The 71675-nt window shown below is 45.1% G+C and overlaps 2 protein-coding genes across 2 annotated transcripts; both read right to left on the reverse strand.

Annotated features, from left to right (window-relative positions):
- Positions 1–1366: 1366 nt before the first annotated feature.
- RLIM (ring finger protein, LIM domain interacting) lies at positions 1367–17644 on the reverse strand. The gene is made up of 4 exons (XM_088129175.1): positions 17469–17644; positions 5376–5567; positions 4028–4111; positions 1367–3096 (listed from the first exon to the last, which is right to left on the reverse strand). Exons 2-4 carry the CDS (start codon positions 5542–5544, stop codon positions 1526–1528), a joined length of 1824 nt encoding a protein of 607 aa, XP_087985301.1. The 5' UTR covers positions 5545–5567; positions 17469–17644; the 3' UTR covers positions 1367–1525.
- Positions 17645–50319: 32675 nt separating this feature from the next.
- Positions 50320–56941, reverse strand: NEXMIF (neurite extension and migration factor). The gene is made up of 2 exons (XM_025163927.2): positions 56866–56941; positions 50320–54856 (listed from the first exon to the last, which is right to left on the reverse strand). The coding sequence occupies exons 1-2, from the start codon at positions 56939–56941 to the stop codon at positions 50496–50498; spliced, it is 4437 nt and encodes a 1478-aa protein (XP_025019695.1). The 3' UTR covers positions 50320–50495.
- Positions 56942–71675: the final 14734 nt, after the last annotated feature.

A 71675-nucleotide genomic window follows, 5' to 3' on the forward strand; every position in this document is an offset into this window, starting at 1 on the left:
ATTTGATAGACCACTTGCTTAGGAGGGAAAAAAATCCCAGTAGGTTTATCCAATAGCTCCTCTTCCACCTCCAAGCAAGGAACTAAACTTTCAAAGTGATACAACTTTAAAAACATCCCAATTAAAAGTATACAAGTCACTAGAAAGTTTTGCTGAAAGCCACAAATGCCTGACATACAGTGGTTAGAAGTATTGTGCGCAAAGAAAGTATCTGCATTCAGAGCAAGATGGAAAATAAGTAGGTTTCACTGTGCCAAAATAACATAACCAGCTACCTTTGGAGAGCTGGGACAAAAAAAAAAGTCCCAGCAACTTGAAGGCAGCACTGCAATGGCTAACTGAACCATGGTTACCCCATTCAGTCCAATGACATTGGTTCACAATGTACTGAGTCATGAACTAACCACACAGACCTGGATTCACACAACACACAGAGCCATGAAGCAGCCAGCGACCACATTTTGCTCAAGTATGCTGTGCAAATACAGCCCAATGTACAAACTGGAAGCCTGACTTCTACACGAAATGTGTTCATGGAAGTTTGTGCTGGAAAAACTCGGGTGAGCAGAGCCCCCACAGCAGCACACTGGCCATCTTAATCTTTCCAGAAACAGCCCTGCATCCAAACAATGCAGACATCCCATGCTCAGAGGTTGCAGGGCTCTTGCTCATCCAGGTTATCTCAACTCCCAATGTTTATTCTTTAAAAAAATAAATACTGACGAAAGCTGGGCTCTTTGCCATGAGGCTTGCCCAAGGTGTGGAGAGCCACACCATGTGCTCTCATGATGAAACACAGTGGAGGTTTGATTCTGAAAGTGTTTGCACAAAAGTGCAGTGGAAAAGTCACTGACCTGTACAAAAAGCTTTACTGTTTTTAAAACAAAAGTGTTTATTTAAACAAGCATAAGCAATTAATTAATATATTTCCACAGCAAGATAAATATCCCCATTAAACTAGGTCATTCTATGGCGTGCCATAGTGTTGGGCTTAAGACAGCTGTACAGTGGGAGAGGGGCTGACGTTAGTGTTATTTACATTACCATATTCAATACCCTATACAAGAAAGGAGCTAAAATCAGACATAGAGGATTAATTTCACTGTTCTGCCAGGGTAGCGGAGTCTGTTTTGCTTTAATCCACAATGAAGCATGGGCTGTATGCAGCTAAAGGACTCCAGTTAGTCGAGGTCTCCAGCATTCAACACACATTGGGACCAAGAGGGATGGGAACCTGGTTTGTGTTGGAAAACTGAAACTATACAACAGCCAAGTGTCTTTGGGCAAATATAGAGTTTTCTCTTTTCTTTTTAATTGACAACACAAACCTGGTATTATTTTAGGAACCCTAATTGAGAAGGTTTAGTTTCTGTTTTGTTTTTTTTTTAAATTCCATTTCATAAGAGGAAATCACACTATTTTTTGTTTTATATTTATAACCACCACACAAAAAGTGGCTGTTGCAAGCAGCGTCTTGCCCATTGTTCCCTCACCACGTAATCAGCTGAAAGGATACCACGGTGGCTTAGACAACGCTCTCCCGGTTAGCCGAAGCCAAGACGGCTCGGCGGCAAATTGGGCAAGTGGAATTTTCGGACAGCCAGCGATCTATGCAGTGTACGTGATACTCATGGGAGCAAGGTAGTTTTCTAAGCTTATTCCCTTCGGTGTATTCGGTGATACAAACACTACAGGTTTTCAGAGCATCGCTTTCACCAAAATTCCTCATGGCAAGGTTGTCAATTTGTTCTTTGGTGAGCCCTCTAGGCTGGTCATCATCTTCTTCGTTAAGTAGAAAAAACTGTGCCAAGCTAAGGAATGGCAAAGAGCCGCTTTCTTCAAAAGTAACTGACCCCCTCGCGTTCCGCCCTTCCCGTCTTGGGCCAGCCGTGGGCCCCCCTTCTTGGCTACCTTCATATGCCTCTCCCGATCCAGCCTCAGTACCTTCATGGCTTGAATGACTATTTCCACTGCCGCCTCCAGCCTGGGCTTCTGCCATTTCTACATTTGGGTTTGGTGCTGAGCCCCCAGGATCAGCATCGCTATCGCTGTACATGAAGTAACTGAGCTCACCAAAGCCAGTCATGATCTGTCTTAACATGGTTTGAATGGCAACCGAGGTGGTCTCACTCAGACCTGTGTTCAAGATTCTGCGAATAGGAATCCTAATGGTACTGACATAAGTTCTCACACCTGCCCTTTCCGAGCGTGAAAAGGTACGTCTAAACCCTCCTCGCTCACTTTCATAAGTGACCGTATTGTTTGGAGTCTGGGACCTTGACCGGGTTCGGTTGGCTATACTGTCTCTCTGCCTGTATTCTCCTGGACGAACCCGTCTCACCTGCAAGTCAAGAACGATTGTGGGAGGTCTCTGTCCAGGGGCTGCTGGTTCCGCACTGCCACTTGTTTCTGAAGACCCTGCTGCCTGAGGGACAGGTCTTGCTTCAGAGGTTGAAAAGAGAACAGTATTTTCAGTGGGCATCTCAGAATTTGCTGCGTGTTGCCGTATGACCATGTGTTGTCTTGTTCTAGAACTTCCTTCTGCTTCACCAACCAAGGGAACATCAGGTGTTTGAGAGGATGTATTGTGATGTATCCTGCGAGGAGATTCACTCACTGGACTAAGAGGGGATCTACTTCTATCAGTCCTTGCCCGTGTCCTCCGTTGTTCAGGACTTCTGCTTCTTGACCTTCTCTGGCCTCTCTGAAGAGAAATGTCTTCATTTAGTTCTTCAGCATAACTCATTTCTGAGTCAGGCTGCCTGGCAACAGGAGGAGAGGAGCTCTGCCTTAGAACAGGAGGAGAGGCAGACCTTGAAGTCTCAGTGTCACTTTGGTTATTTTCTAGATCCTCTCCAGTGGGGGGTTCTACAGATGGCTCACCCTCAGTTTCTGTACTTGGGTTCCCGTTATTGCGGTTGACATTTATTTCCAAACTAAATCTGAAATCCCCGCTGTTTGGATTAGTCCGGCTTACTGCTCTCCAAGACTGGTTGCCTCTCTGCCCACTTCGTGTTGTATTCCCAGTTTGTCGAACTGAATTAAGCCAATCTATTATGGAATCACCATTAGATACATCTTCAGTGGATTCTGCACCTGCCAAATAAAAGTAACTGCTACAGTTAGGTGATTGGTACAATTCTGGGCTAAAAACTTTCTCTGAACCTTTTACAAATTATGACCTTATAAATAAGGTTCTTGGCCACAGTAGTTTCACATGGAAATATGTGTTCTTCCAACAAGTTTGGTCACTACAAATGCTTAACTCACCATATCTTCCTAAATTAATCACAGCAGCAGAGTTACATCTGTTGGACAGGTTAATATCACCACCTTTAATAGTCCATACCATCAAATAATAGCTATTTGACCAATAGTAAACACCTCAGCAAATCACTTCTGAAGTGACTGTTTTATAAAGGCCAGGCTATAAGATAATGGATTGTGATACTTTTAATGGATTCCAGTCCCTAAACTGGAAGGCCTGCAACCCAATCCTTTGAACATTTACTGAGATCTCTACCAAGGCCATATTTCAGCACAACAGAAGACAGGCAATAACTTATCCATGCAATACTGCATAAGCCCAGCATCTTGTTTCATCCAGACTGCTTCTAAAATATGAATTCACAATATTAACACATCAAGGCAGCACTTGGCCAGACAGATTTGAACCACGCTGGTTCAGACAAGATGTCAGACAGGCATGTGCAGTTATCATGGGTAAATCAGGCCTGCTTTGAATAAATTCGGGGCACAGTCAGAATGCTCTCGACCACACTCTCTTAAGCCAGGAACAAAGGAGAAAAAGAACAGGGAACAGCCTGCCTCACTTTGGTAGAAGCCATTTCAAAGGAGTGAATACATACTTCAGGAAATCTCTAGAAACTGCACTGCAACAGGTGTCAGAGGCACAACAAGATCTAGCCACCGGAGCACAATGGCTAGATTTAAAACACTTCTTTTGGAAGGCATTTGGTACACAATCTGACTATTACCACAGGAGTGTCAAAAGAACAGCACATACCTCTGTTGTCTTCAACGTGCTGTGGGGGTGGGCCTTCCTTGATTTGCTGGAGCCTTCTTAGCAACTCTTCTTCCGTAATTTCACCTGAGGAAACAATGGGCAGGTGTTCCTGAGAAAGTCATTCACACTCATGTGCAGCCACACTAGGGGAACCAAAGCAGAGATGTGTTCACCAAGATTACTATTATTCTTTCTCTATTTAACATTGGGATATATTTTCATTTAAAAAGCCATGATGATTTTGGTGGATATGTGGCAACATTCCCAACCACCCTACCTTGAAAAGTGATATACGGTGGAAGAAGAGAAAGGGGAAAAGAAAAATAATGTGAGAGGGAGGGACGGAGGAAGGGGGCACTCTAGAAGCCAGACACGTGGCTTGCCTTCTTCTGCCTGGGAAAAGAACAGAGCAAGGCTTCGGCTCAGCACTGAATGTACAATGAAGAACAGAAGGCAAGAAATTAGAACAGTAATGCCCCTATTCAAGAAAATGAACAGACAGCAATTTATAAAATAAACAGAATGTTTTTTTGAGGGGAGGTCTGTATGAAAGAGAATGAAAAAGTGTTCAATCTACCAGACAACAAAATAGCAAAAAGGTGAAATGATGTTCAATCTTATCTCAGCTGGGGGGGGGGGGGGGGGCAAGAGGGAGAGAGAAAAACATTTGGCTGATAAACAAGAGACAGTCTGACATTATAAAATATAAAGCTATCCCCACAGTCAAAATCAGAAGGTGGCTGACCAGTACTTGCTGCTGATGCCCACTATACCTTTACCCATTAAAAGAAGTCCAGGGGAATGCCAAATGTAAGTTTATTGGGTTAGGAATTCTAGATACTACTGCTCTAGGAAGTATCTCGTGTTCTATATTAGTAAGCAAAGTCTTTACGCAACACATCATTGCAGAAAGATGACTGAATCTTCAATAGATTCCTCATCTGTTAACTGAGAGTGAACAGCATCTCTACAGGCTTTTCGTTCAAGAGAATCGTTCTATAAACTCTGCTCTGACACTGCGATTTTGCTTCAACCTAACTGATGGTTAACTTTAAAAAAATTCTTTTGAATTTCTCCTGAGGAGGGGAAAAGAATAAAAGAAGGATTTGATATGGCTTTTTTTTTTTTAGGGGGGAATAGAGATCCTCAGTTGCATTTATTGCAGAGATTAAGATCTTCGTGAAATCCATATTGTAGAAACCTGAGGTGCTGGATGTATTAGTACAATTAGTACAACACATGCGCGTAATCCCTTATGCCGGTACGGCATCTATCCTGAGCGATTGAAATTAACAGCAGAACAGCAAGATTACTACTGTCTGAATACCAAGCTAAGAAAGTAGCATACCAGGAGTGCCTAGTAAGTTGTTATCTCTCATTAGCCTGTAGTCTTCTTCACTCAGGTTATTTACAAAGTGATAGAAAGCTTCTTCTCGGTCCAACCGGTCCAATTGACTCCGGCGCTGTGCTTCCGATGGATTGATATTTCCTTTATTATTAGCATCTGAGCTTTCCATGTTGATAAAAGTAGAAAATATTTCTAAAAAAAAAAAAAAAAAGAATCAGCCTATTTTTGGGGAGTGGGAGGGGCAGGAGAACCACATTAACTCCATGCTCTACAACAGCTAAACTCAGTGAAGAACATACACATATATCACCACTCTACAGGAACACAGAAAAACTACTGAATATTATACAGGCTGCAGAAATTAAATTTTGGTTAAAAAGGGTACACCTATCCAAAACTAGATATGCATTATAGTACTGATACATTATTTGAAGCTTCTGATTATTTTTATTCTGTTAATTGTTAAAAGTGTAATTTTACTATCTGTATAAACAAGTGTAAAAAAATGCCTAAAATTGTACAGCAATTTCAGAGATCAGAGGAAAAGCTGAAAATATTTTCTAATCATCCAAGGAGAGGGAAAGGATGTCTGCAGCCTGATTATAGGAACAGGCCTGTGTCTGCTGGACAGAACAGAGGCATCAGCTGGCACTGTGTCAGGCAAGGTTGCAGCAGGGGCCCAGTGGGGGACAAGATCTTCCCTGGCACTAAGGGAAGTCCACCTCCCTCTGTTATCAACCCAACACTGGGGGTATGCATCAGGAGGAGGAAGAGTTGGCTCCTCTGAAATCTGAGTCCAGGGTAAGTGGTGCTGGCGACCAAGAGAACCACCAGACCATCCACAAACAGAAAATGTAAAAAACACCCCAAAAGTGCAGCATGCTATAAACCCAAGGAGAGTGTAATGTGCAAGTACTTCAAGTCTGAACCTGAAAACTAGTGCTACCTAGCTACAACCCACTGCAGTGAACATGCCAGCAGGAGGAAAGGCAATAAACTATGGGAACACCAATAGTACCTTTGTAGGTATCATCCTGCTGTCTCTCCTACAACCCATGCTATCAATTAGCTGCAAAGCACTTCTCCTAAAACAGAACATGGCATATCCTGTCAAGCAGCAGTCAGTGGGCATGTAGTAGGATTTAAGGCATTAGACTTCGCGTAGATGAGAGCTTGGATAATTAATCATTTAATATGGAGGAAGATGAAAAATTCTGGCATGTTCTCTACTTGATTCAACCAATTACCTCAATCTCCTCACACATCATCTTCAGCAGACAGATGGTACACTCACTATATCAGTAATTCAGGAAAAAAGAGTCTGCTGTAAGTCTGTTCAACACAAGCATTAACCTTACCACCAACATGTATTCCAATCAAGATGAAGTATCTATGTTTTATATTTCCTTCACCGCAGAAATGATGAGATAAAGAGAATCCAAGTGGATGTCTGCCACCAGCACCTACACTGATATAACATCCAGGCACAGCTGGGTGTGTTTTCATTCCAAAGTGCTGGACCTTACACATTAGAACAGGTTGCTGTGTGACGAACAATTGCTTGAGCAACTAATCTCAACTGTGACTTTGTGGTCAAAGGCAGACAGGTCAAATGAAGCCAGCACATCAAGAGCAATTTGACAGCAACAGCTCTGTTGCTAAACAAACTGCATCTAATCATGCAAGGAGACATTAGTATGGGGCAGGCCAGTACTAAGATCATCGCAAGGACTGAAGCTGCCACTAGCATTCTTATGGACAAGTCTGTAAAATAACTGGTTATTTCTACTGAGTGTGAAGGACAGGATGCTAAACAGCACCAGGTCAAATTTACACTACCCCAAGACCAGATTTCTCAGGATATTCCCACCCAGTGTAACAACCTATCTGTTGTTAAAAACACATGACTGTGTCTCCTGAGCCTTCGGGAGTAGAGATTCACTTAAGCGCAGAGACTGCTGTGCGGTGATACATTCTGCCCTTGGTACTTTGGGGGGAAGCTCCAGGGAAATCTGGCTCCAAAAATGGCAATTCACATTTGTCATGCACCAGGGTTAAGTTCCATTATGGCACAATTCTTGTCAGGCCCAAGTATGCTAACTGCATGTCCAATCTGCACTACCTGGACAAACTAGAGCAAGGTGAGACAACAGAATCCCATCTGTTCTGGGCAACCAATATCAAGATCTGGCCAGACTCAGTAACAGCTGCCCAATAGTATGCAACTTGCTCACCAGCCAATATCCTGAGCAATTTTTTTTTCAGCATATCACTTATGCCTGGATTCTAGCTTGATGGAGCAATTTGTCTTCTTCAGGACAAATCTCCCCTGATGTCAACATCCGGACTACTGGCAGTTGCTTGGCTACCACCCAGATATGGTGAATAGTGAGACATCAGCTCACCTGGATCACATACATAACCAGCCACTGGCTCACCTAATGAGTCACACTGGGATGAATCCTTGATCATGACATCTAAGATGAGCCAACTATGTATTAGGTTACTACCAAAGAAGATGCCTGTTATTTGTGTTTTGGCTTACAAATAAGACTTTGAAAGAAAGACAAGCCATGACCTACAAATCCAATACAAGTATGCAAAATATTCTGGGCTCAAAATGTTCCCACATCAGTACATATGCTCCCTCAGCTTGTGTTCCAGAGTTTTATCCCAAGCTTCAATCAAAATGTGAAGTTTCATCTCACACTGAGCTCAATACCTCATTATTATTTTTTAAAAAAACCTGTAAGCCTTGGAGAATGTATTATCCAATAAAGCAGCAGGTACTGGTCTTCCCCCTACTATCATTGACTAGGACCATTTGGGTGAAGGATGAGGTGGTGGCAAGACAGAGTTAGTTAAACCTCTGTTCAGAAAACCATTCTGGATGTAAGAAAAGGATTTCTAGCTGCATTTTTCTGTAAATTGGGTGGTAAGAAATTCTCAGCATGGATTACTATAAAAATGGGGAAGATCAAAGAGCCAGTTATATGTTCCCATTATCCTCTATAACTCAAATTGTTACAAATTTGGTTCTGGCACAATATTGGATACTGAAATCATTTTAATAGAATATTCTAAGGAGGCTATTTTTTTCCATTTGATGCACATCCCTTTTTTATACCATGATGCTCTTGGAATATCTAATATGTCAAATGACAAGTAGGCCAAACATAAGCTTGCACTGATTTTTTATCCTCAGAATTACTCAAACAGAGGCACTTCTTAAAACATCCAAAGTAAGCATTAGCAGCTTGTTTGAAGCACATGTACTAAGAGCCAAATAGCGACAATGTTTTTGATGCACAGTTGTAAACAGAAAGAATAGGAAACACATGAGTCCTGTTTCAGGAAGGCAGAAGATCCCACCAGGTTTGAGTAACATTCCTCCTCAGAAAATTATGGCAATGACCAATTCTTTTTTGTTTGTTTGTTTTACTGCAATGACCAATTCTGAAGTGATACCAACACTGAATTTCGGGCCTTCAACTACATGCACTAAAAATCTCTCCAAGTCCACAGAGTCTGTTTGCAGTTCCCAAAACAGCTATTATTTTAGCTTAATTTTTTTCTTCTTGAAAGTAGCATTTCGTACATTACCCATCATAATGTCAATGACAGAGAATGGTCTCCCTATAATCTTCAAATCCTGGACATCAATATAAACAGGAAGTGATGAGGTCACAAATGCCAATGTTAGTCAACTGGGGTTAAAGATGTGTGATAATTTTTCTGCCTATTATCTGAAGAAAATTCTTACATGTAACCAAGTGAACAATCTCCTTCACAATGCTTAAGAAGGACCTCAAGAAATTGAGAAAAATTCTTCTCAGGGCCTAAAATTTGTCATTCTCACTTACTCTCTAAATACAAAAAATAAGGCAAGACTACATACACCACAAATAATTACAATGTAATGTTGATTATTAAAAATTAAAATATAGGGGAGGTTATAGTACATGTTCCAATATATGAAAGCAAAAACAGAGATCTCAAATCAAAGGCTTTGTATATTACAGAGCGAATAAAAGATCTGAAATCTAAAAATTTTTGGCATTCTTATCTGTTTCTTTTAGCCTAACTTTTATGAGATTATTACTTGCCACATTTCAACAACAGTACTTGGAAATGAACCATCCTTTCAAAGGTTTTTGCCACTAACAATATACTGTTTTTAGTGTCTTCTTCTAATAATGAACTTCTTTTTGGGGAACAGACTGGGGCCAACCACAATTTAAAAGGGTGTATAAGGTAGTCTCCAGTAGTCTCCAGTTTAAGAACGAGTTCTGTTCCCAAGGTCTGTCCTTAAGTCGAATTTGTATGTAAGCCAGAACAGTATTATTGTATAATACTGTATAAGTAGTATTGTGTAATGAACTCAAACCATTGTGTATTTAACTCGAATCACTGTGTATTTAACTCAAATTGTGCTATAATAGGCTCCATTCTTAACTGTGGGTCGTCTGTAAACTGGGCGTTCTTAACCCGGGGACTACCTGTATCCATATACTTGGGAAACTCAGGTATGGAAGCAAAATATAGACTAGGGAAGAAGTTCTGAGCTGGACTATTCTAAGTTTCAGAAGGCATTATTGAATATTTTTGATGCCAAAAAAAGATAGGGGATGAGAAGATAGGCAACTAGTGTACTTGAACACCAACAGTTTGTACTACCCTTGGGAATCAGACAGATTATAACAAGTTAAAACCTCAGCTTTAAACTTACAGAGTGATTTCAAACAAACAGAAAGCATGTCACTTTTTTTCCATCTCCAAATTCATCTTTCCCAATCCTAAAGCTGTACAATAATAAGCTGCTCAGGTTCAAGCTGAGCAACAAACCACAAAACTGTATCCTGTGATCTCTAAACAATGCTGTAAGACTTTTGCTCCAAGCTGGTGAAAAGGAGGAGGAAAAAAAATGACTTTTATAGGCCCCATAGGTATTGCTAATAAGGGAAGACTTCTAAAGCATTACATCACTTGATGCATAATGTCTGCATGTTTCCCCTGCTTTCTGCCCCCAATATACTCTTATGTCTGTATCCCAGGTGTAGTGCTTTCTTGCTATGTATTAATTCCCCAATAACTCAAGTACTCTGAATAGATTATAAAATTGTTTAAAAGCAATTAAAATAAGTAGCAGAAAAACAGAGATAGGAAAAATGTTCTGTGAACGAACTGAACTCTGCACAGAACAGCTCGTTTGGGGTAGTCTTTGTCTGGACCAAAATATGCATTTTGGATGCTTGGGACCATACATGTTCCAGATATGAGCCAAAATGGGGGTATTCCAGGCTGAAGGATGGACCCTGGTGATGGCAGCTAGGGCTGAGGGGAGGCAAAGCATGGGGAAGATTGGTGGGTAGCAGGTGAGTGGGATATGCTATGTTGGAGCTTGTTCTTTGCTGCTGAGACTGCCTGTGGTAAGAACAGACCATAGGCCAGTGTGCCAGCAGCTGAAAGCGAGAAGCCATCGGGAAGACAGAGAATAAACAGGCCAGCATACAGGCCATGCAACTGGCATGGAGGGGTGACACACAAGCCATGTCCTACCTATTCTAGCTCATCCAAAATGGCCCAACAGAATTTTCAAGCAGGGATGGTTTGTTCTAGGTTCAGGGCAAGCCCAATTTCTCATTTCATGCACATCCTTATGTAAGGAAAATTAGAATAAGAAACAAAAGCCATTGCCTGCTTTAATATGGGCATTTATGAACAAAAGTGCTTGGCAAAAAGGGAATCTTGGGCTGGGGGTTAGAAGACATTAGTATATGAGTTAATTTTGAGTCCTTATGGGAGAAGCACTCCTTAAGCAGAGTCTTATTCCTTGTAACCACACGCTTAACTTTGACTTTGTGAAGACATCTGGAAGGTCTCTGAGAATAACTGAACTGCCGGGGGAGACAAATGCAAAGCAGAAAGCTGATCTCTACATACCGTATTATAAAACCGGGATCCAATTATCTAATAACTGAACTGGGTTTAAAAAGAGCTCATAAAGTAGAAAAAAGCCTCTGCACATCACAAGTCTGTTTCTAGCTTGTGATAAATATAACTCACAATAATAGCAGTAAAAGCAGTATCCAGTTATCAGATTGTAAAGTTCAATTCTACCAAATGAAATTGAATGAAGAAAGTTGCTAACAATATCCAGTAATGTTTGGAAGACAATCAGAAATTTGCCCCTCAGATGATCCACTGTAATTGTTCTTTAAATTAAATGGAGCTAATGATTACTGCCTAGAGAATTATATCATGAGAGGCCTCACTTTCACCCAATGGATAACCAGGAAACTAAAACCACCAATTTGAGATATACCACTGGAAGGAGGGGGAGAGTTAATATTGTGATGAAAATATAATTTATTGTCTTCTTCTGGATACTGTACATGCAACTGAAATAGTATGATTTTAAGAAGTTGTAACAAATATTAGACTAGGCATGGAAAAACGTGGGCCTGTAATCTTCCCCCCCCACACACACACACATTTTTTATAGGAAGATTACAGTTCAGACATTTCTGAAGAGTCACTGCTGAGTAGAAAAGCACTCATCTTCCCTTTGTCAATGTTGCACGTCACACAAAAAATATCCCCGTGGCAATTAAACATTGCCCCCACTGATGTCAGTGAAGGACATTTTAAACCCTAATTGCTAGCTGGAGACAAGCATTTCTGGGGGCCAGACAATGTTGAGAAAGAAAGGCATTGCATCTCCTCTCCAGAACTCAACACCACCTGTAGCAATTCGAGATTTTCAAAATATATTTCATTTTTGAAAATTCTGAAGTTTAAAATAAACAAACAATGCTTTGTATTAAGATCTAACTGCCCACATTAAAGCAACATCTTTGGAATGGTTTGCATCTCTGGGTTAAATTATCAAAGTTCCTGAGACTGCCCTGTAGCAAACTCCCTACTGGTGGCATGCAGTCCTGACAAGCTTGCTCTGAACCAATTTGTTCTTTGGCCCTTACTAATGTTATGCAAAACTGCACTGCTGTTTAAATACCAATTTCAGTTATTAAATGTCACAGGCCCTTCAGATTACTGAGATTCTATATTTTAGTTTCTATTTTAATTTGGACTGTAGTGAGTTACTGTGTTGATTTTTGATACTGCATTATATTGTTTTCTACTACAAGCAGTTATAGATGCATAAAAAATAATACTACTACAATCCTCTCCCATTTTCTTTTTTTTGACAGTTTACAGTCACCCAGCATTATTGACTTAAAATATTACAGGACAGGATTTTTTTTTTAAAGTGTGATTGACTTGTCCTTGGCAAAACAATGCCAATCCATTGGAGTTGTCTTGCTCAGGGTGATGACTTGACTCAGAAAAATAGAGATGTTTTACCCAGAATCAGCAAGTTGAAGCAGATTGGCTTCTGGCCAGATGCTATGCTGAAAAGATCTTCTGACCGTGCCACTGAAATGGCCAAAGCCAACAGCATGACCATGTCAAGTTAAATCATCTCAAGGTCTGCATGGCCCCATTAGTTATAAAAAAGTCTAACAAGTGGTTCCTCATGAAATTAAGTGCTCTTTAATTTCTATATATCAAGAAACTGATGGACACTGAATTGAAAGCACAATTAAACAGGCCAAGGATATTCTTTCAACAGGGGAAAATTGAGCAACACTTGACCCCACCTGCCATCCTCATAACCAGCAGCGGCAGCTTCTATGAAGCTAAGGTCACACCAGGACTTTAAAGCTATAGAAAGCTCTCTTTCAAGATCATAGGCCATATTCTATATAGCCAACACCGGTTCAGTGCAACAGTTGTGAACATGTACAACATATTAAGTACTGGCCCTATATGTAGAAAGGAGCATGTTTGGTTTGCTCTAAACACAGCACTCTAAATACAGGCAGTCCCCAGTTTAAGAACAAGTTCCATTCCCAAGGTCTGTCCTTAAGTCAAATTTGTATGTAAGCCAGAACAGTATTATTGTATAATACTGTATAAGTAATATTGTGTAATGAACTTGAATCATTGTGTATTTAACTCAAATTTGGTGCAAAAGGCTCCTTTCTTAATTGTGGGTCATCCTTAAACCAGGCATTCCTAACCTGGGGACATGTAGTAGCAGAAAATCTTTTTTTAAAAAAGAAAATCATAACATTCTGTCACTAGAAATGTTTCACAGCATCATCTTCCAAATTTTTTTTTTTGAAGCTTGTAAAATGATCTGGACATGTCTCCCTCCTCTAGTCAGTTTTTCTATACACGTGAAAGACTTCTAGGATGGACAGTAGTGACCCCAACTGAGTATGAAGGCTTACAAAATTTATCAATGTCAAAAAATTATGTTAGAACAGATTCTTTGCAGGTAGTCCTTGACTTACGACCATTCATTTAATGACCTTTTGACATTACAATGGCACTGAAAAAAATGACTTACAACCAGTCCTTGCACTTATGATTGTTGCAGCCTCTCTGCAGTCATGTGATCAAAATTCAGGCACTTGGCAATTGGGATATATTTACAATGATTGCTGTGTCCCAGAGTCACGTGATCGCCATTTGCGACCTTCCAAGGGGCTTCCAACAAGCAAAGTTAATGAGGGAAGCTGGATTTGCTTAACAACCAAGTAATTCACTTAATGGCTGTGGTGATTCGCTTAACGACCATGGCAAAAAATGTCATAAAATCGGGTGGTGCAAGTCACTTAACAAATGCATTGCTTAGTGACAGAAGTTCCTGTCCCAATTGTAGCCGTATGTTGAGGACTACCTGTATTTAGCATTCCAAACCAGACCCAGCCTTCAGAAGATCATGCAAACATACACATATATCTAGTTCCTTGACTTTTCAAAAATTAATAGCTTCAGCTACCCAGGAAAAAGAAAAACAAAATCAAAGCCGCACCTCACAGATTGTATTACCTATAGTTTTAGGCAATTTTATTACAAGCTTTTCAACTATTATAAATAAATGTTAGTTATACACATGTTGACTACCATCTTATGTTCTCTTGCTTCTCAACTATCTTCTCTCTCTCATGTCCTTCCCTTCTTGATACTGTCATCATTTCTGGCTTAATGCAGAAAATATGGTCTTAATCTCTTAGATATTGTTATGCAATTAAGCTTGGACCATACATTCCTTTTCTGTTGAATTCTTTTTTCCTCCTTTCTTTGCCTTAAACATGACTCATCTTATACAAATATTTGATAATTGCCAAACAATTATCAATTAACAACACAGTAAATACTAATCAGGGTTAGAATCTGAAATGCAAACTTCATTGTATAATACTATGGGAAATGGGGTGGGGAGAGAAAAAATGTAAATATGAACCCGCTTCTAATCTTTTAACAAAGGCTGGAGAATGCAAAAAAAGTCCACAGAGAAACACTAGAGGGCTAAACTGTATTTCTGACTAGAAACAGCAGCACATAGACATGAGTAAAACAGAACTGTGCACTTGGAATTCCCAAAGTAGTTTCCATTCAAGTTAGATGAGCTACAAATTGCCCAGCAGTTCTTGTAAATTTTCCAATTTACAGAGTCTCCCCTATATATGGTCATCTTAAAAAGCTATGTTTGAATACAGCTGAACATAAGAAATATCATTCCCTTTTACAATAAAAAAGCTCTAATTGCATATTTAGTATTATGCCAAATTTATTTTTAGAAATATAGCTAGCTTTTAACTTCTCACCACTTCACTCAGGATAGAATCAACTTAGCTGATGTTCAATCAATATAACTTTACCAGAGATGATTCGGTCTATTAAAATAATCTTAATTTAAAATACAGTTTTAAGTTGACAAAAGAAATCTTCCAAATTTTGAACTTCTGAATTTAAATGCATTCCTTTCAGTTAATCAAGTGTTATAGTACAATCAGTACCCTTATGAATCATTTTTGTATTTTTTCTGGTTCTTTATATGCACTCATGGTAGATTTGTTTTTTTTTTTAAATAACAGCAATGTTTTTTAAAGACATTAATGGCATATTGTTTTCTGATGGTTGAAAAATAAAAGGACAATTTTCCTTCAACCAGAGCAGCCTAATTGATCTACTAAAATACTGATATTCTTCATGTGAAATTTTCCTGAACTTGGCAGGGATTCAGACTCTGCATCCTGACACCTCTGGAGAGAAATAAAGCTTAACAGTTATTAAGCATGGAAATAACAAATTGTTGACTATCAAACCGGTAATCAACTATCAAACAAACTATCAAATTTGGCAAACCGGTAATTAAATTTAGTTGTGTACAAATGCTCCTGATAATTATCCAAAAGCACAGAACATCACCAAAACTTTTAAAAAAGAGTCAGCTTGTCTTTCCTTTAGAATAAAATCTTATTAATATACTTCTCACTCATGTGTGGCTTTCATTCCCAACACTATCAAGTTCTGGTTATTTTGTAAGAGGAGGTGACCTCACTGTTCTTTACTATTGTCTTCCTGTTACTTATGCCTGGAACTCCAACCCAGCACCTTTCAAGACTCATTTCCATCCCCTCCCCTTTCAAATTTCACATCTTCCCTGAAATGTTTGGCTTAAACTCACTTCCACATCTCAAGCGGAACAAAGTTGCATGCTAAAGAGCAAATGTTAACAAACTGATAGATGCTAGCAATATGGTTCTTGACTATACTTCCCAAATTTGAATTATAAGCTGTTTAGAGTAAGCCTACCTTTAAAAAAATTGTTAAGTATCATATACAATGAAACTATTATACACCAGCTGATCATTTAAAAGCAAATATAATTTGACTTAAGTATCAACTATTTTAATATTAACGTACTTGAATTTCACCTCAGAGCTTTTGCCAGCATTCAGTACAGCTGGCAACATAACCCATTTAAAATTCTCCGTGCCAAAATTAGGAGCAACACAACTTATTTACCGTATCATTACCTACATCCTGAAGATAACTACTCCTGCAGTCCACACATTCAGTATAATTGATATTCTTGTCATCATAAAGTAGTATTGTTAACAGCTACTGGACTGAGCAAGTTAAAGAAAACAGAAAGCATGAAGGCATGAAGTACTAAACCTGGGTGCTTCCTGTTTGGTTATGGGTGATATCAATATCTGAACAGGTCCTGATCACTACAGTACTTACAAGCCTGTCTTTCTGGGATTTGATGAACCAAGGTCAACCCTAATTACTGCAATTTGATTTATGGGCCAAATAAACTCAGATTTAAAACAGGACTATTTCTAATTTACAAATGACTTGATTCTTTGGGACCTATTAAAGGAACAAAGAAAATTAATAGCCTATGACCATCAGAGTGGATGGCCCCGGAAGGCAAAACAGGACCCTGTTTCACCCTTCCTACTACTACCACACCCCACAGACACATGTGAATAATACCTAGAGATTTATTCCAGGAAGAAATCCCCCCACCAAAAAAGGAGGGGCTGGAGGAAAAGCGAGAAGGAGAGAAATACATTTGACCTCAGCAGTTCAGACCTAGGAGCGTTTCTGGGACAGTCATGCTGGGTGGGATTTTCCTAGCAGACCCGTGACATTCAGCCCAGAGCCATGACACATCAGAAGGCACCCCCGCCTCTGAAGCTACGATCAGATACGAAACTCAGAGAAGGAGCCCGAGAACTCGCTCCGGGCTTTCCTTTCCTCAAGCTGTCACCGGGGTCTTTTGGAGCAGGGGTCCCGCTTTGGGCAGGGGCAGGGCTGACTGGAGGAGGCCGAGAGGCCCCGCTCGGCCTGGGGGGCGGCCGCGCGGGCCGGGGCAGGCTAGGTCGTAACGCCCAGTCAGGCCTGGGCCCCGCGCCGGCGAGCGAGGCAGCTCGGCGCGGGCCCCGAAGCAGGGGCAGAGGTGGGCCTCCCTCCGCAGCCCCCATGGACAGCCCTTCCGTCGAGGCGGCGGCCCCGCTGGCCGGGGGCGATGGGAGTTGTAGTCCAGAGGATCGGGAGAGCCTCCGCGTCGCGAGGAGGGGAGGGCAGAGGCCGGGCCCGGCTGCCGCTCCACTCGCGCCGTCCCGAGAGGGACCCCCGTAGGCCGCGCGCGCCGCCGCCCGTCCCCCGTCTTCCTCCTCAGCCGCCCTCCCGGGGTATGGCTGCCGCCGCGCCCCCTCGTACCGCCCCAGCGGCCGTGGCGTCGCTCCGTCCCCTCTCGCGTCTCCTCCGCCCGCCGGCGCGTCCCCTCGGCCTGGCTGGCTCGGCGGCGGCTCTCTCCCTTCCTGACTCCGCTCCGCTCTCTCAGGCGGCCATTTTATGCTCCATTGTTACTAAGGAACTCGGGGCCGGAAACGGCAAGGGTAAGTCGGGAGGGGGGAGGGAGCACGGCGGGGGGATGGAGCAGAGGCCGGCGCGCTGATTGGTCGGGCGCTGGGCGGCGGCCCGCGCAATAGAGGAAGTGACGCGAACCGGCTTCCCTCGCCCCGCCCCGCGGCGCGCGCATGCTCCCTGCCTCTCGTCGCCCTCTCTCGTCACGTTGCTCGGCCGAAGGGAGCGGCTGGAATGGCGCAGAGCGGAAAGGCAAGGCGAGAGGATCATAGAGTCCGGAGCGCCAGGAGGGAGCGGCCTCTACGCTGGGTCGCGTCGGGCAGCCATTTTGAAGGCGAGCAAAGGCGGCTGAGCTCGGGGGAGGCCCGAGGGGTTTCTCTCCGGGGGGGACAAGAGCGCGCGCGGGTCTCTCGCAGACGCCAGCGAAGCCGCTTCAGTTCGGAAAGGCTGTTTGGTCCCTGCGGGTCTCGCCTCCCCTAACGTGGCGACTCCCGTTGGACTCCAAGACCCATCATCCACAGCCCGGGCCCGCCTCCAGCTCTATGAATGGGGGGGATGGTGGGCTTTACAACTGCCTGTACCCTCATTGGTTCTCCCCCCCCCCGCTGTCAGGCTTTGCAGGCGATAGGGGTGGGTGGGGACTACAACTCCTATCGGCCTCATTTTTGCAACCAGCCCTCTTCAACTTTCGCACTCCTCGCCTGGAGGATGGGCTGCATCCCTCTTCCTCCGCAAGCGGAACACGTGACAAGACTGACTTCCTCGTGGGCGCAGCATGATGGGACCTGAAGTCGAACACTTCGGGGAAGATGGAGACGTTGAGGCATGACCGTATTTCGAGGGAAAGCGACCGAGTTCCGTTGCGCCTCTTACTGAGCTGTATCCAGACCTGCTTTCCCCGGCCTGTGGTTGCGGGGCCGGGTTCAAGCGCAGGGGAGCAGGAGCGCTCCCCACCTTCCGTGGCAAGGCCTGACCACACGCCTTGGCCAAACTGCAAAGGGAAAATGGACGTCAGCAACAGCCCTCTCCCTGGGCGATTTCCCTCCAGCACTTGAGCAAAAGTTTTGCAAAAACGGACTTGTCACAAAAACGCGGAGTTTGAATCCGTCAGGAAGCTCCACGCATTTCTCATGGATTAAATCGAGACCAAGATTTATTCTGTTATCTCCCTGTATCAGTTGATCAGTCCATTGGTGCAAAAAAAGAAAAGACAAATCTGCCTCACACCTTTTTTATGAATGGCCATAATTGGTCAGTAACTGTCACCATCTTCCCTCCAGCTTTTCATTTCACTGCTGACATTCAGGATAAGGTACATCCGATCAAGTGGACTGTAGCTCACAAAAGCTGTCTTTCAGGTGCCGCAAAATTCTGATCTTTTCCCTCCACTTTCCTAATCTCCATCTCTTAGAAATAATTTGTGCATCAAATAGCAACATTTATATCAGTTCTAATGCTTGATGTTAGTACACTTGCCATAAACCTACTTCCTCTAGATCTGTGGCACTACAGCAAACATGATCTCTTGTTGGCATTGTCGTCTTTAGGGCACCGGCTGGAGAAGGCTGATGCATACTGATAATGCTAATCACGTGAGCTATAATGAAATAATCTCTCCATTGACATGAGAGGAAAGGTTTAGCTGCTATACTAATGTTGCCATAGGCAGGCATTATTTTTAATGGGGAAAAGCCATCAAGTTTCAGACCAGATCAGAAAAGGGGAGGATCTTTTAATACAAGTTTTGTTCCTGAGTTTAATCTCGAAGTGCACCAATGTTTAAAATATCTAATTCAAAGGTGAAACGGTAGTTTTGAACTTCCACAATAGTTGAGCCATTTTAAATTTGAAATGTTTTGCACATCTCTCCTTTTATCTTTTCTGTCGCCCTAGTGTTTTAGCTTTCTGTGTGCTGCTTGATGTTCTTGAAAGTTGAACTTTCAGTTATGTGATTTATATTGTGAACTAATGTGTCCCAGATTAAATTGATCATGTCTTAATCCCTGCCTTATGATATCATCTGGTTTGCTCAAACTAGTTTGAGGCTAGATGTAGCCTGACCCACTGTCCCCACTGCTGGGCTACATGGTTGTAACAGCCAGGTACAATGTGGATGCTATAATTCATTCAGAAGTTGGTGGTCACAGTCAGCTGGAAAAGGAACAAATTCAGAGAGAAGGAACACTTCTAGCTTCTCAACTGAGCTCTGCTCTGGTAGTACCTAGCCATCCTTGGCTGATCTCATAAAGGTAAGCAAGATCCAATGTGATCAATATTTGGATGGGAGATCACTAGAAATTCCAGGGCTATAGACACAACTGGGAATTTAAAAGAAAAATCCCAGAAAAAAGCAGTAGCACAATGCTTCCATGTTATTGCAAAAATACTTGGATGTGCCCATCAAGTTGCCAGAAGCTGATTTTAACTTGAGGGAGTCTCTACCTTTTACCTTGCTCTTTCTCAGCCTGATGGCAGTTGCAAGGAAGCAGAACTCGCTTCTCCCTTTGAAACGTGCTTCAGCCTGTTGGAATAATGGTGAAATGTGACCAAAACAACATCTGCTCTGTCAAGACAAGGGTGAGGAGAGAATGGGGTTGCCACAGCTCAGCATCATACCAGGCCTAGGGTAGGATGCACATGACCACTGATAGAATCCTGTGTGGAAGATGAAACCACTGATGTGCCATGCAGAGTGCCACTGGGCTGCAGCTCTGGATGATACAGTAGGTGGTTGGGGAATTACAGGAGTTGAAGTCCATACATCTTAAAGTTGTCAAGGTTGGGAAACTGCGCTAGAGGATTGTTTTGACCACAGTGTGGTATAACGGGTCTAAAGTAACAAGTCTGGATTTGTACACTCATTGAATTGTGAATTTACCAAATGGCCCCCCTGCCAAAAACTTCAGAAACCATGAATCGAAGCATAACATTTTAAGCTGCCAGGTCTTTCAAGGACCTGGTTTAACAAGTGTGTGACTACAGGCCCTGAGTCTCCAGGTCACAGCTTTGATACCTGAGGATTTGGGTTGCATTTACATTAAAAAGATTTACCCTAACCCTAAGAGATATATTTAGATAAAATTTACTGAGAATCTGGAAAATTTAGGAAACTGGGGAGTCTCTCTTCCACGATGGTTGATTTGCCTTCCTGGACTCCCATATCAGGAAACAAAAACTCTCAGAGCTAAAGATGGGCAAAGTGCCTAGTTCAGAGTGCAGGAAGGCTCTCATTCAGTGAAATAAATCATAACTTATTAGCTAAATCAAGTTGAATTCCTACAATTTGCATATCAATAAAACAATTTTGAGAGGGAAGCGTATTTTGGGTTTTGATAGTGCATCTTATTATATACACACAAACGTAATTTCCTGTGTGAGTGTGAAGAGTGAATGCCTCTTTTAAAAAAGCCCTGCCATCTGCAGTTTTTGTAATTACTATATTAAAAATAATCACCATTTTAAAGAAATGTTGATTGATTATTTTGGAGGTCTTGTTTAAGTACTCAAATAAAAAAATCTTTTTAATTGACTCATTAAACCAAATAGTCAATTTAACAAATGCAACCCAAATTCTCAGGTTTCAAAGCTGTGACCTGGAGATTCAGGCCTGTAGTCACACACTTGTTAAACCAGGTCATTGGAAGATCTGGCAACTTAAAATGTTAAGTTTTGATTCATGGGTTATGGAGTTTTTTGGCAGGTGGCTCATTTGGTAAATTCACGATTCAATGAGTGTACAAATCCAGACTTGTTTGGAAGCTTTGTAACTTCCTAAAATAATAACTGAATTGATGTGATCCCCTCCCATAAATAAAAGTAACAATTTCATTGGTGTTCAGGTTAGGAACAAAATAAATTTTCTGCTTGCTTTTATAATTCCATTTTCAATTCCATTCACTGGATTTTCAAGCTTTACAGTACTGGGTTTTGCTCAGGAGCAAAGACTGGGATGAGTTTTGACCGTGATCCCATGTTGCCTGTGCAAACCTGATCAGGTATTTAAACATTTGTGACACACACGCACCCTCCCCAAATTGCTCCTGAATCCTCTGGGTTAATTTGTAAGACAGTTAAGCATTTGTGAATGGAGCCAGAAGAAATAGGGACATTTGGCAAATGAGGAGTAGAGCCAGGTAAGTTTGGGGCAACCCCCTTCCCCCCAAATATACAAAATTGGGACAGATGTGGCATTGGGTCCTTGCTTTGTATGCCACTTTTCAGATCTAAGGTTAACTTTGAACATTACTTCTGCCTTTGGTGCCAAATGGTGTGCCCAGCAATAAAAGATGTATGGTGCGCTTTTCCTTCTTTGTGGGCTGTTCTAGCCCTTGGCTGATCAATACATGGAAGAGAGTTGTCAGGAATGGGCACTTGAACTGCCCTTTTTTCTGTGCTACTCAGCTGATGAAGTCCTGGGATACGTGTGAAGCTGCTTAGGTGTTTTCAGCCTGGGGTTATTTTTGGCGATTTGAGATTGTACTCTGGAGGCATTTTTGTTCTGTTTGTGTACTAAGATTTGTTTCTTTTTGCTTTGTTAATCACTGTCTAGGTTTAAGGGGAAAAAAACAAACCTGAAACACTGAATAACAAGAAGATATCATCTGGCTTCTGCAAACCATCGCTCTTCCTAGAAACTTGGCAAGCTTTAGTGGTTGTCCAAGTTAAGTCTTACTTTTACTTTGGAATTTGCATAGTTAGGCTTATTTGGCCTCAAACTATAAATAATTTTAGTCAAGCTTCCTTCTTCTTAACTCCACCCATTACCCTTGGCTCCACCTATGCTTAGCTGGCTGGCCCAGTGTATCTCTTCTGCATCTTTTAACACTAGAGAGTTGCTTTCTCACTTAATGGTGAATGTGACCTCAGCTTCAGCCTAACGCTATTTTAAGGCTGGGTTTGCACAAAGTCCTGGCTAGGCTGAAAAGGGATTGGCTAGTTTATAATTCAGGGTGCTGTGGGAATCCAGCCATTGTCTTAGCTTTAGGCTGTCAAGCCATAATATGGTTTATTTGGGGATTGCACAATATGCAAACACAGCAATTGTGATTGGGTCTCCCAGGTTTTGGGTTAGCAAGAGGCTAGGATTTTGGGGAAAACATTGCAGGAGGAAGCAGCAGAACACATTGCAACCAGCCATTCATGTGGTTCTTGAGTTCATGGATAATGGAAAGGCTCAGCCAACTCAGAAAACAATCTGTTAATTTGGAAAGTGTGATTATTATAAGGGACAGCTAAGACTGATGTATCTCACTGGGAATTAATTCATCTTTGTCTACACGCCCCCTTCAGTCTTGAAAGAACACAGTTCACCAAATTCTCTCTAGCTCTAAGGCTGAAATAGGCCAGTTACTGGCTCCAGGCTAAGATGTGACTCCAGATTACACACATCCTTCCTGAACACCCAGGCTTCTGGTTCAGACCTGGGCTACAAATACTAAGCTATTTAAGCTCCATGCTCTTGGCTACCATTTCACAGGTATTTTCATAGGTCCTTTCCTGCCATAGTATTTGATAAGCAAGATGTTCATAAATCTATTTAATTGGCAGCCCCTTCATTTGGTGTGATGCACCAGTTAAAAGTTAGTTCATTTATCAAAATGATTAACGGTCTTCTCTTAATTGGTCCAAGTTTGACTATTGTTCAATTTGCTTTAGAATAGCAAGGAGGATATATTTCCTTTACATTGCTGTTCAAGGCCTTTTATGTTGTTCTGGTTCTTTTTATTGTTTTCTCGTTCACTGGATTTATATTCTGCCTTCTCTCCAGAAGCTCAAAGTAGCATATAAATGTTCTGTCCAATTTTTTCTCCACCATGTGCACCTTGTGAGGTAGGTTAGGCTGAGTTAGTGATGAGCAAAAAGTAAGTGTTGATGGTTGGGTCTCCCATTCCTAGTCCAACATCTTAACCATACCATCTTTATATTTATTCCTACCTTCATAATCAAGTTTTTCCCCATCAAACTCAGGGTTTAGATGGGACTCTCATCACATAGTAGGTGAATCAAGGCTTGCCCCAGGCGTAATCTGGCATCTCATCCATTTCTAGTGTAGTATCATTTGTTTCCTATCATGCTCTGCAAACCAAAGTTCTTGCTCAGATCCTTAGTCCCAAATATAAAAAAACAGAACCACTATCCTGCCCCCCACCCCAACACACACCCTTGGAAGGCTTTTCCTGCTCCACAATTACCCTGGTGCTTATGGGGATACCATGCCAAGGCTGAAATGTGAGGAAGAATTCTAGCAAAGCAGGCATGGCTCCATCTCAGCAAGGAGTGAATTAAAATCTGCCTAAGCAGATACACCCACATGTGAAATTGCTCAGAGAGCTGCCTGGTTGGAGTGACAGCTCTCGCATAACTGCCCTGCTCTCATCAGTCCTCTTGAATTCTCAGAGATGAATGAATGGATAATAACCTCCCACCCTAGAAGTTAAAGCTGCTGTGGGACCAAGCTCACTCCATCGGTGGCACTGACGAACCTTCTGGGGTTAAGGTGGGCCTGATGCGTTGGGAGCTGTTCCCGTTCGATAGCTTCTGCCCAACCAAGAGGAAACATTACTCCATAGAAGGGATGGTATTTTTTCCCCTGGAAGGTGGATAGGTAAATGTGATCATCCTTCATCAAGCCTAGATTTGGTCTCAGAAAAAAGGCATCGCTGGATAGGCAAGGTTAAGAAAATAATGCCGTGTACTTCTTGGATTGCTGTAATCTTAATGAGGCTGGATGCTGTATAAGAGGGCACGTTCTTCTTGGCAAAAGCTACCCAGAACTGAATCCTGTCAACAGTATCATATCGATTTTTCCATGGCTCTTTTCTACAAGGTTCCTTATGCTCTGAGAATCATCTTAATGAACATCTCACACCCCGAAGATGGGAGGAAACCTTCATTTGGCTCCAGGCTGTTCTGCTGGCATCCCGTGTTAACCTTCTCGTTTTCTGCCCCCTGAGCAAAAGTGTATTTAATCAGTTAGTTTATGATTGTTGGGATAGAAGTTTATTACAATCACAGACCAAACTTCCAGGCACCCATGACTTGCAGTAATGCATTATGAGCAGGAGCTTCGTGGTCCGCCGAAGTGCCGTTTGTATTGAACTCCGCTCTAAGATGCTGACTGGACGTACAGACGGAATAGCAAACCATAGCAACTTGAAGGGTGATGTTTGGATCAGATTTACTTCCTGCAGGTTTTGTGGGCCAGATGCCAAGATATTTCTGGTGGTCAATATCAACCGGAACCTTTAGTTGATGATAACCAAATTCCCTTAACATTCCATTTTCTTGATGAGGAAGAGCAGCCCTTTAGGATTCTTTGGGTTTGCGCATCATCATGTTACACCGTGGTTGCTTAAAGATAATTTGTTCAGTAAGTCAGTGGGTTGGTTCTTACAACCCTCTAAGCCCCAAATCATAGGTCACAAACTACAATGGTTGGATTCACACCACAAGCTAAAACCAAATCTAACTATGTTGTTGTTTAGCACAGTGTGGAAATCCAGGCCTGTCTTTGGTGATTAAATAGTATCTTCAGGGTTAAACCTCAGTGAGATCCACAGCGGTTTTTTATCTCCTTGGTATAAATTGCAAGATGATTGGTACCGTTGCCATCCAGTAGAGGGCGGTGTGGACACGTGTACCAGTACTTATGTGCTAGCCACATTGCTTAATACAACTGCATGGGGTTTTTTTAAGTCCAGAATAATCTCCCTTTCTTGCTCTTTATGTTCCCTGCTCTATAGAGTCCTCTCCAGAGCACCCAACAGAGCGAGTGACTCCTTCACCATCCCCTTAGAATGACGGGAGTGAGAGGCATGATTGGCCCGGAAAAGGTTGGAAAACAACAAGCTCTCACGTGTGCAGTGCCAGGCTGCATCTTGCTCTGCAGTTGTTGGTGCAATGGCAATCCTCCATGAAAAGTCCAGGAATAAAGGCAGGCAAACAGAAAGGTTGATCAGGAAACACTGGCTGGCCCCACCTTGTGTTTAAACATGAGCTTCAAAGACCAGCGTTAAGTTAGGTTTGGTAGTGGCAAAGCCCAAATAAATAACCTGGGAATTTGGTCAATAAAGGGGCAGTATTGATTTTTTAGCCCCATTAAAAGTGTACAAAATAGTTGCAAGCTTTTGAGTTTCCCAAAAATTCTTCAGCAGGTAATGGGGGGTGGGGTGGGGGCGTTGTTGCTTAGTTGGAAGCAAAAGAAAAAGAAAAAGGGTGGCGCTTTAGCTGGATTCGTAGATGGAGTGAGGAAGAGCAACAGACAGCAAATTGGGTCTTAGTAGATACAGAAAGGTGTTGCTTTGCACTTGGGCTTTTTCAAAGTTTGTGGGGAAAAAGAAACAAGCAAATGTTTGTAAAGCCTCCATTTCCAGAAGCAAAAATTCCAGCCAATTTAAAGAACAGTTTCTGTCTTTGGTGACAGGTCTCAATCCCTTGATTAAGTTAAAAAAAAAAAAAGACCAGAGTTCAATACAGATGGTTTTTATATTAACCAAACTGGAAGCAAGCTGTCCTTGGGTAGCCCTACAGAATTAATCATGGCCTGCTTATTCCCAGTTCACCCCATTTGCTGAATTCACGTGACACCGAACCAAAAATGAATCGCCCAAGTTGGATTAATCAAATAATCAAATATAACTGGTAGCTTACAGTTCGGTGCCTCCTTTGGACACAGACAGTGCCAACTGGGGAAGATGATGGTGCAATGGGAAGGAGTGCAGCTTCAAGGAAAGCAACCCTGGAGTAGGTGGGAAATAGCCTTCCTCTACCATGTAACGCTCAGAGGAGGGAGGAGCATGATACTTATCAATTCCACCATGCACAATCATCCATGAAGGAGGAGTCAAAAAAGTGAAGGTGGCAGTTGCAAAGAGCTTGCCCTTACCTTACGCGCCTGTCCCGCTCTCCAAAGACCCGGCTCTTTCTCCCTTGAGGTCTCTACCCTTGAACTGAGTTATCGCTGCTCTTCATTCTTTCAATTCACTTCCCAAAACGCCCTTTCTCGCTGAGCTTTTGATATAATGTCTTTTCTCCACTTAACTGAGAGCAAGAGCAGCCTAAGAAAGGGGACAAGGATGTTTGGGGGGTTTCTTGCTATGTTATACGCTGGGGGAGAAGACACAAGGATTGGGGTCTGTGGGGACCAAAGGCGTTTCTCTCTTCAGCAATTGGACACATACACACACACTGACACCCAGCAAGACATGCAGCTGGGAACCTCTTTTTCAAAGAGATCTGTAGAGAAACCTGTTCTTGGCCTGCCCAGCACTGGACATTCTCATGCTGGTCCGATGCTCTCAAATTGTTCCCCAAACAAATGAACTGAGTTTTTCCTAGCCCTCTTTTCCGAGGGGCTTATTTTACTGCTATTTGCTCTCATTTGAGCTACACTGATTTTAATGCTTCTAAAGTAGCACTCAAGGCCACATTTAAAATAAAAATCTCCCCCCCCCCCAAGGGAATGTGACAATGTCACAGAGGGGTATTTCATGGTGCATTTTTGTTTGGGGAGAAGTTAGGATGGACACACACTGAGGGAGCTTAATAGACCTACGCTGAAAACATATTGCTATGAGTTTGTTTTTTAAGAGGCACAAAATTATGCTGTCAAATTCAGTGGTGCAGTTGGGGGTGGGTCCTGCCTACCCATGGTCTGCTAGATGTGGGTGTTTCCTAACAGTTGTTAAGATTTATTTTGCCTGTGTCCGGTTCTGGTTGTTGCGATACAAAAAGGATGCTGAGAGTGCAGAGAAGTGAATCCAAGATAGTGAGGAGCTTGGAGGTTACATCTTACGAAGAGCAGTTGAAAGAACTAGGTCTGGTTAGCCTAAAGAAGAGAAGGAGGCATGATAGCAGACTTCCAATACTTGAATGGGTGCCACAGAGAAGAGGGGTGGATTTATTCTCTGTAGGGCCTGGGGCAGGAGAAGAACCAATGGGGGAAGCTTTATGGGGGAAGATCCAAACGAGATAAGGAACCATTTCCTGACTCTGAGAGCTATAATGGAGTGGAATCATGGGTGCTTCATCAGTGGAGGTTTTCAAACAAAGATTGGACAGCTGTGTGTCAGGGATGGTGTTCCTGTCCTGGATAGGGTTGGACTAGAAAAGCTCTAGGTCCTTTCCAACCTGACAATTCAATGATTCTAGTGGTTGCCATGTTTCTTGGAAAAAGCATTAGGAAATTTCCCAAGCAGTAGTTTAAAATATGTACACATAAAATCAATAAGCACCAATTCCTTGCATCCTGTTTGCCTCTTACTATGTCATTGTACCCCTCATCTCCAGTGGGGAATTCTGGGAGCTCAAGTCCGCACATCTTAAAGTAGTCAAGATTGAGAAACACTGATGTAGAGGAAGAGGCAGGAGCTGATGCTCACAAGTTATTTATTAAGAACAGCGGTGTCATTTATACAGGCTATATTCCTCAGGCCTTTTCCCATGGTTAACTTAACCACAGTTTATTTAGTTTAGTTTATGAATGTTGATGATTTATTTATTTATTTAATCAAATTAATGAGCTACCCAACTTGACTGACTCAGGGCAACTTCAAGAAAAACAACCAATAAAAAAACCTTATTAAGATGGCCAAAAATAGTATCCCTGATTATCATATATTTAATTCTTTTTATATTGTTTTATATGCTAATTTGTGTAAATCAGTGATCACAGTAAAGAATGAATAAAAGCAACAGAAACTCCAAAAGAACAAGACTTGACTGTGCAAAACAAAACAAAACCCCAACAAAAGCAACACCTCATCCCAGGGCCTGTTAAAGTTTTTTTCTCATGCTGTCTCGTTTTCCTAGACTGAGCTAATAGTCTGAGCTCATATTTTGCTACATAACTTCTCTAAAGACACCTCTGTGTTCCTCTGCAATAACATTCCATAGGGTGGGCACCATAACAGAGAAGGCACGCTTCCTGGGACCCATAGAATGGGAAGATGGGACCTAGAGTATACCTGTTTTGCTGGATCTTACAGGGCAGAGAGAAACAATGGAACAAGGTGGTGCTCAGGTCATCAGGCCTGATACCATGAAGGGTTTTATAGGTCATCAGCAGCACTTTGAATTACAGCGAACCAGCATTAACCATATGCACTTGATGCTCACCACACACTCAACTAAAATGCTGTTGGTTAATTTATGGTTCCTTGTGTCAAGCCCACAGCATCTTTCCCAGGTCCCATAGGTTCCCATAGAATTGCTCCTAAGTACTCATGTGAAGAATCTGGTGAGAGAAATATGTTCTGCTGTTTATTCAGAAGTCTAGAAAGATAGTCTCTTCACCACTTTTACTGAACTGAGAAGCACGACTTCCCACCAGGAACTCAGTCAAAGGGCCTTAAAAGTACCTGAAGATGCAGCTATTGATCTCGTCTGGCCCCATTTTGAGCATCACCCCCCAATCCATTGAGTCTTGTCTGCTCTGGTTTGGGTGCTCTTAGTGTAGAAATCAGTGACTTCTCTTGCAGATTTTCTCTTTTGGCTGAGCATCCAGCTTGCTTATGGCCCTAAAATTAGCTTAGGATTTATTTGGTCACCAACACTGTCGCTCATACCTTTACTTAGTGCCGGCTGTATCCGTACAATATGCTCAACCAATCAAGTTAACAAACCTAGAGTTGTTGGGAGTCAGGCAGAATATACATTTAATAAATTATTATGATTGGTCGCACAGTCAGCCAGATGTTTAGACTGGATTTGGCATTTTTATCTACCTATTGAGTCCTTCCCAAGGACTTGGGATAGGCAGATGTTGTTTGATGATGTTAAAGGTATCACCGCAGGATGCGAGCTGTTCCAAGTAAAGCTGCCTTTTGCACTTGACTGATGGAGATTTTGTCAATGCTGATGGTCTTCAATTATGCTCCAGATGTTTTGGGATTGCACCCAAGGCGCCTATTCCTATTGCTTTCTTTTGCCACAGTCGTTCTATTTCTATTTGCAGGTCTTTATATTTTGTGATTTTCTCCAGTTCTTTCTCTTCTACCATCTTCAGGTATTGCAGTGTCCACTATCCAGACTTTTTTGTCCTTCTTATCAGCGATTGTTAAGTCTGGGGTGTTGTGTGGAAGGTGCTTGTCTGTCTGAATTCTACAGTCCCAGAGCACTTTAGCTGATTCCTTTTCTATTACTTTGCCTGTTTTGTGATCCCACCAGTTCTTGCTTGCAGGCAAATGGTGGTGGTGGTTGTTATTATTATTGGCTGCATTTCACATAACATGCTAAGCGTGGTTAGCTTTGAATTAATTTTAATTGGGGGAATGGTACATCCTGTGAATCCAGTAAATTTGTCTGGTGCATTGTTCACTATTTCGCAATCCCAGAAAATGCATCAAGGTTATATCAAGCTTAAAGCTACAACCTTTTTTTCTGCTCTAGTGTCTAACTGTTCCTTCCAGGGCCAGAGACATAATTTCTTTCCTTGAACTGCTGTCTTCTCCTCCTCCTCCTTATCTTACATACCTACAGGAAAAGCTTTAGCCTGATGAAATTTACATGAGTCCACAGCCTAATTCTAACACAAGATTTCAACTTTTGAACAGTAGGTATTTACACCAGAACAAAAAAAAAAGGTTGAAGACAAAAATAAAGCAGGATATACATCCAGTAAATAAATTCCTTTAAATAAGATGTTTTTAAAAAGTGTATTAGTGGCTGATGAAGGACCACAAAAAAGAACTGAGCTTTTTTTTTCAATCAATCAATCAATCAATTTTATTTCAGTCATAGACCAGCATACTGAGCTTTTTTTTAACAACTCCAGCAGGTTTACCAAGTTAGGCTCAAGTTAGAGCCTACAACCTGATTCCCATGAAAGCGAATTCAACTGCCTTTAACACTTTAAGTCTCATTTCAAGCCCCTCAGTATTCATCGAACGTATGAATTATATATTCCACAATATGTTGGGAAACAGTTTAGTTTTTGTTTTTTGATGACTTGCTAATCTGCAGTGAAGATCCAGCCATGCACACTGAACAGGTTAGGAGTGTCCTGCAGCACCTTTGTCAAAACAACTTTTATGCGAAATTGGAGAAATGTGCCTTGGATCTGCCTGTCTTGGATTTTCTAGACTACCATGTTCCTTTTGAAGGTATCCAGATGGATTCTACCAAAATCGCATCCATTCTGTTCTAAGACTACCCCAGACTTTCAAGGGTGTACACTTTTTTATAGCTTTTCAAACTTTTATCATCCCTTTATCTCTGATTTTACAACTTGCACCAAGGCTTTCTTTTAAGTGAGTTTCTGAGGTTCAATGAGCCTTTTTCCCTTAATAGACTTAGATTCACAACCCTTCCTCCACCCTGCAGATTCCTCATACCCCATTGTTATTTACAGAGATGCATCTGATTTCATTTGGGGAGCTGTCTTGTTATTAACAATTGAGGACCAAGGTGACAACTTATTTTTCCCAAGACTTCTGCCAGCTGAAACTATTTTTGCTTTTAACAGGAAGCTATCAGAGATGCATTTCAACACTGGTGCCATAACTCTGAAGGAGCGCCACACTTTTTTGAAATCTGAACATGCCACAAGCATGTAGGACACCTGCGACCTTTTCACATGTTCACACGGCATAAGATCAAGGTGGCACATTTTTTCTCATTTAACTTGACTTAGGTTCCTAGCTGAAAGAAGCAGGCTGATGTTCTATTACACAAGCATGAATATTTTGTTTCCTAGGACCAGGGCCCACTCTAGGGCGCCCAATTTTAGGGACTGCCAAAATTGAAAAAACTTCCGAAAAGCACAATAAAAAAGCAAAGAGCAGGAAGGGCACGCTCCATGAGCCGGCGTGCCCACTCAAAGGTTAAATATATTTTCACAGAATTGTTGCCATATGATCACAATGGGTGTCGATGTAATTAAAATTACTTACTGTGTAAATAGGGTGAAAATGTCAGAGGAAAGAACAAAAAAATGTCCGGGGCTGAAAATTGCAAGTGTCATGCTCAAAAACTCAAAGAAAAAAGGAAACAAGAGGGTGCCTTTTTGAAATTCCTAACAAAATCAGAAGATGAGCCAAACCATAGGGGGCCCCAAATATAACTGTGCCTAGGCCAGTGTTTCTCCGCCTTGGCAACTTTAAGATGAGGGGACTTCAACTCGCAGAATTCCCCAGCCAGCATGAAGCTGGCTGGGGAATTCTGCGAGTTGAAGTCCCCTCATCTTAAAGTTGCTGAGTTTCAGAAACACTGGTCTAAGGGACAGAAATGGCACTTCCTCAGTGGAACTATGGGTGGGCACACACCTGGCATGGCTGGCTGGGGAATTCTGGGAGTTGAAGTCCACTCATTTTAAAGTTGCTGAAGTTGAGAAACACTGGCCTAGGGTGCCAGAATGTCTAGAGTTGGCTCTGTCTAGGACTCTGCTCCCATCTTCATCTCACTACCTCAAAACCCTGTCCACTTCTGACACTGGACTCGATCTTTGGAATTTGGGGAGCTGGAAGGTACACTCCTCCCCCATGAAGCCAATTCACCCTGGCAGCAGCAGGACTCACCTGTGGGCCCGAAATGATGATGTGCCCCAAGTAGACTAGACTGAATTGCTATGGGAGAATTCATCCACAGGGAAAAAACTCAGGGCACTTCTCTGGCAGATCGTTTGCATAGCGGTGGTGGTCTTGCTCCAGGGTGGCCTCTGTCTTTTCAGCAGGTGTCATCAGACTGAGGGGTGATGGGCTGAGTAAAAATAGAGTTCAACCTTTAAAAGTTGGAAACCAGCTTCCTCCAAATGGGCCATGAACTGAAAGCCTCTATTAGAAATCTGATCCAAGAGCTGCATCTTTGCATCACTGCCTAGGTGACTTGTAAGTCTAGGACCAGCTGAAAGGAGTCTGGCCAGGATGATTAGAAACTGTACAGGTTCTACAGTGGGGATGGCTTGGATTGGGGGTGAGGAGGGGGGCAGGCCTACTAAGATAGTGTGAATCACTAACCCAGATTCAGTTTCAGTTTGCAGTTCAACTGGATTCCAATGATCGATCCAATTAAAAGGGTTCATTTCAAATAGGTTTAATTGGAACATCTTTCACTTGAAGTGGAAGATTGGCTATGACTGCACACTCCTGAGCGGATCGCTGGGGAAGGCCTTCCTCCCAGCTGCTCTAACCCTTCTGCAGCACATGGCTGCTTTAACACTTTGAAGAGGGATGCATCACTCACAATAACACTTTTTGGCAAAGCACCCCTTTCAAATGCTTTGTGCAGGCCTAGGAGCTGCTGTGCACCATCTTTGCACGGAGATGGTTCTGCAATTTTGCCTCAGTGCTTTGACTTCCCAGAGACCTTTGAACGTGGAGAGGATGGACCCTGAAACGAGAACTTTCTACATGTAAAACCCAAATGCGGAGTCCCTCCTAATTTCTCTTCTCCTCCAAAGGATGCCCCAAATTTCCTGTCACGGTGGGGCGGGGGGAGCTATGAAGATGCAGCTGCATACCTCTTCAGATCTTTAGCATGTCGTACTCAATCCTAGACTGAAGATGGAAGGCAAAAGGAAAAGAGGACGGCAGAGGACGAGATGGTTAGATAGCATCACTGAAGCAACGAGCATAAAACTGGGCAAACTCAGGGAGGCAGTGAAGGGCAGGAAGGCCTGGCGCAATATGGTTCACGAAGAGTCGGACACGACTTAACGACTGAACAACAACAATAAACTCGATCCTAGTTGGCTTAACCACCATTTTAGAAACCAATCAAACTGGATGGGTTATACGTGTTTAACCCAGTTACTAAATTTTCTGGGTTTATTATAATGCATTGATCCATTAATTAACAGGCTGAGATAAGCCACAAAAAAACTAACCATGACATAGCATATTTTACAAAGGTGCTAGAACTTCTACCAGGCTGGTTACCCACATACACAAACACAGCCTTATGTCATAAACCACAAACAGCTGCTAAACCGAGCCCCAACAAACCATATTATGGTTTAGCCCAGCACATAAACTTAGTGTATGTCAGCCCTATAAGGTAGACCAGGCTAAGAAACAGACCACATGCAGACCTAAAGCTACTTTTATTACAATTACAAAACATCAGCCATTAGACCAAGGTTTCCCCAAACTTCAAACCGATGGCTACCTGAGAAATGTCATGGGCACACTTATACGATGGTTGTCCTGGAGGACAAGACCCAACTCATCCCCTGACCAGATGGCAAATTCTTGTTTTTTTGCTAGGTCATTCTCAACTGCATCAACTTACCTGTGTATTTTTTCTTGGCAGGTGAGTTCACTTCCAAACAAAGCTCCAGGCTGCACCATTCACCATTTTGGTGTTCTGAAAATAGTTGGTGGGGGTGCTGTCTTTGTGGGCCCCCCATGGAGAGCAAGCTAGTACTCCAACTAGTGCTCTGGAGCATGTTCTATTCCCCTTGATTAATTTATTTGAAAATGTCCTTAAATCCCTCTTCTTCTCAAGGTGAGAACTTCTGCATTTGGTTCCTATCTGGCTGTGAGCCCAACCATATTGGGCAATTTTGATCAATCCCACAGCAGGAAGCAGACTTTGGAAAGCCCCCTCTTATGAGGTCACTGCCTGAGTGGGTTCATGTACAGGAGATGAACAGGAAAGGGAGGAGGAATGCAAGTCATCAGTCAAGGGCCCAGCTCTACATGGGGCTACCCTTGAAGAATATCCGGAAGCTTCAGCTGGTCCAGAATGCGTCCGCGCGAGCAATTTTTGGGGCCCGAAGAAGGACCCATATAATACCTCTGCTCCGTGAGCTGCATTGGGTACTGGTTTGCTCCTGGGTCCAATTCAAGGTGTTGGTTATCACCTTTAAAGCCCTACATGGCATGGGGCCAGGTTACCTGAAGGACCGCCTCGCCCCCACGATCTCAACCCGTCCCACCCGATCTCACAGAGAGGGCATGCTTCAGATCCCCGCGGTAAAAGAACTTCGATTAGCGGGGTCCAGAAGATGGGCCTTCTCTGCTGTAGCCCCCGCCCTTTGGAACATCTTGCCCCCGGAGGTGAGACAGGCCCCCTCACTCCAGGCCTTTCGGAGGGATTTGAAGACCTGGCTCTGCCATCTGGCCTGGGGCGGGGAGGGAGGATATCAGAAATGGGGTTGGCTGGCCCCTTAGCGGCCTGGTGTGGCCCCAGCGGCCTCTTGGATTTCTTAGCTTTTTTATATTTTAATGTTTGGTTTTATAACTTTTAACTGTACTCATATTTTTTAGTAGGTTGTAAGCCGCCCAGAGCCCCCCATTGTGGGGAGATGGGCGGGGACAAGTTAAATAAATAAAATAAATAAACAAACTTGGAACTTGAGTCTTTGGCCCTGGAATTCCAAACCTTGGGTGGATCAAGCACTTCCCTTGGTTGAAATGTGCCATTTGCACCCCCTGCTTGGATCTCTAATGTGGTTCCCACATGTACCAATAAGTGTGTGGATCGTCCCTGGTTCCTTTATTCCACATGACTTCAGTTTTAACCTCTCTCTTTTTAAATTAAAAAGGCAGAAGGAAAACCAAACAGAAAGAATTATCTTTATTTGCAAAAATGCAATTTTCTTGGCAAGATTTCAGAAGTGGTTTGCCATGGCCTCCTCCTTCCTTGGGCTGAGAGAGAGGGACTAGGCCAAGGTCACCCAGCTGGCTTCATGCCTAAAGCAGAACTAGAACTCACCATCTCCTGGTTGCTAGACTGGTGCCTTAACCACCACACAAAATTGGATCTCATAAAGCCCTGAGTGTTCATGTTTTGGAGGAAAGGTGGCTTGTGATTCGAGTAGGTAAATCAATAATAAAAATAATAGGCCCTCTTAGGAAATAAGGATGGGAGCAACTGTAGCCATGGTTTTGTTGAAACTGTGTCCACATCTGCCTAGAAATTAAACAATGTGAAAAAAGCAGGATTCAGATCTGAAAGGGGCAAAGGTGAATGCAGTGTGGGCACCAGAGGTGTCCATGGGGAGTGTGGGTCAAGATGGCAGCTATGGCTGCCTGATTGAAGTTCTGTTTCCTTTTTAGATGCGTCACAACACGCTTTCCCACCCACCCACCTGCAGAGACCCCGGGTGGGCATTTTTGGAAGGGTACTGTGGTCCCACAACTACCAAGGCTACTTGAACCAGAGAAAAATCCACCTTTGAAAGGAATGTTGCCTCTTTTCAGACCTGCCCAGCAAGTAACCTTTTCTCGTGATCATGATGGATAATGAGTTTAATGAAGTCTATGATGAATACTCAGTCCATCCAAACAGGCAGGTGCGTACAAATGCAACAGCATCTAAAGGGAACTCAAACAATGATGTGCCAAAGACCAGGAGAAGATCAAAGTACAACTGATGGATAAAAGGGCTGAAAATCAGGACATGAACTTCCATGATCAAGAACGTCCCAAGAAGTGCTAGACCCCTCTCCCCATATTGTCTTCTAAATCATTGCAATATTCCATGATGAGATTGATGAAAGCCAGCTGGTCAGAAGCCAACCCTTTAAGGTTATAAAATGGGAGATGAAAAGAAGAACTGTGTGTAAACTTTGAGACGTGTGAGAGGTCTGTAAAGGTGTAAAGCATGAGAGCTTCTCTGTTCTATAGCTAGTTATGTTATTTGCTTTATTTTGCCGGCTACTTCTCTCGCTGTCTTTTGCATACTAAGAAATCCTTCTGGAATCAAGAAGCTACAGAACGTTTGGTAACTATCTGATTACTGATTTAGACAACCTTTCTGCTTACATTAGTTGGAAAAACTGTAGACTTCTAATTAATTGGAACTGAGAAATATATTAAAAGCTCAACTGTATTCAAGCTTTTATCCAGTAAACCTATGCAATAGTTGTACTGTGTATTGTTGCCTTCTGTTGTGATTTTGCCCCCCAGGAAGAAAGATCCTAAGAGGGAATGGAATACATTTTCTATGTTTTTCCCTCCCAAGGGACACCCTCATTATACCTGTTGGCAGCTCCTTAAGCTGCGCCTTTTCCTGGCCTCACCCAACAGCCACATGGATTTCAAGAAATGAAGCTCTGGCTGTGACAAGGAGGAAGGGGAATAAAACCATCCGCTCAGCCCTGGGAAGGTAAGAAGTGTGAGAAAGTGACTCAGAACAGTCCACCTTGAAGGATTGGGGTAGGCTGTGAAGATTCTGTTATTATACCCTACAACAATAAAGTAGCATTCCTGGAATCCCTGTGGGTCTGTTTCTTGACCAGGCCCACCTCAAAGGGCTGACAGGAAAATACTTCCTTGAATTTAGGAGGCATTACAGAGCTGGCGATAGGATGAGTTCATGCGCTTTCCTGAGCCCATGCTGGTCCAGAAAAAGGTACATTTCCTTTAAGGAGCTGCTGGCAGGTTGTCAGCCTTGCGAGATACTCCAGGCAAGAAGCATTCTTCTCCAATTTTGCACCATTAGAACTTGTATGATCCAGATTTCTAAGATTGGCCCCTCAAGTCCCAAAATGTGTGCCTAATGCCACCCTGCAACTAGAGACAGGCCTCATGAAAGTGGAGGCTAGAGTCTATTGGCCCAGACTCTCCTTCTTTCTCCCCTTGGCCTTGCCCCATCAACTATGAGGGATGATTTTCAGTCCATGTGGAAACAGGCAGTAGCAACTAAAATCTCATCCTTGGGCTTCTCTCGGGGTCTTCTACACAGCATGGGATATGACCAGGCCAAAGCACTCATCAAACAGCATGCAGCAGACACAGAGTGCCAGTTGGATCTAGCCAGGTCCCCAACCTTTAATGCCAGTGAATCCAACAGGTACTCTGCCTGCCTGTGGCATACTTAACTAAACTCGAATTACCTAAACACTGGAGGGTCTTTACTCTGCATGATGTAACGTCCTCCCCTCAGCTTCCCTCAGAAGCTGATACAGGAAGATCCCTTGCCCAGAGAGACAAGGCCCCTGTGGCTCTGGACAACAGAGCATGTGCTTCCCCAGTGCCTGCACTAGAGAGGCATCCGCGCTACCCTCATCTCACCATTACTGCATAAATCCCCAGGGTGCCCAGGACAATTTTACCCCATCCTGCTGCTTTCAGATACCAACCCTGCCACAACATATAATGTTGCCAGGTTCTGCGCAGCAGCGATTAAAATTCATCAGATGATGACCAGTGCCCTAAACTAATCTAAATGAGCATCTAGTTCGTCATACTAGAGTGCTCTCTAATTTGATAGATACAGTCTGCCACATACTAACCTTTGTGCCCCCCTACACCCATCTAATGCTCCTACCCTCCTTTTAGATTCCTTTTAGATATATACTTTGTTTTATATTTTTTATCTACACAAGCACACACACACACATACTTTGATGTATTTTTTATACATTTTAATTGACTGTGCCCCACCCTCCTTATGCTAGTTCTGACCATAATAAAGATTTGATCTGATCTGACAAGAAGCACATGCAGAAGTACTGGCTCTACTTTATTGTAAAGTTACATTAACAGAATCTTGCAAGCCTGAAAGGACATCTCTCCCTCTTCGCCTTTACAGTCCAAGAAACTAGGGAGGCTCCCTTCTGAGATGTTTGCCAGGCCCCCATTCCTTCTGTGGGCTCAGCGGCCTCTTACCCTGGCCGCGGTTCTGTCTCCCAGAGTCATTCCCACATACCATCGCACAGGTCCTGCAAGAAGCCACTTCTGATCCCAATACCTCACACCTCTACAAGTTTGCCTTCTGGTCAATGGATGTTGGTCACTGGGCATGTCCATTGTGGCAGCCATTTTGTGAAGGGGCAAATTCACTGTCTGGACTTTGAAGAAGCAGGATAGGAACAGTGTTGACGCCTTTGAACTATGGTGTTGGAGAAGACTCCTGAGAACAGTGTGGACAGCCAAGAAAACAAACCAATGGATCATCGAACAAACCAACCCAGAGTTCTCACTCGAGGCACAAATGACCAGGCTCAAATTATCCCACTTTGGACCCATTATGTGGAGACCCAGCTCTGTAGACAAGACTCTAATGCTGGGAAAGGTCGAAGGAAAGAGAAGAAGAGGAGGACCAGCAGCAAGGGGGATGGACTCAGTGACAGTGGGCATGAGGGCACCATTGGGAGACTTGAAAGAACAGGCTAGGGATAGATCATCATGGAGAACATCTATCTATGTGGTCACTAGAAGTAAAAAATGACATGATGGCCATAATCATCATCAATCAAACACACTGTCAAATGTCAAAGATGTTCCAAGCTCCAAAACCTGGAGACCCTGAAATGTTCTTCCTAGTTTGCTCTGGTTTTCTTGTCTCAAAGCTGACCACCCCTCCCCCTTCATCCACCCTCTCCTTTTTTCCTGTGCCATGGGCAAGGACGTTTTATGTCTGGTTAAACAGGGAGGAAAGGAGATTCTATGCATCCATTTGCCAAGCATTTAAATAACTGCATTCTCTTTGGTTGGCAGAACGTGGGTGGAAGTCACTTCTCATGTCCAAGAAGCTTATATGATTAGAACAGGTATTAAGGGGGGTTGAGCCCAGGTACAGTTGAGTAGCTTTGAAGCAGTGGTAATCTCATAATGGAAAATAGAACAGGGAAAAGGTGTTCATTTTAATCCTTCCTGGAATTCAGTGATGCTTGGTTGTTCTGAGCTAAAAGTTTGCTGTAACTTGAACCTAACCAGCACTTTTCATTGCTTGGTTACTTGGGACAGGAGGTGGGGAAGCTATATATGGGGCATTTATTACATATTAAGCTTATTTGCTTTTGACTAGGTCTGTTCTGGTTTGTAAATCATGGTTCATACTGCCAGCTAGCATCCTTTATATTGTATTGTCTTTTAGAGAACCCAAAGAATGAACAAGTCAGAGCCTCCTCCTCCGCCGCCATCTCCTCCTCCTTTTGTCTTTTAGGATTTCACAACATTTTAAGGAGCAGAATGAGTGCCTCATCTCCTTGTAGAAATCCAGTTTTGCTTGTTTCCAAGACTTGTGGCTACTGCATTCTCTGGAGACATTCCACTTTGACAAAACCCTTTCCCTGTACAAGTACTCTAGAGAAGATGGAGCTGATGGACCTCAGTCACCCTCTGCCTTTTTATAGCAGCTTCTGTGCATGGTGCGCATGGATGCAGAAGGTGGTATTAATTGCTTTGCAGCATTCTGCTGTGGCTAGGAAATCAGGTCTCTACCTGCCACTTGGGATGTGTGAGTTCTACTCTGGAGTCTGCTGAGCAACTGCCTGGACCAAAGAGGTGCAAACTGTCATTCCGCCCTTTGGGCATTTCCATCTATGCACTTTGAGCAACGATGTTCTCAAGCAAGGTTAGTAATACGAATAAGAAACCACCAACCTTGCATGCTGCAGCCAATCGAACCTCTCTAGATCATAGACTTAGGAACATGGTGCTGCCCTTCAGATGTTTTGCTGCCAACAGGCTGGGTCATCTGGTTCGGAACCCCTGAGCCCAAAAGATGTGCTGAAATGCCCCTTGTTTCTCCAGCTTTCCACTCTTGAAAGAGCATTCTTGGAGTTCTCTTGGGTTTCTTTGGGGGCATTTGAAGATGACTTTATTTGGGCCGTGTGGGCTACTGGTGTGGTTGTCTCCCATCCCATTTGACTTCCTGAACTGAAAAATCCTCAGAGGGAGGAATGGTGTCCTGTTCTTCCCTTGGGACTGAATGGGAGCACAGAACCCGATGTGATGGGCTGTGAGAATAACCTTGAGGAAGAGGAGGAAGAGCCACAGCCAAGGCAACAGTCAGAAAAGAGAAATCTGAGTCCAACGCAGGAATGTAATTTGAGAAAGTGACTCAGACTGGACCCTCCCTAATTCTCTTCAGGATAAAGGCAAGGAGGGGAGTGTTGCAAGATTCTGTTACTGTAACCTTATAATAAAAGTAGTTTTGGTGTTCAAGTCTGGTCTACCTCAAAGGGCTGACATCCAGATAGGCTGCAGGCTGCTGGAGAGGATGGTGCAGCCAGAGGTGGGATCCTCTACAAGCACCACCGTGACCCTGGGACCTCACATCTCAGGTATGAGATTTTCCCAGGATGTTTCTTCTCTTCTGAAGAAAATCTCAGATGGCAGTTCACCTTCTGTGAAACTGAAGGAGACCGGCTGAAAATCATGTTCAGTCACTTTGATCCAGCACAGAAGAGACCGTGAATTGCGGGTTGAGATTAGGGGAGGTGAAATCTGGGAATATCAGGTGCGGTGACATAAGAGAGACTTCTGCCTTCTTCTTTTTTGGTCTCTGAAACCAGAACGCCCAGGAGCAGGACTTCCAAACAGGAGCGTCCATGAGGGGTGAGTGTCAAAAAGTCAAGATGGGGGCTGCCACCATTCAATCAAAGCCCTCCCCCTTTTTACATGCCATGCAGTTGTGGAGGCTCCTGCCCCAAAATGATCCAGTTCTGACAGAATGGAAAGCTATTCAATACAGGACCGGAGAGTAAGCCAATTATCTATGTATCCCTGGTCTGAATGAAATGTAAATGCCCGGAAAATAAATCTCATCTTTGTCTTGGCAGTACCCGCTACTTTGGGGATGTAGCCCTCGGTCCAGAAGACCCAGTGCACCTGTCTTAAACGTTATTCCAGCCACTGGCCATGGTGTCAGGGAGGAGGGACATTGTAATCTCTTGAGGACAGTTTGCTGGAGAAGATGGTTGGCAAGACAAAGGTGCGAGGTGGGGAGGTGGCTCTTGCTTCTCTGCAGACATGGAGAAGACTGCACCATAGGACAACCGACCCGTTCGTTTTTTCACTAAAATCATGACCCAGTCATTCAACTGGGTGCTTTGGAAGCTAGCTGGAGGGAGGAGACCTCCCGATGTGATTACTGAAGGTTACAGAGCACAAGAGGAAATAACACAGGGAAATTACTGGTCGAATTATTGGCAGAAAAAAGAAAATAAAAAACTGTTTCCACCAAGAAGTAGCACCGGGTTATCTGACAAGAATAACTACCAAGTAAGAGCAGGCTATTAACAATTTTTGTTTCTTCCTTCAACCAGGCAAAGCAGTTGCCTTCGTGATTTAGAGCATTTGAAACGCAACTTCAAACCAAGTGACGTGAAAAGTCTAGAAATGGTCGCTCAAATCATGTTCTACCCCCAGACTGATACTCAAAAAAAGGGGACCTTAATTTCTTTGCATACATCATCTTAAAATGAGATTTTTATTTTTATTTATTCCATAAACAATATAACAAAACTCAGCAAGTTAACAATATGACGTTTTCACCGTACAGTCAGTCACAAATATTTAAAACCTTTGCAACAAGAACAACAAAACCAAAAATATTACAAGAATAATTTACAAGAGGATCTATAAAACAGCAAAGCGCTCACAAATTTTTTTCCAGTTTCCTTTACACAATATCACTACACTCTTTCACAACATTTCTTTTTATTACAAAATTCCCAACAAAAGTTTAATTTTTTTTCTTTGTATTTTGGTTTTTAAAACCAGAAACCTTTGAAGTATACATCCTTTTATTAGCACCTTGGAGGAGTGCCAAAAAGGGGAACCGCACACATACAAACACTTCACAGCACTTTCCTAAGAAAAATATACACTTACAAAATATTTTACAAATTGGCACACTTAAAAATATACAAGATTTTGTAGGCGTCTTAGAGTGATCCTTAAGAATTATACTTCAATTGACTCTACAGAATATATATAAAGCTTGTTCTAAAAGAAAAAGGAAAAAGAAAAAAGGCAAATCATTCCCAAACATGTTCAAATTGCAGTGTACACCATTAAACAGAAATTGGTATGTTACATTCATTCCAAGGGCCAAGTAGCATTTCCTCAATGCTCCAGGGGGTGGTCAAAGTTTTCTTTAGCACCGTAAAACAGTGGCAGCCAGGGGCATCTGCAGGATGAGGCCAAGGGAGGTGATGATGTGATCGAAGTGGTACCCAGACGAAAAACGGGGAGCCCTGACTACACCACTGCGCCCGCCATCTTGACTTTCTTGACCACACCCTGCAGACACCCCAGTTGCAACGTAAGAGAGAGGTGCCTCTAATTCTATGGAGGTGAAGCAAAGGAGCAGTACATTCAAAGCTCTGTGGGCAGCGATGCCCACCCTGAATTGCAGATGCGGAGCAGAGCATTACTCTGCGTCCATGGAGGAGTCAGAACGAAAAAGCAGCTGAACGGGGGCTTTCCTTGCCTACGTCACAGTTTCAAAATAGGCCCCCTTTGTGCTTTTGAGCAACCCATTCTCCTTTCTCTACATCTAAAAAGGCTCCTTTAACCCCCACCCACCCACCCACCCACCCACCCAGTGTTCAAAGGCTCAGTTTTCTGGCAATGAAAATCTCTCAAGCATCTTCCCTTCGCTGTCCATCCACCTAATGCCGCCCCTCGGCTCCCCCTGCCTCCAATGGCTGATTCTCCATTGTCCTTAGTGTCCTTTGTTTACCTGAGAAACAGAATTTACACAGCCATACTTCAGCTAAAGGTGCCCCCGTTCACATTAACCCACCTTCTTTGTGCATTATTTCTTTTTAAAAGATGGTGTGTCCTGGAGCCGGAGAAGACTCTCGGGCTCAGATACCAGATGGAGAAGTTCTAGGCACCTGCTGTGGGATAGGACTTTACAAAGGGCTGAGGTTGCAGAGGGGTCCACCCGCCTTCCCCACCCTGGCGTCCTTGAGAGCCGCAGGACTTCCACAGTTCTTGGCCAATTTTTCTATTGGCCTTGATGAAGGTTGCAGTCCAAACATACATGGAGAACATCCAACGGGAGAAGGCTATTTCTCTAAATAGGACTCAACGTTAAGATTCCCAGACCAGATTCCTTCCACCTGTCCACTGTCTGGGTCCAGACCTAATTTTAAAAGATGCCCTTTAGATTTACTGATGCTGCAAGAAGGGAGGGGCGGAAATGAAGCAGGTGGAAAATCTAGTGCTGCCTTTTAAAAAGAAAAGAAAAGAAAAATGAAAGAAGGAAAAGCAGTTTTGCAAAAGCGCAGTTTATGATGCAAATGAATTCCAGTTTTATTTTGGGAATGTTTCTCTTACCAGGGGTAAATCTGGGACAAACAAATGTGCGTGTGGTAGATCATTTTTTCCTCAAATGTCTTTTAGCACCTTTTGAGCATCTGGGGCTTCCTCTGGCTTGGGAATTCGTGTTCGCATGTTTTGCTGCCCTCAGAACAGGGCAGTGAACAGATCGAAATGCGGGCCTGTCCTCTTATCGCTTGAGCCAAGAATGGGGACCAGTGACCTTAAGGCAGCCTTTTTCACCACAGCCCAGATGTGTTGGATTACAACCTCCCAAATCCTCAGAGAGTATAACAATTGGAGTGGAGGTCCCACAGTCCACAGGCTGCATGCCTGCAGGACATTGTCTTAAGCTGGGGGTGTCCACAGGGTATGGTCCAAAGAGTCAAGATGACAGCCATCATGATGCAGTTGCAGCTCTTTTTTATACGTGTCACATAAAACATGGACAGAGCGTTGACCTCACTGTCATGGACCCCATCTTGACTTTTTGGACGATACCTTGCAGACACCCCTGCTTACGCTGCTGACATGAATGAAAAAAGCCTCTTCTTACAATGTTGGGTTTTGCCCTGACTCTTGAACATCAAGCAGCAGTTGTGAAGGATGGGTGAATGTATGTGTGGGCCTACATGCAATTAACTCATTGCTCTTCCTTCAAAACAGTAACCAGAAAAGGACCAGACTCCCTTGTGCAGAGTGCCTGACAGAGAAAGGACACCCTAGTTTAGACTCACATGAGCCTTGCTCAAAACTGAGACGCACCTTGGACTTTTGCCCCAAGCTGGAATGTGATATTTGAATATTAAACACAGGATCATAAGAAATCCACAGTTCAGAACCCACTTGTCACACTGCCTCGGGCAATGGAAAAGGAGGGTCACTTTGTTCACCTCCTGCTTTCTTGGCACAAACAGGAGACGAGGAACACAGGGCTTTCATTTCTGGGAAAGTCTGCTGGAAAACAAAGCTGAGCCCTGGGAGAGAGGAACAACCCTGGAAAGCTTTTCAAAACTAAGTTCGCCTTTTGGTCTTAATGGGCCAGTTGAAGTCTACACATCTTAAACTTGCTGAGGTTGAGAAACACTGCTTTAGACCACCAGTTTCTCAAGCTGGCTGGGGAATTCTGGGAGTTGAAGTCCACACATCTTAAAGTTCCCAAGGTTGAGAAACACTGCAAGTTTAGACCTTTGCAGGGACGGGCCTCAAGATTCCTGAACTGCTCTCCTGGCACGGGCTCTGGCTGCAGCCCCTTTGGGGATTGTGGTCCCCTGGTTCATGCAAGTTGCACGCTTGTTCTATGACATGCCTGTGGCTTACACATCCTTCTCAGAAGGGCTGCCAGTCTACCATCCTCGTTCTCTTTCTTCCTGTCATCCCCAAATGAAGTTCAAGAAAGAGTAAAAAATGGAGGCCGATGTCTGGATACCACTGACAAACAGTTGCAAACAAGATGAGCAAGTCAGCGGTGACCTGAAGCCACAGTACAAGCAGAAGGAGGAGAAAAGGGGAAAGAACCCAAATTCAGGAGGAGCCGTGGCTGTGCAGGATGGGGAACTGTTTTAGAAAAAGAAGAAATAAAGATGATGTCCAATGGCTGCTGAGTCCAAATTCCTGGCTAGGATCTTGGCCCTAACTACGCTGCTGTTGATCCTTCCACCATCGTGCAAAAATGGGGACGTAGAACGGAAATAAAAGTGTTCAAGCCAAGTCTCAAAGGTAGGAATGACATTTTTGGCCAAGGCAAGAAGAGGAAGGACTTGTGAGGATGCTGAGGTAGCAGGAAGATTCAACCCCAACAGAACAGGGTTGCACCAAACGCACGGCTTTTCCTAGGGATGCTGAGCACTCTGTGAACGTGAGAGTGAAAGGGAGGGAGAGGATGTGTCTCTGTGTGTGAGAGAGATCAGTCAGCATAACTGGGAGCGGACAGATGGAATTTGGTAAGAACTGGGTGATTTGTAACCAAGAGCCCTAAGAAGTCAAATAGCACGTATTCCAAACAAGAACCCACCAAAAATGTATGAGAAACACCACGTTCCTGAAATACAGCCCTTAGCAGTGCACTGAAACGGAGCAGGGCGAGGCAGAAAATACAGAATGCCTGCAGTTTTGGGGGATTCACTGAAAAAGAAAAAGGACAGTACTTTTTCTCCAGAATGCCTCTCTTACAGCGGCTTAGAGAAACAGTGACTGCTTTCTTGCTACCAGACAGCTAAATTGTGGACCAGCATCACCAGACTGAACCTACGGAACAAGATCTGGGTCAGTGTTTCTCAATCTCAGCAGCTTTAAGATGTGTGGACTTCAACTCCCAGAATTCCCCAGCCAGCATGCTGGTCAGGGAATTCTGGGAGTTCAAGTCCACACATCTTAACATGGCCAAGTTTGAAAAACATTGGTCTAGACCAGTGTTGTCCAAACTTGGCCACTTCAAGATGAGTGGACTTCAACTCCCAGAATTCCCCAGCCAGCATGGCTGGCTGGAGAATTCTGTGAGTTGAAGTCCACTCATCTTGAAGTGGCCAAGTTTGGACAACACTGGTCTAGATGGAGAAATGCAAAGTCAAATATTTATCAGGTGGGGATCAAACAGGCAGGAGAAACGGTCATTCTGAACCTTGGCTGACTTTCCAAACTGAAAGCACTGCTGGAAAACTGCAGCTACCTTAGCTGATCATTTGGGATCTGGACCTGATCTTTCCAGAGGATTCCACATGGACACAAAACAGTAGCTCTGGACTGCATCTGGGGAAACCAGTGTGAATGCTGTCCTCCTGAAGAGGGCAGGGGGGCCTTGGCTTCAAGGAAACAGCTGTTGCAACAGAGAGAAAGTCTATTCCAGTTGCCTGATTTTCTACTTGCGTGGAACTTGCACCTGGGAGGGCAGACTGACTGCCAACCCACTCTGGTTTCACAATGGTTTGGTCTGTGGCAAATGTGGCCCAGCTGTTTTGGTTTGGCTTCCCTAAAGGTCTTCCTTGCACTTACGTCCCATCGTGCCCTCTCCAAGTAGGACCACGATCATCACCACCATTTTTTAAAGGACAGGCATAGACACCAACTGCCCCATGGGCTAAGATGTCCAGCTTGGTGGTTGAGTGCTCGAATGTGCTTTCGATGTGACCTATTTTGATTCAATGTGATCTTTGCTAAGCACAATGTGGCAGCCTACACATTACCAGCCCTCTTGCCTTAGATCAGTGTTTCTCAGCCTCAGCAACTTTAAGCTGCTGGCTGGGGAATTCTGGGAGCTGAAGTCCACACAGCTTAAAGTTGCTGAGGTTGAGAAGCCCTGCCCTAGATGTTCAACAGTTCAGCCCCTGACTCAATCCAGCTGTGGTGATAGGCTGGTGGGGGTAAGGTGGGGCATGAGCCCTGGCACGTGGCAGCAATTCCTCATCCACTTGGTGATGCTGAGAGATAAATCGAGTTAAGAAAGGGCCCATTTGTTCAGGATGCTGGTCCAGGTATTTGCAGCAGAGAATGACCAGCAACACCTAGGCAAGGAAGGAGACCCATTGAATGGGGAGATGCTAGAAAAGTGAAAGAAGACTTAGGAAGGCCTCAAAATATATTGGCCAACAGGAATGGGAGGGACCTCACAGATGTGCCAATGAGGTCCCACTCAGCGTTCCAAGTAGAGAGCTGAGCAACAAGGCAAGGCAGTTGGTGCCTTGCCCTACTTCATTCCCAAAAGATGTCCCAGGCCATTGTTTCGCCAAGAGCACAGCTTTCTTTGGAAGGTGATCAGGGGCCTCTTAAGAAGGATGACGCCATTCTCCAGAAGAAGATGCGCCAGGGATCCTGCCTCTCCTCCCTGCAGTGGTAAGCATCCTCATTAGACTAGTGCCCCCAAGGGGACAGCCCTTCCCAGGTCCTTCCCAAGGCCAGACCATGCTGGTGTAGAAGGGCCATCCTTAAGCACAGCCTCCTCGTGAAATTACAGCATTCCTCTTCCAATTCCCCAGACAGTATGGAAAATGACATGGAATCCGCAGGTAAAAGATGAGTTCTTCTTGACTTGACCAATCAGCCAGTGCAACGGTTGCCTTAAATGCCTTGGACGTCAACTTCCCTACACTGAGCCATCAAGGCTCAGGATTAGGGGAACTGAAGTCTACCCTAACCAGAGGGCAGCAGGTGGGGAAGGCAGGCCTAGCATATTGTTTTCAGGGTCACAGGCACTAGAATTATTTTTTATTTAAACAAAGAGGGGGCTTGGACCAACCTGTTGAACCCATCACCTCTCAGAGCTTTCCTGTGGGGAAATGGCTTTCTCTTACATAATCTGGACTTATTTTGAAACATCTGCTTTCTGTCCTTTTACTGAAGGGGGAACACAGCCAAACCCACTCAGGTATCTCCTAGGAGAACTAAAACTCCTAATGCCAAAAGAAGCTGGCCGTGAGCACGTATTCCTGAAAGAAAAGAAAGCTGGATGTTGTTGCAATCAGCTTAAATCCCTGGTCACTCCACCAATTGCTCATAAATCTCTTTGTCTATGACTCTTTTTCAGTGCATCAATTCACTCCCTTCTGCTCACAAGAAGCCCCCATGATCCAGTTTTGTCATAGACCAAGAGCAAAACACAGGCTCAGGTACGCGTGGAAAATAAATGTTAAGACTTTTTTACTTAGAGGGGTGTGTGGGACAGGGAATACGATTCAAAGTAAGATCTTTGGGAAATGGTATTTCCTTAAGTAGCCAGCACTTGTTCCTCTCGGAGTGGCGGGTGGGGCGGGGGGAGAAACGCCTTTTTTAAACATTCTGAATCTGGCCCCCAACCGGATGCAATCATTAGAAGGTCCATTTTCTTTTGGGTGTGTAAATCAGCCTCCATAGCGTGTGGCCAGGGGGGCTGAGGGTGGGGGTGAGGGGGTGTCCAGAAAGTCAAGATGGTGGCTGTGATGGCTGGACTGAAGCCCCAACAGGCTCTGTAGTTGCATGTGGTTGCAACTGCCATCTTGACTCTTTTGACCCCCCCAGGCCCCTCTACCCCCATCCCCATCTGTGCCCCTCTGGATGTGTTGACTACAGCCCCCAACATTCCCGGACATTCACCGTTAGGGATGATGGGAGGTTGACTCAACGTATCTTGGAAGGTCGAGAAGGCTGACATACATCCAGAACTGCATTAACAATTACATTTGATTCATTTTTTACAAACCTTCAAATAATATTGTCATTGCAAAGGTTAAAACATTTAGAAAACATCATATTTTGAGTCAGTGAGTTTTCCTGCTACGAGGAGCATAAAAATGGTTACAAAACAGCTCAAAATGAAATATCAATATAGTGTCTATGAAATGTATCGCTCTGGTTTTTCTGACGGCTTTTTTTTTTTCTAAAATTCCCAGGTTGTATTACAAAATATAGAAAACTGATACAAAGTGCCAACAGTACAGCTTTGCTTTTGAAATTATCTTCCGCTGGAAGCTTTGCTCGAAATAAAACAGGTGATAGAAAAACAGCTGCTTTTAAAACCACTAAATGCAGTCGCTTGGATTTCCAGTAATGTTACCTTGAGTTGGTGTTGGTGTTGGTATTATTATTATTTATTATTATTATTATTATTATTATTATTTGTACTCTCTCTTTTTTTTTTTTAAGTACTCGTTCAGATTTTGGAGAGGGCCCAGCTTTCCCCATTCTTCCTTCCAAAGCCTCCCCCCGCTTTCTCCCCACCTCTTTTGGAGTTGTAAACCACAGAGAAACATCCCTTCGATGAGGTAAGTCAATTTGGCACAGATACTCAGGTAGGTCCATACAACATTCAGTCCCTCGGGAGCCAACAGATCCACACCCTTTCTGCAGCGGTGGCTTCCTCAGAGAGTTTGGCCAACTGTTTCACCGGAGCGTTTATCGTAAACCGAAAAGGGGGGGAGGGAAAAAAAACACCACCAAACATTCACGACCCAGAAGAGATGTAAAAATATGTACAGTACAACACTTGTTCGGAGTTTGGCACAATTTGCGGGGTGGTTTGTGGGTCATAGTGCAGCAATTACCATACAAGAGTAGAGCTTTGGAAACGGGGAATACGGGGGGAGATTTGCTTCCAAAGCCTAGAAGTCCCACGACTTCAAACTTTCGGTTTCAGCACTTAACACTCGGACGTATGACAAGGCATTACATTTCTTTTTTTTTTCTTTTCGAGCAAAAGAAAGATGTGGGGAAAACAAGGGGGGGGAAGAGGGGGGGGGAACCAAGCAAACTTCAAACTTCTTTCTAGAAAAGGCAGCTCTTCTTCAAATACAGGTAAAACCCCAAATGCTGTTTCTGCCTTAAGAAGAATGTAGTCTGTATCCCTGCAGAAAAACCAAACATTTTAACTTGTGTGGAATCAGAGAGGCTGTTTTTTTGAAAGATGTAGCTCTATGGTGCAGGTTAGGATATAAACAGCGGTGGACGGGGGGTAAAAAGCACTCGTCATAATCTCATGGCACTCAACTAGGGATGAACTGGGATTTCTGCAAACATAAAAGACCCTTTAACATCTCAGCTTTGGGGGACGCATCTCTTTTTGTGTGTTTTATTTTTTACAAAAGGCTCCCCCCTCCCCAGAAGTCTTCCCCCCCCCTCTCTTTTTCCAAACCATTAAAAAAGAGCACAGGATTAACCCTTTAAAAATAAATAAAGGAATTAAAATCAGAAGAAGCCAAACAGCAAGAAAAAGGAACAGCTTTGTTAGTCGGTGTTTAACCCCAGCCAAGCCAGAAAAAAAAGTCATTCTTTTTAAGTAGCTTGCAAGAAATAAGTATTTTCATGCACGTTGAGAACAAAACCAAGAACAACAACGACAACGAAAAAAGACCTGTAAAAGGGGAATGTCTCTTTCATGCAATTCTGGTTTCCCAAGTAGGAAAATATGAGCAGGGATGGCCTTAGCGGGAGCAAGAAAGTTAGGGTGCATTCCAGCCAGCTTGGTGTAGTATTACCTCAGTTTTTCAAAGGAAACTACTGTAGAAGCGTCTTTGTGGCCCTGCTCCCTTTCTGCTCGCTTGACTTTACAGTTCTCATCTCGCAGTGACTTCGACGTGGATTTGTGTCGGTAGAGCTTTTTATGGGTAGGTTCATTTTTGGCTAAAGTGCTCAGATTACTATAGCTTTTATCAAAAAAAGGAGAATGAATGTCTGCAGGGTACCCGGCGGATGAATTGGAGCGTCCGGGATCGCACGGAGCAGCTCGGCTGCTGGTTTTACTCAAGCCCTTGTTCCCCGATTTGTGATTCCTCCCTGTTCCCGAAGAACTGCCGTTGACCTTCTTCTTGGACTCTGGAGACGTGCCGGCCAGGATCTTAAGGGTTTTCAGTTTCAGGCTGTTTGATTCAGGGGATCGGAAGAGATCAGAGACGTCGCTGTGGCCGACAGGCCCCCACAAGGGCTCGATGGAGGCCATCATAAACCTCTGAACATCTGCCATGCCAGATGCAATGTTTGATAAAATGTTGGACGGCTCCTCAAATTCTCTTTGATCATCATCCAGAAGGCTGTTGGCACTTCCTAGGCTGGTTTCGGACCAGCCACCGCTATTGTCCTTCCCCAGCGGCCATTCGCCAGGCAACCCGTTGGGCTTCCCTATTCGGACGGCATTTGGGCTGCCCTGCTGTATGGATTCGACCAACGCTTTTGCCGAGGAGCTGGAACTGTTCAAGAGACCAGCTGCTCGATCCCCCATGACAGGGGTCTTTTCTCCATTAACCCCTGCCCCATTTTTCCCTTTCCTTGAAGTTTTGGGAGACTGCCTGGAATTTCTGCTGGGTGGCTTTTCAGACCCTTTGTTGGCTTTGGGGGATTTTTTCCGAACGCTTTTCTGGGGCGGGCTTTGGTTGGCACCCAAATTTTTATTAGATGAACTTCTCCTCTTGGATTTTGACGCTTTACTATTGGTGCTAACTTGGGCAGATGGCTCATTAAAAGTTGACAAGGATGGGGTTTTTTCAAGGAGGCTGACAGAATCCTCATCGGTGAACATATGGAACTGAAACTGATGATTATTTAAAGTGAATCCATTATCGGCCTGATCTGGAGCTTGGAGAACGCCACAGCCCCACTTGACCTTCTCAGGGTTGCTTAACACGACTTGTGAGCTGTCCGGGAAACACTTCATATTTCCCAGGGTTTTAGTTTCTGGCCCGGTTATCTGTGGGGAAAGGTTAGGGGTATCTGGGGGAGACATTTCCGAAAGGGACGACTGGCGGAACTTATCTGGGGTGAAGTTAGAAATATCTAGAAGATCGGTTGACTCCTTCAACGGCGTTATTTCATCAATGCTTTGCTGAATCACCAGTTTGGGGCTGCAGTGGGCCAAGAAATCATCAGCAATGTCATCATCTCCATCCTTTTCACAAGACTTCAAACTCAAGGAGCTGTAATTGCTAGAGCTGGCGGACAGGGAGCCCACCGAATCAAAACTCACCAGCCTCCCGTCATCGGTGCTGAGTGTGCCCCGCTGGAAGTGAAAATTCCCCTCTCTGTTACTGAAAGGACAGGACTGGTAGGAGTCATCTGACTGCAACTGCTGGCTCTCTGGGGTGTATTTTTTTTGGTATAATAATTTGCTGCCGCTCAGATGGACCTGACTGTATCCAGAGGCTGGGAGGCCGTCCACCCCCGCACAGCTGCCAAACTCTACGGCTGAAAGCACGGAGGCGTCCTGGAGCTGCCCAGCAAAGCCCTGACCGTTTGGGCTGCCAGCTTTGCCAGCCGGCCAAACGCTTTGGAAGTTGCTCGGCTCGATTTCCAAGGGGCTTGGCGACTGCTGCAACTCCGACTCCGACGGTGGGGACAAAATGCAGCTTTGGGCGGGCTGCAAGGCGCAGAAGGACTTCTCTGCTTGAACGAGGCCCGGGAGGGTCTCCTGCTGCTGCTGCTGCTGCTGCTCCGAGGCGGGGGGGCTGAAGTAAGTGATCCCAGTGCTGTTGGACAAGTCGGAGGCATCCAGCAAAGTCTGCAGGTATCCGCCAGGGATGAGGGGCACGCTGGCCGCGAGGCTGGCAGATGGAGGTGGCTTGTCTGACGCGCAGGTGGTGGGTAGGAAAGAAAGAGCATTTTTAGCCAGCTTATCCTCCTGGCACTCAGCGAGAGGGGAGCCGTCTACAGCACAAGGAGCGCTTTCATCCTTTAACCCCGTCGCCAGCTCTGGATTCTCCAAGGCTGCAGAAACCTCCGCCAGACCGGTGGCGGCTTTGAGTCGCTTGCATTTCAGCCTGGCTTCGCTTTTGAATTTGATCCTGCGCAAGACTTTTCTCTCGGGACCTTTGAATTCCCTCTCCTGGGCCTTGCCCGGAGGTAAGGCCAGGCCGGCGATGTCGTTCAGATGGATGCCGTTCACACAGCTGGGGGCTGCGATGGCCATGGCCTGGATCCCTTTCAGGCCCCCGCCGTCATCTCCGATCCTGCAACAGAGCTGCTTGGCGTCGGGCGTGCAGGAGCCCGCCTTGCCCACGGGCTGCTCGATGGCCTTAATCCTCTGAATCCGGTGCCGGTGGGCTATCTTGCCCTTGCGCTTCCGTGGGTGGGGCAGGAAGGCCACCTCGGAGCCGTTGAGATAGAAACTCTGCTTGTGGTAGAGCGCGGATTTGAGGAAGTTGAGCCGGCTCTGCCACCTCTCTTGCCAAAACGACTTCAGAGGGGCCAACTTGGCGTATTTGCTCAACAACTCCTCGCTTAAGGTCACCGTTGTCTCACTGGCATCTACTTTGCTAAGCTTGACCAACATGTGCTTCTCTCCTTTGAACCGGTTGATGATGATGTACTTGATGATGACAGGGGGCTCCTTGCGGGAAACTTTTCGCCTCTTCTTTGGACACCAGTCATCGTCGTCTTCTTCCTTGGGACCATCAGGAATCCACTCCTTCTTATCCATGATTTTCTCACTCTCGATGGAATCCACGTCGTAAAGGTAATCTTCGCTATATCGCACTTTCCTTTTTGCTCGCAGACCGTAGTTCTGTTGGATGAAGGAACTGGAGTGGTCCCGGGGAAGATATTTGTTGCAGTCCTTCAGGTCTTGAAGCACATCGAAGGACGATTCGGTGCAGGTGCTGTCATCACTGAATTCCCCAGAGTCCTCTGTGGAATTCACCAGTTCCAAGAAGTGATTTCTTTTGGGACTGATGTACTGTACTACTTCCGTACCGGTGCAAGATTTGTTTAAGGCAACTTTCTCACTTTCACCCCCCTCCTCTTCCTCCTCCTCCTCCTCCTCTTCTTCCTCCTCCTGCTGTCCATCAACCTCCTCTTCCCCCCAGATGATGGTCTCCTCAGATTTGAATTGGGAAGGATCCGTTGCCCCTCGAGGTCCCCTCTTCAAAGCTGTCCTACTGTCCCTTTTTGGACATCCACTAAACACACTGGGGAAGAAGTTAAACTGGGTGTCCTCTTGCAGGGCTCCAGTCTTCTCCCTCACATTGTCCTGGAAAGATTCATAACGAATCTTTAAAGAGCAGACGTCACTTCCCAAGGTTGAATCATCGTCATCAAACATGTAATTATCCACATCCTCCTCAGAAAACAGATTTACAGACAGCTCGTTTTTGGAGCAAAGGTCAAGCAGCTCAATTTTGCTTTCACTAATGAAAGATTCAAAATAACCCCATTCCTGGTTGGGATTCGTTAGTAAAGGCTCCTCCCCATTGCACTTGTCCAAAAGTAACCCCTCGTAATAATTTTTCTGAGTGGGATCCTCCGAATCGCTGTCAGATTTCTCCGTCTCCCTTTTGTCCGCCGCCCTTGATTTATGCATCGGGAAGCTCAAAAGCTGGTCTGAAAGGAGCTGGTCTCCGTACCGCATGGTCTCTCCTGTACTCATGCAGTGAATCCCGATGTCGGAGACCGAACAGGTGTCGTAATCCCTATTTATATCGCCCACTTTTAGGCTGATCCCGGGTTCTGGATCCATGCTGTCCTTCGACTCAATAAAGCAGCCCAGGCAGGTCCGACTCGGCTGCATCAAACAGTCGCCGGTGAGGGCGGACATGCTCCCCGGCTCCATCATGGAGAAGGGCGCTTTCTCGCAGTCGCCCGGCAGGGACCAGGCACTCATGCCCTTCGTGACACACGACGTAAGGGAAATGGCATGGACGGAGGAGGAGTCATCGGAAATGTGATCGGGGACATCGGCCAGTCTCAGGGGGGAAGGGGGGCTCAGCCAACAAGCCTTCTTCGAAGCCGGGGCCGGCTGGGCTCGGCTTTCCTTCTGAGCGGCTCCCGCTGTCGTCACGGCTGCAAAGGGAACCGCGGCGTCCGCTGCCGCACGGAAGGGCTTGTTGTCACCATCCAGGTTGCTGGATTCTGAAAGAATCGCGGAAAAAAAGAGAGGGGTGTAAGAATGCGGTTCTGGGTCTTCCCGTTTTCGACGGAGGGTGGCGCCACAGAGGGCACAGCTGCGACGGCTCCCGACGCCCCCCAGCGTGCGCTAGTTTGACTTACTGGATGCATTATTAAATTCACACACGTTAAAAAAAACCCTCAGCTCTCCCAAATTGTGGGCAGACCGTTATAAAAAGTATTGCTGCTTCCTATTTCTTGTTTACTTTTATAATGTAGTTTGAATTAATATTCTCATGACAAGTTGAGCTCAGGTTAGGTCACTGTACAGAGAAATTTTAATAATAACAGTTCTATTACTTTCAAATTTAATTTCCACGTGCATGAATAATATTATTATTATCCTATAGTGCATGTTGATCAGGTACTGCGGGAAAAAAAATGGAGTTGAAGAGGCCAAAAATGTTTACATTTTATGTAAAAGCATGCACACTTCTAATTCATTTTTGTTACTCAACTTTAGGTGGTTATGATCAGATTTTGCCGAAATAGCACAGAGAGTTTGATACGAAAATGTACAATGCTATCTGAAGGGTATTAGACCGGGAAACTCTACTTTCTATGTACAGAAACTATATTTTTATAGCCATAAGTAAAATCTAATCCCACGATTATGGCCAAGACCAGGGGCATTCACAAGGAGGGGTCAAAAAAGTCAAGTGGGTACTTGGGACCGAAGTCACACTCTTTTTTTACATGTCTTGCAGGTGAACCCATGTAAAAAAGGGGCAGGGCTTTGGGCAGTCACGGACGCCATCTTGACTGTTTTGACCCTCCTTGCTTGGGACCCTTCAAAACTGGGACACATCAAGTGGCTTGGAAGGGAAAGGATAAAGCTACCCCAAAACAAATATTCTCTTTTTACAGTCAGAATGTTTTTTCTATCTTCCAGAAAATGGAAGATGCCAATCACACTAGATCAGTGTTTCTCAACCGTGGGCGCTTTAAGCGGTGTGGACTTCAACTCCCAGAATTCCCCAGCTAGCATGCTGGCTGAGGAATTCTGGGAGTTGAAGTCCACCCATCTTCAAGTTGCCAAGGTTGAAAAACATCGTCTTACATGATTTCATTCATCTCGACTCTGACGCGTGAGTTTGAATTTCTCACCGAAATTGCACGAGATTTGGATGATTTTGCAAGTTTTTGGCCGCTTTAAAAAATATATTGATTTTTTTATTAATCTGGGGCCTCGGATGAAGTCAGTCGGGGCTCTGGTGTTTGCCATTGCCAAATCCTGTTGGAAGTGTTGCAGGATGACAAAAGGTTTGTGAAGGGCTTTGGATTCTCAGAAGCATTAAATCAGTAAAAAGGCGACTTCTGAATTGCTATCCCTCCAAATAATCCATTCTTTGGAAATGGCGTCAGAAAAATCTGAGGGGATCTGAGGAACCGTCTCGCCCCGGTTGTTTCAGCCCGCCCCACTCGGTCCAGCAGAAGGGGCAGGTTGCAGACCCCACCGGTCAAGGAATTCCGACTGGGGGGGTCTAGGCAGAGGGCCTTTTCTGCTGTGGCCCCCGCCCTATGGAACATCTTGCCTCCCGAGGTCCGGTGCGCCCCCTCCCTCGTGGCCTTCAGAAAAGGGGTTAAATCCTGGCTCTGCCAGAAGGCCTGGGGGCCGGAGGGGGGCTCGCATCTGTGGAGTTGGCTGGTGGGGTGAGGGGTTCTGGCTCCTCTTGAAGGTGTTGGGGCTAAAATATACAGGGGGGGTTAGGACATTTTTAAGGGATGTTTGTATTTTAATTATTTATGGATTTTAGCCACTGTTGGAGGGATTGGTGTTTTTTCTTTTTTGTTATTGTGAGCCACCCAGAGTCACCTGTTGGGGGAGATGGGCGGCATACGAGTTTAATAATAAATAAATAAATAAATAAATAAATAAATAAATAAAAACCCTGCCCCATTTCGGACTGGTCCCTGAGCAAAGGACAGGGAGGAACCGATGGCAGATCCCTTGCTATCATGAGATTCCTTACCATCCTCTTTCACCCCATTAATCAGGATTGTTTCTTGCTCTTCCGAGGCACATTCCTTATCTTGTTGGTCATCCATCAATTTAACCTCAGGTTGCTCACTCCATGCTCCACTCAGCTGGCCACTCTGCACATTTGTAAAAACATAATTGCAGACATTAGAACCCCCCAAATTAACTGGCAGTGCTGTGAAAGGAAAGGCACAGTTCAGACAGAGCAGAGACACGAACAAGAACCACGACCAGCCAGCCCTGACACGGGCTGGGTTTTCTTATCTAGTCACAAGCAAGGAGCACTTTCACGGTGGCGAAGAACCTGCACAGAAGCACTGGAAGGACCACCGTTGCACACTTAATTCCGCCCAGTGTGCTAAGGTCCTTCTCAGCAGGGATTTCCAACAGCCCACCGTGTCACCGAGAGACCCAGAGACTGGACTTCTCAGGGGTGGTCCTGAAACTGTGAACTACCTCCCTGTTGACCTGCCTTGGCCCATCTCTAAAGCCTTGGGGAGGAACCTCATCGAGATGTCCACCAACCAAGTCGGTAATTAGTGTACTGTTACAGTTCAATGCTAAAAATAGTCTGCTGCATATTAATGTAGTTATCTTGACTTCGAATTCTCTCTTCATCTTTGTGAGAGTACAACCCTGAAGTCGCAAAAATATATCTTAATATATATATTTTTTAAAAGTGTCTTTTAGGTACAGTACAGAACATAAATACTTGGATCTACATGCTACACTAAGCCACAGTTTGTTTAACCATATTTTATTAAATAAAATCCCAGCCGGGTAAGTTTATACAACATCCATAGCCTATGCTGGGTTTGCACATCATGAGGGTTATGCCTGAACGCAGTCAGAGTGACATGATTTGTATCTGGGGCCCTTCGCATTCGGTGAACCAAAAGGTCCTGGTTGTGCCAAAAACTAGCTTGCAGGTCATCCCTAGACTCGCACGCTCCCTCCTCTCTGATCTGCCTCTCTTTTCGTGATACCATATATAAGCTGACCTCTTGGTGGGTGATAAATGTCATACACTTTCACCGCAAACCATCATTTGCTCTAAACGTGAACTGGAAACTGTGGCTTCGAATGCTGGGTTGAAAGCAGTCTGATTTGTAGCAACTACACATGGCCAGTTGCAGGGGAGTAAGGGGACGGTCTCGAAGAAGGAACGTGAAAGCCGTTCGGTTGTTCCAGGCTTAGCCCCAGAAAGGAGGAGTGAGTGAGAAAGAACCTCCGTATTCTCTTGGTATAAGAGCAGGAAGAGAGAGGATCTCTGCCAGGCATTCACGTTTCTGTTGTTATACCCTATAATGATAGAGTTCCAGTGGTCCTTGTGGAGTCTGCTTTCTGACCTGGCCTACCTCGAAGGGTTGACACCAATGAAGGAAAGAAGACTGTGCTTTTTTTGAAGATGCGGCACAACCGTCTCAGTTCAACTCTCACCCCTCTAGTCAGCTCCAAAAAGGGACTGGGGAGGTTGAAATCCAGGACAATGAAATGTGTGTGTGTGTGTTGGGGGGTAATGGTGGCGAACAGGTTGCGGAAGATGGAGTAGCCCTTCCCTGTTATTCTCCGAACATGAGAAAGACACTCCCTTTCTCAGCAGTGTCCCTGATGACACTGTGGCTCTTTCACAAAATGTGGGTGGCGGCAACCGATGCCCCCTTTTCCCAGACTGTCTGCGAGGCAAATTGTAATTAACAGCACAACGACCCACCTCTAAATGGGCACCATTTGGTTATTTTTCAACATTGGCTCTTTTAAACAAAGATGTCTGGACAGTGGTAATGATGGGGATCGAGTCTTGACTTTGCCTTTTGGCATTAACATGTACACGATATGCAAATATGTACAATTTACATCACAGACGCAAGGAAGTCACGAGAATGCACGCAAATGCTGCTTTATTGAATTCCCTAATTAATTTCAATCACTTGCATTGTGTTTTTCTTCATCAACATTAATCCAACAGAGGTCACAATAAAACCAGATCTGCTTTAAAAAAAAAAAAATCAAATAATGTTAATTAGAAGTAAAAAAAAGAAAAACCAAGCCATGATCACATACGACAAAAGAAGCCTGTCTATCTATACACACATACATACACACATACATACACGCCAACACACACCTGCACACCCACTCACAATTCTTTTTCCTTTCTCAGCAGCAGATGAGAATATCCACCAGATAGATAAAAATAACCACATTCTAATCTGCAGAAGAGAAGCCAGAAACCAAACTCAGAAACGATTGGAAGACTTGGAACCCAAAAACTTGAGGATGTGGGAAGGGAAGGGAAGGGATGATGTGAACTGTGTCATTTGTATCATTTGTGCAACAACGATGTCATGATGCATATGATGTCATTTGGCCCTGCTCCCCCCCCCAATAGCTTATTATTATTGCTGCAGTCACCCGACTTCTCTGCCACTATTTCACTTGGGAAGGGACTTCCTAGCCAACACTAGAGTTCCTCCAGCTGGGTGTGAGCAGAGGTGTGGGTGGAAGGGCCATCCCTGAGCTGGGAAGGGGAGGATCCCGTAGTGCCTCTTTGCGGTGATCTCTGCCCTCTTAACAGCTGAGTCTGTGCGTGAGAAAGATCCAGAAGTTATGAAAGCCACGCTCAAGATCTCTCTACCACAAGACCACCTGGCGATACCTTTTTCATCCCCCGTCACACTCAGAAACCAAGGATAGGACACTCCAAACGTCCCCCGCAGCTAGCCATCCAGGGTTTGAAATTGGAGACCCTGATCCTTTAAGGCATGAGATTGGGGGTGGCTCGTGGTCTCTCTTCTCTTCAAGAGTTCACCTGTCTGCGAACCAGGATGGAAGCCACTAGCTGAAAATTGCGTCTCTGCTTCCGTTCCCTCGTCCGTTGCCTCGTCTTTCCCATTCTGGAAGTCTGCTTTCTGGACTTCATGGTCAGCACTGGAGCTTCATCCAGCTTTGTTTTTTCCTCTCCTCTTGGAGCTATGAACCCCTCCTAGATGGAAATTTAGCTGCAGAAATAGAGGCAGGGTTCCAACCCTAGATGCAGAAATCACACATCGTTTTATTTTGCGAAAACCCTACTGCTTAGTAGCAGAGGACGTCTTTTGAACCCATTGCTAGAGACTCTCCAGAAGGCCGGGAAATTTCTCTCCCAACGCCTCACTCCTGCAGCCGTGCATCCAACCGGAGCAGCATCTTTCTCCATCTGTTGATAGTCTGTGAGCATCGACTTACAGCCTTCCAACTGAAAGGGTGATATTAAGCATCTACATAACTAAAAGTTATTTTTGTGGTCTGCCCAGTTCAGGAAAGCGAGAATAATCCCAATGCAAAAATACAACAACATTCATGGCTGCCTAATGTCCAGCCAAACAAAAGGACAATAAAGCCAGAACAGCAGATCACCCAGAGACACAACAGATAGCCTCCTCTGTAAATAAATAGTTTAGGCTCCCAAGAATATCTATGTGTTCATTTGGGGTTGCACACAAGGACCAGCCATGTTATTCGACCTGCAGTTAGGGAATTCCTACAGTAGCATAAATGTCCTTTGTTAGAGAATATGCAAAGTGCCTTCAGTTTACCAGCTCAATCTCACAGCCAAGGTAGTGTGTGTAAAACTCCTTTAATTAATCCAAATCTTGCAAGTTTCCTCTTTAGAGGAAGCGGAGGGGCTATTCCCACTGTGCCCCCCGCAGCCAAACAGACGGAAGTTAGGTTCTGCTGCATTTATGCCAGTCCCCTCTCCTTTTTGCCAGGCAGTCATGGATCACATTTTCCTTCACACATAACCTACCTGGCATGTCTAGCTGGGAGGATCCTTCGATCCTTCCTTCCTTCCTTCCTTCCTTCCTTCCTTCCTTCCTTCCTTCCTTCCTTCCTTCCTTCCTTCCTTCCTTCCTTCCTTCCTTCCTTCCTTCCTTCCTCCCTTTCTCTCTCTCTCTCTCCTTCCTCCCTCCCTCCACCCCTTTCTCTCTCTCTCTCTCCCCTTCCTTCCTCCCTCCCTCCCCCCTTTCTCTCTCTCCTTCCTTCCTTCCTTCCTTCCTTCCTTCCTTCCTTCCTTCCTTCCTTCCTTCTTTTCAATTCCTCTCCAGCTGGGTGCACAAATGTACACATTAGCAATTTGCCCAATTAGCTGAAGTTGTCATAATTAGATATAAAGATCTATCATTTAATTGCCTCTTTAAAATAAATTGACTTTAGTCCTACTGTGAACTATGATTTGAGTGGCAAAGTTCTGTACCAGGAAGAGTTTTAGTTGGTAAGAGGGCGAAAGTATCTGAAAAGGCCCCAAGAAGGTGGAGGCCAGGAAATGTAATCCAAAGCTATCTGGACTTCTTCTCAAATTCACAGGGAAATCATGTTGTTACATCTTGAATGATCACTCATCTGTGACTGAAGCATTCTTTTTCCCTGAGGGTTGAATTCATTTATCCACGAAATTTGGCTGAAAGTGCCAAAGCCCCCATTTTTCTCTACCGAACATGGTGTCTGTCCTGATCTGGCTCCTAGTCTACTTCCAGCCATGGTGCTCATTCTGGGAGCATTGGTGAAAGCCCACCCAAGCAGGAGACATATCATGTTGCCTTTTAAAGCATTTCTCTCCTGAAAAATCTCAAAAACATGCTACAACTTTTCCCACAGAGAACTGGAGGCAGAGGATTTTTAAGCCTGGAATTCTGGTGCAAGTGGACAGGAAAATGGGCAGCGGAGGAAGACGCCCTCCCCATCTGCCACGTTCACCATCAACACATCTGAGCGCGTGACACGCACTTCCACCCGGAGAACCACGTGGCTGATCTACCTAGGATGGCCTTTGGCAACCGCGAGCTGCTTGGGGCATCCAGAAGAACATTTCAGAGTCAAGAGGCTGAGATGGAGTTTGCAATTCCAAAGAGTTTCTTCTACCAAGGAGTTACCCTGCTTGTTAGAGAATGTTTCAACTCCCCCTCGTGTTTATTTTATTTTATATTTATTTTAATCATTGCACTTATAGCCTGCTTTTGTCCAACTCCCCTCATTGTGATCCTCTCAGCAACAACAATCCTTTGAGGTAGGAACTAGCGACTGGCCTGAAGTCTCCTGGTGAACTCCACGATGAAGTATGCGCCCGGCAAGGGCTCCAAACAGTCAAGAAGGCACATGATTGAAGACCTGTCCATCATTTACACATAATGCATACAGAAAAGGGGTGGGTTTCAATCACACAGTCATGGCTGCCATCTTGACTTTTTTGACTCCTCTGGTGGACATCTCTGGACCAATCCAAGCCCTTCATTCACTTGACCATCTTAGCTCGCTTCTGCATCCTTATTTTAGTTTTGGGAAGCCAAGAACCATCATTCCTTTTAACGGTGGTGCAACAACGAGAAAGGAAAAGAGAAGGATGGTGTGGGAAGTGCCCATCGCCTTCCTTTCTGGGGTTAAGGGCTGGAAACCAACTGTCACAGAGATAACGCAGCACTTACTTGAAGAGCTGTGTGGGCATTTTAACCCATGGACACACTTGGGTAATTTGCAAGGGTGGCAGCAATCGTGAAAATGTGCAGTGACGTGAGAGCAAATCACACATGCATTTCTCTGAGGAGCCTTTGCAGAACATGTGGAGAAAGTCCTCAACATGGTGCTCCCGGACACCAATGTGCCCCTGGGCCCTTCCTTTGGTGCCCTCCAGATTCTCGTGCCTCCTGTCAAAGGAAGAAAAGATTATTTTCTTCCAGAAAGGGCTCTTGGGTCTCAATTTTGGAAAATGAGAAGGGCAGGTGGCTGCAGTCATGGGCTCTGTGCATCTTCTTGCCCTAAAAAAATAAAAATAAAAGAAAGCTGGGGTGGTAGGCAGCAGAGGGTGATGGGCACCACTTTGCCCATCTGCTTTCTGGCAGTGGCTGTCTTGCGACTGGCTGCTTTCTCCCTGACGGCCATTTTCCGAAAGTGCCCATGAAATGCTCTAAAATTCCTGCCATGTGATACAGAAGGTTGCTAAATCTCAGGAAAGCCCTCCATGATCTCCTAACGGCAGTTCTTTGGCTAATTCAGAAGGATTGCCCCGCGGTCAGCTTCCCAACTGACAGAAAGGCCCGCCAGGAAACCGGGGCCAGGCTAATCTCCCCCCAACTGGCCTAGCCAAAATCTCAGCCTCGTCATCTGGCCTCTTTTAGTTTAAAGCCCAAGGCATGGGTAGAGACAGAGTTCTCGAAATGCCCAGACCTGCGCTGAGAATGGCCGTTCCTCACTCAGGCCGCTGATTACGAGTTTGACCTGCCTTTCCTCCGGGAGTGCCAAGGGCCACTGTGCAAGGAACATCCCGGGATGTTCTGTTGCTCAATGCCGGATCTCCCGAGCCTAAGTCCAGCACCCTGATAGCTACACCACAGTGGCTCCCAGAAACAAGCTGTGGATGACTAGTTTATAGGAGATGCTACGCTGGAGGAAAAGGAAGGTTTAGTGCAGTGGTTTCCAACTGTGGTGACTTCCAGATGTGCAACTGTGATGCCCAGCTGTGGCCCTAGCTAAATCAGCAAGCTCCAAAGATGGTTGCGCCTTTGCTACCTTGCACCTGGATTACTCCATTCGCTCTTCATCTTCTATATTGAAGATCACCCAGAAACTTCTCAACGGGCGCAAAATGCTGGCTGGACAATCGTGGTTTTGTCACATAAGGCCTGGAAAGAACCACAGAGTGGATCTTGCAGAAGACATGCAAGTAGGAGCCTCTGCAGGGTGTGATCCAAAAGTCAAGATGGCGTCATGACGGTGTGATCAAAGCTCTGTCTGATTTTTAATGGGCCTCAACTGTGCCATTGTGGGTGCAGGTTTGATTGCACTGTTTGGCCCCCCCACCCCCCAAAGAAAGATTATTTGGATTTTTCAGATGTAGATGATTTCTTTTTCCTTGTCAATCTGGATGAGAGCCATGCATTTGCACCGCTCTCTCCACTCAGGGAGCGGAAGGGAAAAAAAAGATAAAGGCATTGGAGAGCATCTATGTGAAGACATAAATCACATTGTGCTGGAGGAATTTGCTTTTGAATACTGACCTGCTGTAATTGTTTCATTAGAACGATTCTTGTTCTGCCCAAGGCGTGAGTAAATACTCCAACGTGCAAGGAGGGGGCGGTGAGACTGAGAAGAGGAGGGGAGACCGGAATAGGCACAAGTGCAGGGAGATAATAAATTGATCAACGTGCCACATCTGACATTAGTTAATTCATCACCGTTTCATTCACTTAAGGCAACCGCCGAGCCAACCACGCAAAGGAATAGAAATCCACGTAGCGTCGTTTCTGAGAAAATAACACAGAAGGGAAACTGCCCGTTCTTTAGGATTCCGGATTAAATCAGAGCCACAATCAAAGGGGAGGGGGAGGCTGCAAAGCCTCACTCCTGGATGCTGCACCCCGCCCGTCCTCGGGGACCCCGGGAATCCTCTCCTTCCTTGCAACGGAGGCAGGGCTGAGACAGACCGAGTGGCCCCAGGCGCCGCTTCTCAGGCCGAGTCGGGTTTTGAATCTGGGTCTCTCCTGGCCTAGATTGGTTTTCTAACTCTAACCGCTATACCACGTAAGAAAAAAAATGTCCTGGCAGGATTTTACCCATGTGCCGAGCTCTTTTCCTGATCCAACAAACCGAACAGAGAGAGATCACTGAAAAAAATCTCGGCATCTCATTCTTTTTCAAATTCAGAACTATCTGCTTTGGCTGATTTACGTTGGCATCCTCGTAAACTAAGCTCAGGACTTTCCCGCACTGCCCTCCACTCCTATACTTTCTGTGCAGGTATTACTAAACAGAAAATAGCATTTACTGTTACAGGGGGGGAAAAAATTAAACCTTCCGTTTTTCTACCGGAAGGCAGCAAATTGTGTTGTTCCTCCAAGACGGTGCTTTTGGATCTGTTGGATGTCAACCCCCATAATCCCCAGCCAGCGTGCCTCAAAGTGGAGCACTGCAGGAGTTAAAGTCCATCACATCTGCAGGACACCAGATTGGGGAAGGTTGGCCTGGATATCCCTGATTGCGTTCGCTATTGAAAGGCAGTCAATGTTCCCCAGCAGCAAAATGTCACGGTTTGAGCGATAGGAAAATAGTCATCTTCTTGCAACAGGAGAACGACTTGCGGGAAGGCAACCGAGCCACGTTTCTGAGCAGCAAAATCACTGTTTGGAAAAAGCCTTAATTGTAAATTTGGGATGGTACAAGGTTCCATATGGAAGAAGAAAGAGGACCATGTTTCAGCCAAGGGAGGCTGCAAAACATGTCAGCCTTCTGCCAAAGCTGGTGGGAGTTTGGCCAGAGAAACGCTGTCCCAGGAAGGCAGAAGGAGTGCGGGCCACAGACCCATATTCAAGCCAACACATGGTCCCAAAGCCCTGTGCAGGACGGAGGCCACTGGAAAAGGACCCTCAGAAGACTGGACAGGAGGCACTCAGACCGTCAAGTGCAACCCCTGATCAGTGCAGGTTTCCAAACCAAAGGGTCTCCGAGAGTCGGCTGCTTTTCTTGGCTTAAACGTGCCCGGCGCACCACCTTTCTTGGTCGTGGGGAAAAGGCACGGAGGGGACAAGGTGAACCTGCAGGAATTCTAGGCAGGGCGTGCAACTGCTCCATCCTGGGTCCAAACAGACGCGGTGCTAACAGGCGGCGTTCAAGCTGCACGGTGCCTCCCCGTCCTACCCGCATCCATTGTTAACCAGGCAAAATGTGTGTGTGTGTGTGTGTGGGGGGGGGAAATAAATAAATAATGGGTGTGCCTTATTAAATCTGACAGAGGCTGGTTGTTTCCCAAAAGATTTTGGCGGGGAAAACAAGCAGGCCATCCATCTTTCGATCAATGATCAGCCAAAATGAGTTGAGCTGCAAAACACATCCAGAGCAGCATTTCGGATGACAGAGGCAGGCACGCGTGTGGATGCACCGTTTTTCCCTGGATGTCTCTCCTCTGCGTGATAAATTAGTGTTTTTGCTGTGTTTTCCCAAGACAAATCAGAACCTCAAAGCAATGGTAAAGGAGCAGCCGTATCCTCCTGAAGCAACCAAGCAGGGCTGGGTAAGGGTTTTTCAAAACCCTTCCCAGGCCGTCATGAGGACTAGAACCACACACCAGCTTAAAGTAAAGCAAAGCCCAAATCCATGGCCTGTGGGAAGAAGGAGGTTCTAAAATACACTTTAAATGACAAGAGAGGGCAAGCTACTCTAGCTGCTGATTCCTGTAGTAAAGCAGGAATGGTGGAAAAACGACGTCTCTTTAATGGTGTTTCTCCACCTCCGCAACTTTAAGATGAATGGACTTCAACTCCCAGAATTCCCCAGCCAGCCATGCTGGCTGGGGAATTCTGGGAGTTGAAGTCCATTTTTCTTTGAGGCTAGGACGAAATATTCCAGTTTGGGTAAAGGGGTAGTCACGCCTCTGTGTGTGTGGTGTGTGTGTGTATTTTCATCCCATTTCTCTACCACTTCCTCTGGTTCAGAGGCAGACATCACTGGGTCCCTCACTCTGGATTTAGGAACATCAAAGGATTTAGCAAAAATCCAAGCAGGTCCTTGATCTTCTCCGGTGGTTTTTTGAGACTCACGTCTATCCTCCTTTCCTCAATGAAAAGAGACAAGGGCAGAGGGAAAGGGAAAGGCCAGGGAGAGATTTTTCTTCTTCACACGAAATGTAACCTCAACGATAGAAGGAGAGACTCGGTTTTTTCTTCTTTTGGGGGGGGTGTGTGCGGGGGGGGGGGGTTGGTCGCAGAAATGTTTTGGCCCGTGAAAAAAGTCCTGAAAGATCCCACCTGTTTTGATCCCTTTGGGTCAAGATGAAGCTGGTTAGCAATTTTCTATTAACCGCCCCCCCCCCCCCGTTATTTCACTATTGAAAAGGAATTGAGGAAACTCTGCAAATATCTGAAATCGTGCTTGCTCCTATCACAGGTGGACACCAAGCCAACATTTTTACACAGTTATACCACTTTGGGAGGTGAAAGAGGAGTCGCAGATGGGGAGAGGAAAGGGTGGCTTTTATCATGAACTGCTTGTTGCTTTTAGCTCTCTGCTCCTCTTTAACTTTTCCTTCTTTCAGGATGCATCCTTTAAAATCAAAATGACTGGATTACCGTACGTAGAAGCGGTTTTGCAAAAGAATTGGTCACCAGACTGCGGCTTCATGGATCTCAGCCAAGCTCTACCACATCAACCTACGGGCAGCCTCCGGGACCACCTGCAGAACGGGAAAAACCTTTGCCACAAAACTACTGTGAGGGCGAAGAACCAAGTCCTTTAATTTGCAAGTGGGCAACACGTGGCATTTTAGTGCGTTCAATCGAAATCAGCTGATTCAAGCACGAACGATACGAGGAGGGGAACGGAACGGGGCGGCCAGTCCCAGGTATAATATGCCCGCCTTGGCCTCTGAATTGTGGGCACCAGGCTAAAACAGGGATGGGAGCCTCCAGGAGGAAGGGAGGGGGTGAAAAAATCAAGACGGAGGTCGCTATGGGGTGATTGGAGCCCTGGCAGTTTTTATGCGTGTTGGGCGTGCAACCAATGGATCGACATTTGGTTGATCTGAAAAAAAACGTGCGTGTAATGCACATAAAAAGGGCAAGATTCCCACTGCGAGGTCACAGCCACCATCACGGCTCTCCTGAGCACCCTCCGCCGTGCATACCCTGGGCATCCAGCAGCTCTTTCAAGACCCTCGGACAGTGTTTTTCAACTCGGCAACTTTAAGATGGGTGGACTTCAACGCCCAGAATTCCCCAGCCAGCATGGCTGGCTGGGGAATTCTGGGCATTGAAGTCCACCCATCTTAAAGTTGCCAAGTTTGAAAAACGCTGCCCTAGGACCACCCTGGAAGGCAGAAGTATCTGCAGGCGGGGCTGAAAAAGGTCACGATGGTGGCCGCGATGGTGCCATCGAAGCTCCGCCTGGCTTTTTTGACCATGCCCTGCAGACCTTCCTGTTGGGAATGGGCAGGGCTAACATTTTGGGCTTTTAAAAATCTGGCTGTTGGGGGGATTGAAATGGGTGTGCGAAGCTTTGCAGAGGTTCAAGGCCCCCCTTTCACCCCTAACGGGCAACCTGATTTTCCCTGGAAGGGTAGAAAGAGGGATCAATTTCCCCTCCTATACTCCCCCCAGCAGGCCAAAGGTTTGGCTCTACACATCACAGATCCTGGATGTAAGGTTAGTTTTGAAGCAAACCCTCTCCTCTGTGTTTTAGCCCATTCCCACATTAAAAAAACCAGGCACATATGGATATACGTCCAGAAATTTAACCCAGGTTGCAAGATGAAGAGTGAAATACATCCTTCGACGTATCAGCCATCCCAAGACAGACCACTCCCCTCATCAAAGACCATGCTGGCTGCAGCTGATGGGCCTTGTAGTCCAAAAGCTCTGGAAGGACCCACATTGGGGAACACCAGCCTAAACTCTCTGCTGCCGTTTCTGGTGGCCGAACAATTCCCAGAGACGCATGTTTAGTTTTTTAAGAGGCTGTCCATGTTCTTCGGTGGGTAGCTGTACAAACAGAGGAAGGAGAAAAAATTCACCCCAAGCCTCTGTGTTATATTACGGCTTGACATGTTGACATTTTTCTTTCATTTCCCACAAAACAAGCTGGCAGGAAAGGAAACCATTTTCAGCCAAAGATAAATGTGACCAGCTTGGATTTTAGCCTACAGATAAAATCTGGTTAAAAAAAACACACACACAGAACAAGGAATGGCAGCTGGTGAGGAGAGGCCAAATCTGAAATGCTGATTTTTCCTGCTGTCAAACGGAGGGTCTTTGCTTTAATGAACTGCAGAGGAACCACCTCCCACCCTCACCAGACAAGCTGAGCTGGTCTGGCAATGGTCTGATCGCTACCCAAGTCAAGAGAGCGAAGGCTGGCTCTGATTTCTGGACATTCGACAGGGGGGCCTTTTGAGCGATGGCATCTGGGCCCCTGCGCTTTTCTACACACATCACATGCGCAACGGAGGTAAAAACAGGTTGAGCCTTGGACCGCATAGCTGTGGCCACCATCTTGGCTTTGGGGACACCCCCACAGATGCCCTGGGCCTTCAACGCAGCAAGAGTGAGGTTTGCACATCTGCAGCCAGGAAGGGGCTGTTGGCCATGCAAAATTAAACATCCCCACAATTGGGAGTTCATCATGATTAGACTGCGTCTGATTTTGTGCAACGCGCTATCATAGCTGATGACCCACTTTGAAATACAGAAGCATCTTCAGCACTGAGTTGAGCCAAAATGCTAAACTGGGATGGGAAAGCGTGCAAAGATAATAAAGCATCAGGCAGAAACCACGCCAAAGTGTACTCGGAGGATTGGTGGAAGAGTGGTGAAGCCTCATAATTTACAGTTTACCCACAACCAAGCTGGGTTCACACAATGCACTAAGCCACCGTTTGTTTAACAAACCATAATTAGCTGGGCAAATGCAACACCATAAGGAATAAAACATGATTGATGAATCACGATGCCAGGCTTCACACCAAATGCTCAACCCCAGAGAAACCATATTGCAACAGGTGGGTAATACTGGGCAATGACTCGAAGCGGAATCTGGATGCAGGACAGCCTTCTACAGCTTTCGCTGGGAAGAGAGGGCAAAGGAGGTCAAAATAAGGAATGGCCAGCTCCTACTTCCATGTCAGGTTCAGATACAACCGCAAACAAGAACCCCAGCAAAAGAACGTAAGATGACGTGGTCCTTTCTCCCTCACCGTATCTAGAAACATTGATCATCAACTTGCACCACTGGTTTTCCAAAACTCGTGGCCACATTTGGGAAACACGGTTGACAGAATAATCACCTCTCCAGGCCATGGATTTCCCCCTCCATGATGCCATCATCCAGAAACAAGACCCCACACTGACTGGCCACCCTCCTGTCCCTGAGTCAGCAGCCGAAGGTTGGCATCATTTGAGCTGCCCCCAGGGACGTCCACAGGGTATGGTCCCAAAAATCAAGATGGTGGCCCCAGTGGTGTGACCGAAGCTCCATCTGTTTTTTATTTTTAATTTATGGAGTACCAGGGGGCATCTGTGGGCATGTCCAAGATGGCAGCCATAACTATGCCATCCAAGTTCCAACCCGATTTTCGTGCATCACACTTGTGATGCTCTTATTTTACATGCCACACAGATAAAACCAGGCGGAGCTTTGATCCCACTGTTGCGGCCACTGCCTTGACTCCTTCGACCATACCCTGTGGGCACCCAGAGCCAAGGATTATGGTGCCTCGGCAATGAAACCCGGAAGTGGTGCTCTTCTTACAGATCTAAGGAGGGGCAGTTCCAGGGCAGCGATTGGCGATTTCCCTGCTTTTTCCCTCTCCAGCTTCAGGTCACCTGGTGGCAGGTACATCCCCACCCATCTGCCTCTGTAATGTGCAGCAGGGTTGGGGGAGTCCGGGGGCCCCCTCCCACTTTATCCCGCCTTCCTCTATGGCCTGCTGGCCAATCAGCCGGAACTGGACTCTGTCGTTGTCACAGGACTCTCGGCTTCCTGGATCTCCAGACCAACCCAGAAAACCAGACGCCTGCCTCTCTCGCAGCCCTGGGGGCATGGCCCTGTGACGGGGAGGCAATCGATATTCCTGCTAAACAGAAAGGGATATTCATCTTCTGAAAGATCAGCAATTGTCTGGAGCGTTCCAGTCTTCCAGAAAACCCAGATTCCCGTGTCAAAACAAAATGCCGAAGAGACCAGGGGTCTGGTCCCTCCTGCAGTCTGAGCCAAAAGGGCCAGGGAGGTAGCGCCCAGCAGCGTCTGCGCAGACGTCAGCAGCCAAGAGGAGCTCGGAAGGTTCCTGCCCACGACGACGTCACCCGCCTCACTGCCAAAGCATTGGAGATGGTTTAGATCAGTGTTGTCCAAACCTGGCCACTTTAAGATGAGTGGACTTCAACTCCCAGAATTCCCCAGCCAGCATGGCTGGCTGGGGAATTCTGGGAGTTGAAGTCCACTCATCTTAAAGTGGCCAAGTTTGGACAACACTGGTTTAGATGGCAAGAGTTGTGTTGGGAGAGGAGGAGAAACACCACTAACAATGGCACAATAAGAGTTAACTTTAGGCTGCTGTTGCAGCTGCCTGGGGATAAGACAGAGGTGATGTCGTGAGGGTATGCCCCTCAAAAAATGATAAATAAAGTATCTTTGTGCCACTGTAAGTGGGATGTGAAGATGACTCCGTATTCTGAATCCTCCAAGATGCCTCAAACAAGGTTAGCAGTCTACCACGTCCCCTATTTTTCCCCCACCAGAGAATTTTAAAAGAATAGTCCACAGTGGTCCAGCCAGGTTGGGATTCCTCTGGACAGAGCTGGTGTAGAGAGTGATCTGGACAGAGATAGGCCAGATCTGTTACCAAAGTGACGAGGGGAAAAACATGGTTAAGTCCTAAACAAGCAGAAGGAATGTGAAAACAGCTCAGGGAGACACCTCCCTAATTCACATGAGTATAAGGGGCGGGTAGGGGGAGTAAAGCACAGTTGGATTTGCAAGATTCTGTTACTATAGCCAGTCTTAATAAAAGTAGCTTTAGCCTTCTGGTGTTGATTTCTTGGTTTGCTCTACAGATTGGGGTTGACAGCTAGGGAGGGAGATTTGCCCACTACCTGTTTTTCCATCCCAGCAGTCATGTCGGGCAGACCGTTGTAATGGGCAGAAGGAATAAAAGGAAGAGCCACAACCGAGACAACGGTCAGATAAAAGAAATCTGAGTCCGGGGCAGAAATGTAATTTGAGAAAGCGTCTCAGACTGGACCCGTGAAGTTCTCATGAAGATAGAGGGAGGGAACGGGGAAGCAT

Source organism: Python bivittatus, unplaced genomic scaffold, assembly GCF_059951505.1.
Source record: "Python bivittatus isolate LINGU-HERP-01145 unplaced genomic scaffold, Pbiv_v1 ctg000790_np1212, whole genome shotgun sequence".
Taxonomy (NCBI): Eukaryota; Metazoa; Chordata; class Lepidosauria; order Squamata; family Pythonidae; genus Python; species Python bivittatus.

Excerpts from the sequence above, each read along its gene's own strand:
- RLIM (XM_088129175.1), bottom strand. The coding sequence starts at position 5,544 with ATGGAAAGCTCAGATGCTAATAATAAAGGAAATATCAATCCATCGGAA. Across the intron at positions 4,112-5,375 it reads CAACTTACTAGGCACTCCTG|GTGAAATTACGGAAGAAGAG; the intron begins GTATGCTACTTT and ends TTGTTTCCTCAG. Across the intron at positions 3,097-4,027 it reads GCACGTTGAAGACAACAGAG|GTGCAGAATCCACTGAAGAT; the intron begins GTATGTGCTGTT and ends TTTATTTGGCAG.
- NEXMIF (XM_025163927.2), bottom strand. The coding sequence starts at position 56,941 with ATGGATGACCAACAAGATAAGGAATGTGCCTCGGAAGAGCAAGAAACA. Across the intron at positions 54,857-56,865 it reads TAATGGGGTGAAAGAGGATG|AATCCAGCAACCTGGATGGT; the intron begins GTAAGGAATCTC and ends CGATTCTTTCAG.